General features: G+C 38.7%; 5 protein-coding genes and 1 long non-coding RNA gene across 8 annotated transcripts; 2 read left to right on the top strand and 4 right to left on the bottom strand.

Moving 5' to 3' along the window:
• Positions 1 to 20,851: 20,851 nt before the first annotated feature.
• Positions 20,852 to 22,340, bottom strand: LOC130966842 (uncharacterized). Its single transcript, XM_057891664.1, has 3 exons — positions 22,208 to 22,340; positions 21,091 to 22,132; positions 20,852 to 20,866 (listed from the first exon to the last, which is right to left on the bottom strand). Exons 2-3 carry the CDS (start codon positions 21,958 to 21,960, stop codon positions 20,852 to 20,854), a joined length of 885 nt encoding a protein of 294 aa, XP_057747647.1. The 5' UTR covers positions 21,961 to 22,132; positions 22,208 to 22,340.
• Positions 22,341 to 24,792: 2,452 nt separating this feature from the next.
• Positions 24,793 to 27,177, bottom strand: LOC130968141 (uncharacterized). Of its 2 annotated transcripts, none has more exons than XR_009081524.1 (3): positions 26,950 to 27,173; positions 26,759 to 26,821; positions 24,793 to 25,151 (listed from the first exon to the last, which is right to left on the bottom strand). XR_009081524.1 is itself a non-coding variant. In XM_057893237.1 (3 exons), the coding sequence occupies exons 1-3, from the start codon at positions 27,041 to 27,043 to the stop codon at positions 25,008 to 25,010; spliced, it is 297 nt and encodes a 98-aa protein (XP_057749220.1). In that variant the 5' UTR covers positions 27,044 to 27,177; the 3' UTR covers positions 24,793 to 25,007. The 2 variants fall into 2 exon arrangements, 1 of the variants encoding a protein (XP_057749220.1); XM_057893237.1 differs by having other exon boundaries at positions 26,954 to 27,177.
• A 450-nt stretch (positions 27,178 to 27,627) lies between these two features.
• LOC130966899 (uncharacterized) lies at positions 27,628 to 29,299 on the top strand. Its single transcript, XR_009081302.1, has 4 exons — positions 27,628 to 27,726; positions 28,123 to 28,491; positions 29,024 to 29,083; positions 29,256 to 29,299. It is a non-coding gene; the product is annotated as an uncharacterized LOC130966899 (long non-coding RNA).
• A 4,709-nt stretch (positions 29,300 to 34,008) lies between these two features.
• LOC130968050 (BTB/POZ domain-containing protein At2g13690-like) lies at positions 34,009 to 36,493 on the top strand. Its single transcript, XM_057893130.1, has 2 exons — positions 34,009 to 35,069; positions 35,289 to 36,493. Exons 1-2 carry the CDS (start codon positions 34,359 to 34,361, stop codon positions 36,213 to 36,215), a joined length of 1,638 nt encoding a protein of 545 aa, XP_057749113.1. The 5' UTR covers positions 34,009 to 34,358; the 3' UTR covers positions 36,216 to 36,493.
• A 5,254-nt stretch (positions 36,494 to 41,747) lies between these two features.
• Positions 41,748 to 42,575, bottom strand: LOC130966843 (uncharacterized). The gene has a single exon (XM_057891665.1). It carries the CDS (start codon positions 42,573 to 42,575, stop codon positions 41,748 to 41,750), a length of 828 nt encoding a protein of 275 aa, XP_057747648.1.
• A 10,074-nt stretch (positions 42,576 to 52,649) lies between these two features.
• Positions 52,650 to 60,167, bottom strand: LOC130968022 (phosphatidylinositol 4-kinase beta 1-like). 2 transcript variants are annotated; one of them, XM_057893098.1, is made up of 17 exons: positions 59,712 to 60,167; positions 58,070 to 59,555; positions 57,784 to 57,972; positions 57,590 to 57,638; positions 57,254 to 57,386; positions 56,657 to 57,140; positions 56,349 to 56,429; positions 56,143 to 56,262; positions 55,843 to 55,912; positions 55,012 to 55,109; positions 54,822 to 54,926; positions 54,283 to 54,336; positions 54,015 to 54,158; positions 53,879 to 53,932; positions 53,712 to 53,786; positions 53,532 to 53,615; positions 52,650 to 53,457 (listed from the first exon to the last, which is right to left on the bottom strand). In XM_057893098.1, the coding sequence occupies exons 2-17, from the start codon at positions 59,543 to 59,545 to the stop codon at positions 53,356 to 53,358; spliced, it is 3,318 nt and encodes a 1,105-aa protein (XP_057749081.1). In that variant the 5' UTR covers positions 59,546 to 59,555; positions 59,712 to 60,167; the 3' UTR covers positions 52,650 to 53,355. The 2 variants fall into 2 exon arrangements, with proteins under 2 accessions (XP_057749081.1, XP_057749080.1); XM_057893097.1 differs by having other exon boundaries at positions 58,070 to 60,167.
• Between the last annotated feature and the right edge of the window lie 781 nt (positions 60,168 to 60,948).

Consider the following 60,948-nt stretch of genomic DNA (forward strand, 5'->3'; position numbering starts at 1 on the left):
ATTGATGTTGATAGAGGAGAGTTGATCATTCAAGTGAATGAAGAATCCTTGGTGTTTAAGGCCCAAGGATATCCCTCTGTCATCATGGAGAAGAAGCATGAAGAGCTTCTCTCAAAACAGAGCCAAACAGAGCCCCCACAGTCAGACTCTAAGTTTGGTGTTGGGAGGCCACAATCAAACTCTAAGTTTGGTGTTGGGAAGTTCCAACACGGTTCTGAGCATCTCTGAGGCTCCATGAGAGTCCTCTGTCAAGCTAATAACAGTAAAGAAGCGCTTGTTGGGAGGCAACCCAATGTTTTATAATTAATTATTTTCTTTTATTCTTTTATCTTTTTTGTAGGTTGATGATCATAAGAAGTGACAAAAACAATGAAAAAAGCAAAAACAAAATGAAAAACAGGAAGAAAAACAGCACACCCTGGAGGAAGATGCTACTGGCGTTCAAACGCCAGTCAGCCTAGCAGTTGGGCGTTTAACGCCCAGTCTGGCACCCTTCTGGGCGTTTAACGCCAGAAAGGGGCACCAGACTGGCGTTAAACGCCAGTAAAGGGCAAAAACCTGGCGTTAAACGCCAGGAATGGGCACCAGCCCGGCGTTTAACGCCAGAAAAGGCTCAAAACGTGGATTTTGATGCCATTTGGTGCAAGGATGCCTTTTCCTTGACACTACAGGATCTGTGGACCCCACAGGACCCTACCATCACTCTCTCTCTTCTTCCCCCATTCACCAATCACCTCAACACCTCTTCCCCAAAAACCCCTCACCTATCAAATCCCATCTTTCTCTTCACCACTCACATCCATCATTCATAAAACCCCACCAACCTCACCCTTCAAATTCAAACCACTTTCCCTCCCAAACCCACCCTCAAATGGCCGAACCCTCATCCCCCTCTTTCCTATATAAACCCCTCTTTACCCCTTCATTTTCCCATTACCTAAACACCACTTCTCCCCCTCCTTGGCCGAATACACCACCCTCTCCCTCTTCCTCATTTCTTCTTCTTCTACTCTCTTTTTTCTTCTTTTGCTCGAGGACGAGCAAACATTTTAAGTTTGGTGTGGTGAAAGCGTTGCTTTTTCGTTTTTCCATAACCATTTATGGCATCCAAGGCCGGAGAAACCTCTAGAAAGAGGAAAGGGAAGGCAAAGGCTTCCACCTCCGAGTCATGGGAGATGGATAGATTCCTCTCAAGGGTGCATCAAGACCACTTCTATGAAGTTGTGGCCTTGAAGAAGGTGATCCCCGAAGTCCCCTTTTCACTCAAAAAGGGTGAATATCCGGAGATCCGCCATGAGATCCGAAGAAGAGGTTGGGAAGTACTTACCAACCCCATTCAACAAGTCGGAATCTTGATGGTTCAAGAGTTCTATGCCAATGCATGGATCACCAAGAACCATGACCAAAGTGTGAACCCGGATCCAAAGAATTATCTTACTATGGTTCGGGGGAAATACTTGGATTTTAGTCCGGAAAGTGTGAGGGTGGCGTTCAACTTGCCTATGATGCAAGGAGATGAGCATCCTTACACTAGAAGGGTCAACTTTGATCAAAGGTTGGACCAAGTCCTCACAGTCATATGTGAAGAGGGCGCACAATGGAAGCAAGATTCAAGAGGAAAGCCGGTCCAATTGAGAAGGCATGACCTCAAACCCGTGGCTAGAGGATGGTTAGAGTTCATACAACGCTCAATCATTCCCACTAGCAACCGGTCCGAAGTTACCATAGACCGGGCTATCATGATCCATAGCATCATAATTGGAGAAGAAATAGAGGTTCATGAGGTTATAGCCCAAGAACTCTATAGGGTGGCGGACAAGACCTCTACCTTGGCAAGGTTAGCCTTTCCTCACCTCATTTGTCACCTCTGTTATTCAGTGGGAGTTGACATAGAGGGAGACATCACCATTGATGAGGACAAGCCCATCACTAAGAAAAGGATGGAGTACACAAGAGATCCCACTCATCATGAGATCCCTGAGATTCCTCAAGGGATGAATTTTCCTCCACAAGACTATTGGGGGCAACTAAACACCTCCCTAGGAGAGTTGAGTTCCAATATGGGACAACTAAGGGTGGAGCACCAAGAACACTCCATTCTCCTCCATGAAATTAGAGAAGAACAAAGAATCATGAGAGAGGAGCAACAAAGGCAAGGAAGAGACATTGAGGAGCTCAAGCACTCCATAGGACCTTCAAAAGCAAGGAAGAGCCGCCATCACTGAGGTGGACCCATTCCTTGATTTCCTTGTTCTTTATTCCTTTGTTTTTCGAATTTTAGTGCTTTATGTTATCCATGCTTGTGTCTTATGATCATTAGTGTCTTAGTGTCTATGCCTTAAAGTTATGAATGTCCTATGAATCCATCACCTTTCTTGAATAAAAATGTGCTTAATTGAAAAAGGAAGAATTGCATGAATTTTGAATTTTATAATAGTTTAATTATTTTGATGTGGTGGCAATATTTTTGTTCTCTGAATGTATGCTTAAACAGTGCATATGTATCTTGAATTTGTGGTTCATGAATGTTGGCTCTTGAAAGAATGATGAAAAAGGAGACATGTTATTGAGGATCTGAAAAATCAATAAAATGATTCTTGAAGCAAGAAAAAGCATTGCTATTCAAAAAAAAAAAAAAAACCGAAAAAAAAAAAGAAAAAAAAAAGAAAACGAAAAAAAATAATAATAAGAGTTGTGATCCAAGGCAAATAAGAGTGTGCTTAAGAACCCTGGACACCTCTAATTGGGGACTTTAGCAAAGCTAAGTCACAATCTGAAAAGGTTCACCCAATTATGTGTCTGTGGCATGTATGTATCCGGTGGTAATACTGGAAAGACAGAGTGCTTTGGGCCACAGCCAAGACTCAATAAATAGCTATGTTCAAGAATCATCATACTTTACTAGGAGAATCATTAACACTATCTGGATTCTAAGTTCCCAAAGAAGCCAACCATTCTGAATTTCAAAGGATAGATTGAGATGCCAAAACTGTTCAGAGGCAAAAAGTTAAAAGCCCCGCTCATCTAATTAATACTGATCTTCACAGATGTTTTTGGAATTCATTGCATATTCTCTTCCTTTTATCTTATTTGATTTTCAGTTGCTTGGGGACAAGCAACAATTTAAGTTTGGTGTTGTGATGAGCGGATGATTTGTATACTTTTTGGCATTGTTTTTAGTAGGTTTTTGATATAATCTAGTTAGTTTTTAGTATATTTTTATTAGTTTTTAGTTAAAATTCACTTTTCTGGACTTTACTATGAGTTTGTGTGTTTTTCTGTGATTTCAGGTATTTTCTGGCTGAAATTGAGGGACCTGAGCAAAAATCTGATCCAGAGACTCAAAAGGACTGCAGATGCTGTTGGATTCTGACCTCCCTGCACTCGAAGTGGATTTTCTGGAGCTACAGAAGCCCAATTGGCGCGCTCTCAACGGCGTTGGAAAGTAGACATCCTGGGCTTTCCAGCAATATATAATAGTCCATACTTTGCCCAAGATTTGATGGCCCAAACCGGCGTTCAAAGTCACCTCAAGAAATTCCAGCGTTAAACGCCGGAACTGGCACCTAATTGGGAGTTAAACGCCCAAACTGGCACTAAAGCTGGCGTTTAACTCCAAGGAGAGTCTCTACACGAAATTGCTTCATTGCTCAGCCCAAGCACACACCAAGTGGGCCCGGAAGTAGATTTTTATGTCATTTACTCATCTATGTACTAGTTTTCTATAAGTAGGACCTTTTACTATTGTATTAGAACATCTAGATCTTGGTAGCTATCTTTGAGTTTTATGCTATCTTAGATCATTGGGAGGCTGGCCATTCGGCCATGCCTAGACCTTATGCTTATGTATTTTCAACGGTGGAGTTTCTACACACCATAGATTAAGGTGTGGAGCTCTGCTGTACCTCGAGTATTAATGCAATTACCATTGTTCTTCTATTCAATTCCGCTTGTTCTTTTACCAAGATATCACTTGTTCTTCAACTTGATGAAGGTGATGATTGACACTCATCATCATTCTCACCTATGAACAAGGTGACTGACAACCATTCTTGTTCTACAAGCATCTGAGGCTTAGTGAATATCTCTTGGATTCTTCGGAATCTTCGTGGTATAGGCAGGACCTGATGGCGGCATTCAAGAGAATCCGGAAGGTCTAAACCTTGTCTGTGGTATTCTGAGTAGGATTCAATGACTGAATGACTGTGACGTGCTTCAAACCTGTAACCTACTGGGCGTTAGTGACAGACGCAAAAGAGTTATTCTATTCCGGTAGGGGAGGGAACCAAACCGGTGATTGGCAGCACTGTGACAGAGTGTGTGCATTAGCTTTCACTGCGCGGATGGGAGGTAGCTGCTGACAATAGTGAAACCTTACACGAGCTTGCCATGGAAAGGAGTAAGAAAGGATTGGATGAAGGCATTAGGAAAGCAGAGAGACGGAAGGGAAGGCATCTTCATACACTTGTCTGAAGCTCTTACACCAATGAATTACATAAGTATCACTATCCTTATCTTCTATGTTATTTTCGTTCATCATCATATACATTTGAGTTTGCCTGACTAAGATTTACAAGATGACCATAGCTTGCTTCAATACTAACAATCTCCGTGGGATCGACCCTTACTCACGTAAGGTTTATTACTTGGACGACCCAGTGCACTTGCTGGTTAGTTGTGCGAAGTTGTGTAATGCCATGGTATTGAGCCACCAAGTTCTTGGAGCCATTACCGGGGATTATTTGAGTTGTGAAAAAAGTATTGTTCACAATTTCGTGCACCACTCCTCATCTTGAGACCAAGAAATTTCTGGGGGATCCATCCTTGATTCGTGCTGTGCTGGGTATTTTATAAACTATGTTCCCATGTCTTTTATTTTCTACTTTTCTTTCTGGATATTCATAAGTCGTTGCGTTTTTCTTGTTTTTCAGAGATGTCGAAGAATAATGACTCACTGAAGGCCTTTAAGAAGGCGAGGAAGGCTACCGCAGCTCAGAACATCCCGGCCAAGGTGGTCGGAGAAGGGTCCTCCCAGGTTTTGTCGAAGCCGTCTGTCCCGAGCTCTCCTGGGCCGAGGAGGATGATCCCGACTCCCCGGATTCGTTTGATCGATCTGCCTCATACTTCAGTTGGTACCTCTGCTCCTTCAGTCGCTCCTCCTCCAAAAAGACCTCGGACTGTCGAGCCATTTAATCTTGGTGCTCTTGAATTTGATGCAGTTGGGTTTGTAGACCAACAGATTGCTCCTTATGGTGTCATGCCTACCGACGATGTATCCATTCTTCGTCATTTAGACTTTATTACTCGGAGTGGTATTACACTGGCACACATGGAAGCGGCTTTATACCGAACTGCTCAAGATCTTCCTATCCATGCTACCAAGGCTTTTATGGAGGATGCGAAATCAGAGTTTGACCGAATTAAGGGTTTAAAGGAGGAGCTCGAGGTAGAAGTGGCCGATTTGAAAAAGGAGCTGAAGGGGGGAAAGGCCCGGGATGTTGGTCTGGCGGCTGCCGCGCAACTGGCCGAGGATACAGCTCTAAAACATAAGGATAGCTATGTAACTAATTATAGAGAGATGATGGAGCTCAGGAGTAGGTTGGAATCTGTTCAGGTCGATTACTCCAAAATTCAAAGTCATCTTATAGGTAGTGTTACTGCGGCTTATGAGAATCTGAAAGAGCAATTTCGAGTTCTTGCGCCAGATCTCGACCTTTCCCTTATTAGCCTGGACAATATTGTTAGGGATGGTAAGATTGTCCCTGACGATCCCGATGATGATGATGATGATCATCCTTCACTGCCTGCTACCAAGACTTCTGCTGTGCCGACTTCTCCGACTTCTAATGCTGAGATCAATCGTCCAGAAGGGGAACCGGATTGCCAAATCTTGAACCGAGATGATGGGACGGTAGATGCGGTGCCTCTTCAGACTCGTCCTCCTTCACCCCGAGGTGATGCTGCTGAGAAGTCTTCTAATGTTGATTGAGTTTTCTTTCTGTTTAATGTAAATAGCCCGGCTTGTGGGTTGTTGAACTCTTTATTTTGTAAATGGTATTTTGCTGACTGTTGGTACTTCTTTTGGTTGCTTGTTTAGCAACTTTATTTTGAAAAAACAAAGTAATTTTCGAGCTTCGAGGGCTGATTTTGGTGGCCTCTGGAGCTTGCTATTATTATAACTTGGTAGTTTTTATATCATGTCTGCTTGCACTCATCTTGGTACCTTCGTAGGCTGGGATTTTGTCCGACATGATTAGCTTGATTCTTTGACTTGGTTTTGTTTGTAATCCTCCTTTTTGGACCTTATTTAGATCTCTTTTGGGGACTATTTTTGTAATTTGTGTGTCCTGGGCTTAACTTCATCATGTCGGGTCCTGTCAAGTTACTTGGTAATCCTCTTTCTTGGACCTTGTTCAGGTCTCTTTCGGGGATTACCTTTTGTAGCTTTACATCTTTCTGGGCCGACTTCGTCACGTCGAGTTTTGTCGAGTTACTTGATAATCCTCTTTCTTGGACCTTGTTCAGGTCTCTTTCAGGGATTATCATTGTAACTTATCTTTCTGGGCCGACTTCGTCATGTCGGGCCCCATCGAGTTACTTGATAATCCTCTTTCTTGGACCTTGTTCAGGTCTCTTTCAGGGATTATCTTTGTAACTTATCTTTCTGGGCCGACTTCGTCATGTCGGGCCCCGTCGAGTTACTTGATAATCCTCTTTCTTGGACCTTGTTCAGGTCTCTTTCAGAGATTATCTTTGTAACTTATCTTTCTGGGCCGACTTCGTCATGTCGGGCCCCGTCGAGTTACTTGATAATCCTCTTTCTTGGACCTTGTTCAGGTCTCTTTCAAGGATTATCTTTGTAACTTATCTTTCTGGGCCGACTTCGTCATGTCGGGCCCCGTCGAGTTACTTGATAATCCTCTTTCTTGGACTTTGTTCAGGTCTCTTTCAAGGATTATCTTTGTAACTTTTTGTAGGAGTCCGACTTCTTCATGTCGGGCTCTTCGAAGTTATAGTAATCCTCTTTTATAGGGTTGGCCAGACCTCTTTCCAGGGCTTTACTTATAACTTGGGTTGTTGTGGCTGGTCCGACTTTTTGTGCCGCCAGTCTTTAAGTTATTTTATAGCAATCCATTTTATTAGGACCTCGTCAGGTCCTTTCTATGGATCACTTTCTATAACTTCTTGCATTATTCTGTTTTCATCTTTGCCGATTTTGTAGAATTTGGGTTTTAACCCTCGTTTTTATCGTGATCGCGCAGTGAATTTGGTTTTCACTTTCTATCGATCTGTAGCTTTATAATCGGGCGATGAATGTTTCAGAATAATACGACTTGAGAATTTGTAGAGAATCTGAACAAATTTTATTAAAAGAGAATGCAAATATACATGAGGGGTTAATTTCCTAAGTCGGGTGATTTGTAGGTCTTGGCTGGGCGCCTCGTTAAAAAACCTTTTTCAGGAAAAAGAGTGCACCTTGTCCAAGATCTTTTATCATCCCTAGCTATAGTACCTTCTTAGGTTGCAGGCGTGCCATGACCTAGGAAGCTCTTGCCCATCGAGTTCGGAAAGCCTGTAGTAGCCTTTTCCCAGTACTTCTATGACTCGGAAGGGTCCTTTCCAGTTTGCTGCCAGCTTTCCTTCTCCAGGTCGAGCTGTTCCTATGTCGTTTCGGATTAGGATGAGGTCGTCTTCAGCAAAGGCTCACTATATTACTTTTCGGTTGTATCTGGAGGCCACTCGTCGTTTCAACGCCTCTTCCCTTATCCGAGCTCTTTCTCGGATTTTCGGAAGTAAGTCGAGCTCTTCCCTTTGAAGTTGGGAATTGGCTTTTTCGCTAAAATGGATTACTCTGGGTGATCTTTCTTCGACCTCCACTGGGATCATTGCCTCAATTCCATAAGCTAATCGGAAAGGTGACTCCTTTGTCGTGGAATGTGGAGTCGTTCGATATGCCCATAGGACTTGTGGGAGCTCCTCAGCCCAGGTTCCTTTTGCATCTTGTAATCTCCGTTTTAACCCTGCTAATATAACTTTGCCCATTCGCTTGGAGGTGCTCAACAGTGGTGAATTGTTGTTTTGTATTCAAGTTGGCCACTAGTTTTCTGAAGCCTGCGTCTGTGAACTGGGTATCATTGTCTGTAGTGATAGAGTATGGAACTCTGAACCTTGTGACGATGTTTCTATATAGAAATTTCTGACTTCTTTGAGCTGTAGCGTTGGCTAAGGGTTCTGCCTCGATCTATTTTATGAAGTAGTCTATTCCTACTATGAGGAATTTGACTTGTCCCGATCCTTGAGGAAATGGTCCGAGGAGATTGAGTCCCCATTTTGCGAATGGTCAAGGTGAGGTCACGCTGATGAGTTCCTCTGGTGGAGCGGTGTGAAAGTTGGCATGTTTCTGACATGGTGAACATGTCCTTATGAATTCTGTGGCTTTTTTTTGTAGAGTTGGTCAATAAAATTCTGCCCGAAGTACTTTTTTTTTTGGCAAGGTGCCTGCGCTCCGAGGTAATTGTCACAAATGCCACTGTGTACTTCTTCTAGGACATCTTTTGTGTTGGAAGTCGGCACGCATTTTAGCAGTGGTATTGAAATCCCTCTTTTGTATAGAGTATTATTTATGATGGTATAGTGTTGTGCTTCCCGTTTTAACCTCTTTGCCTCTTTCTCATCTGTGGGGAGAGCTCTGTTCTGAGGTAGTTAATTATGGGAGTCATCCATCCCTGATCGCGACCTGTTATGGCTAGGACTTTTTCTTCTTCTGAGATTGATGAATTCTGTAGAATTTCTTGGATGAGGCTTCTATTGTTGCCTCCTGGTTTGGTGCTGGCTAGTTTTGAGAGTGCATCGGCCCGGGCATTCTGTTCTCGGGGTATGTGACTGGTGCACGAAATTGTGATCACTACTTTTACACAGAACAATCCCCGGTAATGGCTCCAAAGACTTGGTGCTCAATACCATGGCATAAACATAACTCCGCACAACTAACCAGCAAGTGCACTGGGTCATCCAAGTAATAAACCTTACGCGAGTAAGGGTCGATCCCACGGAGATTGTTGGTATGAAGCAAGCTATGGTCACCTTGTAGATCTCAGTCAGGCAGACTCAAATGGGTATAGATGATGAATAAAGCATAAAGATAAAGATAGAGATACTTATGTATATCATTGGTGAGAGCTTCAGATAAGCGTATGAAGATACCTTCCCTTCCGTCTCTCTGCTTTCCTACTGTCTTCATCCAATCCTTCTTACTCCTTTCCATGGCAAGCTCATGTAGGGTTTCACCGTTGTCAGTGGCTACCTCCCATCCTCTCAGTGAAAACGTTGCCTATGCTCTGTCACAGCATGGGTAATCAGCTGTCGGTTCTCGGTCAAGCCGGAATAAAATCCATCGATTCTTTTGCGTCTGTCACTAACGCCCCGCCTGCTAGGAGTTTGAAGCACGTCACAGTCATTCAATCATTGAATCCTACTCAGAATACCACAGACAAGGTTAGACCTTCCGGATTCTCTTGAATGCCGCCATCAGTTCTCGCCTATACCACGAAGACTCTGATCTCACGGAATGGCTGGCTCGTTTGTCAGGCGAGCACTCGGTTGTCAGGCGATCAACCATGCATCGTGTATCAGGAATCCAAGAGATATTCACTAAGCCTCGTATGCTTGTAGAACAAGAGTGGTTGTCAGTCACTTTGTTCATAAGTGAGAATGATGATGAGTGTCACGGATCATCACATTCATCAAGTTGAAGAACAGGTGATATCTTGGAACAAGAACAAGCGGAATTGAATAGAAGAACAATAGTAATTGCATTAATACTCGAGGTACAGCAGAGCTCCACACCTTAATCTATGGTGTGTAGAAACTCCACCGTTGAAAATACATAAGAACAAGGTCTAGGCATGGCCGTGAGGCCAGCCTCCCAAATGATCTAAGATAGCATGAAACTCAAAGATAGCTACCAAGATCTCCAGATAAAAAATACAGTAGTAAAAGGTCCTACTTATAGAAAACTAGTAGCCTAAGGTGTACAGAGATGAGTAAATGACATAAAAATCTACTTCCGGGCCCACTTGGTGTGTGCTTGGGCTGAGCAATGAAGCATTTTCGTGTAGAGACTCTTCTTGGAGTTAAACGCCAGCTTTTATGCCAGTTTGGGCGTTTAACTCCCATTTTGGTGCCAGTTCCGGCGTTTAACGCTGGAATTCCTGAGGGTGACTTTGAACGCCGGTTTGGGCCATCAAATCTTGGACAAAGTATGAACTATCATATATTGCTGGAAAGCCCAGGATGTCTACTTTCCAACGCCGTTGAGAGCGCGCCAATTGGGCTTCTGTAGCTCCAGAAAATCCACTTCGAGTGCAGGGAGGTTAGAATCCAACAGCATCTGCAGTCCTTTTCAGTCTCTGGATCAGATTTTTGCTCAGGTCCCTCAATTTCAGCCAGAAAATACCTGAAATCACAGAAAAACACACAAACTCATAGTAAAGTCCAGAAAAGTGAATTTTAACTAAAAACTAATAAAAATATACTAAAAACTCAACTAAATATACTAAAAACATACTAAAAACAATGCCAAAAAGCGTACAAATTATCCGCTCATCACAACACCAAACTTAAATTGTTGCTTGTCCTCAAGCAACTGAAAATCAAATAAGATAAAAAGAAGAGAATATACTATAGACTCCAAATTATCAATGAAACTTAGCTCCAAATTAGATGAGCGGGACTAGTAGCTTTTTGCCTCCGAACAGTTTTGGCATCTCACTTTATCCTTTGAAATTCAGAATGATTGGCTTCTTTAGGAACTCAGAATCCAGATAGTGTTATTGATTCTCCTAGTTAAGTATGATGATTCTTGAACACAGCTACTTATTGAGTCTTGGCCGTGGCCCAAAGCACTCTGTCTTCCAGTATTACCACCGGATACATACATGCCACAGACACATAATTGGGTGAACCTTTTCAGATTGTGACTCAGCTTTGCTAGAGTCCCCAATTAGAGGTGTCCAGGGTTCTTAAGCACACTCTTTTTGCCTTGGATCATAACTTTATTTCTTTCTTTTTCTTTCTTTCTTTTTCTCCCTTTTTTTTCTCTTTTTTTTCGTTCTTCTTTTTTTTGTCTTTTTTGTATTCACTGCTTTTTCTTGCTTCAAGAATCATTTTTATGATTTTTCAGATCCTCAGTAACATGTCTCCTTTTTCATCATTCTTTCAAGAGCCAACAACTTTAACATTCATGAACCACAAATTCAAAAGACATATGCACTGTTTAAGCATACATTTAGAAAACAAAAAGTATTGTCACCACATCAAACTAATTAAGCTAGTTTTAAAGATGAATTTGAAATCCTGTACTTCTTGTTCTTTTGTGATAAAAACAGTTTTCTTTTAAGAAAGGTGATGGATTCACATTCATAGCTTTAAGGCATAGACACTAAGACACTAATGATCATAAGACACAAACATAGATAAACACAAACATGAAAATTCAAAAAACAAGCAAATAAAGAACAAGGAGATTAAAGAACGGGTCCACCTCAGTGATGGCGGCTTGTTCTTCCTCTTGAAGATCCTATGGAGTGCTTGAGCTCCTCAATGTCTCTTCCTTGTCTTTGTTGCTCCTCTCTCATGATGAGAGGGGTCTCTTGTTTGCTCCATCCTTTTCTTAGTGATGGGCTTGAGGTCATGCCTTCTCAGTTGAACCGGCTTTCCTCTTGAACTTCTCTTCCATTGGGCGTCCTCTTCACAGATATCTATGAGGACTTGGTCCAACCTTTTGATCAAAGTTGACCCTTCTTCATGGCCACAACTTCATAGAAGTGGTCTTGATGCACCCTTGAGATGAATCTCTCCATCTCCCATGACTCGGAGGTGGAAGCTTTTGCCTTCCCTTTCCTCTTTCTAGAGGTTTCTCCGGCCTTGGATGCCATAAATGGTTATGGAAAAACAAAAAGCAACGCTTTTACCACACCAAACTTAAAAGGTTTGCTCGTCCTCGAGCAAAAGAAGAAAGAAGAGAGTAGAAGAAGAAGAAATGGAGGAGATGGAGGTGGCGTATGGTTCGGCCAAAAGAGGAAGAAGTAGTGTTTAGGGTGTGTGAAAATGAAGGAGTGAAGATGATAGTGGGATTTGATAGTTGGGGGTTTTTGGGAAAGAGGTGTTGAGGTGATTGGTTAATGGGTGAAGAAGAGAGGGGGTGGTGGGATAGGTGTGGATCCTGTGGGGTCCACAGATCCTGAGGTGTCAAGGAAAAGTCATCCCTGCACCAAGTGGCGTGCAAAAATGCACTTTGTGCCAATTCTGGCGTTAAACGCCGGGCTGGTGCCCATTTCTGACGTTTAACGCCAGGTTCTTGCCCTTTCCTGGCGTTTAACGCCAGTCTGGTGCCCCTTTCTGGCGTTAAACGCCCAGAATGGTGCCAGACTGGGCGTTAAACGCCCAACTGCTAACCTTACTGGCGTTTAAACGCCAGTAGGTTCTTCCTCCAGGGTGTGCTATTTTTCTTCCTGTTTTTCATTCTGTTTTTGCTTTTTCAATTGATTTTGTGACCTCTCATGATCATCAACCTACAAAATAAAATAAAATAACAAAAGAAAATAGATAAAATATAACATTGGGTTGCCTCCCAACAAGCGCTTCTTTAATGTCAGTAGCTTGACAGAGGGCTCTCATGGAGCCTCACAGATACTCAGAGCAATGTTGGAACCTCCCAACACCAAACTTAGAGTTTGAATGTGGGGGTTCAACACCAAACTTAGAGTTTGGTTGTGGCCTCCCAACACCAAACTTAGAGTTTGACTGTGGGGGCTCTGTTTGACTCTGATTTGAGAGAAGCTCTTCATGCTTCCTCTCCATGGTGACAGAGGGATATCCTTGAGCTTTAAACACAAAGGATTCTTCATTCACTTGAATGATCAGTTCACCTCCATCAACATCAATCACAGCCTTTGCTGTGGCTAGGAAGGGTCTGCCAAGGATGATGGATTCATCCATGCACTTCCCAGTCTCTAGGACTATGAAATCAGTAGGGATGTAATGGTCCTCAATCTTCACCAAAACATCTTCTACAAGTCCATGAGCTTGTTTTCTTGAGTTGTCTGCCATCTCTAGTGAGATTCTTGCAGCTTGTACCTCAAAGATCCCTAGCTTCTCCATTACAGAGAGAGGCATGAGGTTTACACTTGACCCTAAGTCACACAGAGCCTTCTTGAAGGTCATGGTGCCTATGGTGCAAGGTATTGAAAACTTCCCAGGATCTTGTTTCTTTTGAGGTAATTTCTGCCTAGACAAGTCATCCAGTTCTTTGGTGAGCAAAGGAGGTTCATTCTCCCAAGTCTCATTTCCAAATAACTTGTCATTTAGCTTCATGATTGTTCCAAGGTATTTAGCAACTTGCTCTTCAGTGACATACTCATCCTCTTCAGAGGAAGAATACTCATCAGAGCTCATGAATGGCAGAAGTAAATCCAATGGAATCTCTATGGTCTCATTTTGAGCCTCAGATTCCCATGGTTCCTCACTAGGGAACTCATTGGAGGTCAGTGCACGCCCATTGAGGCCTTCCTCAGTGGCGTCCACTTCCTCTCTTTCCTCTCCAGATTCGGCCATGGTTATGGCTTTGCACTCTCCTTTTGGATTTTCTTCTGTATTACTTGGGAGAGTACTAGGAGGGAGTTCAGTAACTTTCTTGCTCAGCTGTCCTACTTGTGCCTCCAAATTCCTAATGGAGGACCTTGTTTCAGTTATGAAACTTTGAGTGGTTTTGATTAGATCAGAGACCATGGTTGCTAAGTCAGAGGGGTTCTGCTTAGAATTCTCTGTCTGTTGCTGAGAAGATGATGGAAAAGGCTTGCCATTGCTAAACCTGTTTCTTCCACCATTATTGTTGAAACCTTGTTGAGGTCTCTCTTGATTCTTCCATGAGAAATTTGGGTGATTTCTCCATGAAGAGTTATAGGTGTTTCCATAGGGTTCTCCTAGGTAATTCACCTCTTCCATTGAAGGGTTCTCAGGATCATAAGCTTCTTCTTCAGAGGAAGCATCCTTAGTACTGCTTGGTGCATTTTGCATTCCAGACAGACTTTGAGAAATCAAATTGACTTGTTGAGTCAATATCTTATTTTGAGCCAAAATGGCATTCAGAGTATCAATCTCAAGAACTTCTTTCTTCTGACTTGTCCCATTGTTTACAGGATTTCTTTCAGAAGTGTACATGAATTGGTTATTTGCAACCATTTCAATGAGTTCTTGAGCCTCTGTAGGCGTCTTCTTCAGATGAAGAGATCCTCCAGCAGAGCTATCCAAAGACATCTTGGATAGTTCAGAGAGACCATCATAGAAAATACCTATGATGCTCCATTCAGAAAGCATGTCTGAGGGACACTTTCTGATTAATTGTTTGTATCTTTTCCAAGCTTCATAGAGGGATTCACCATCCTTCTGTCTGAAGGTTTGGACTTCCACTCTAAGCTTACTCAATTTTTGAGGTGGAAAGAACTTTGCCAAGAAGGCATTGACTAGCTTTTCCCAAGAGTCCAGGCTTTCTTTAGGTTGTGAGTCCAACCATATTCTAGCTCTGTCTCTTACAGCAAAAGGGAATAGCATCAGTCTGTAGACCTCAGGGTCAACCCCATTAGTCTTGACTGTGTCACAGATTTGCAAGAACTCAGCTAAAAACTGATGAGGATCTTCCAATGGAAGTCCATGGAACTTGCAATTCTGTTGCATTAGAGAAACTAACTGAGGCTTAAGCTCAAAGTTGTTTGCTCCAATGGCAGGGATAGAGATGCTTCTCCCATAGAAGTCGGGAGTAGGTGCAGTAAAGTCACCCAGCACCTTCCTTGCATTGTTGGCATTGTTGTTGTTTTCGGCTGCCATAGGTTCTTCTTCTTTGAAGAATTCGGTCAGGTCCTCAACAGAGAGTTGTGCCTTAGCTTCTCTTAGCTTTCGTTTCAAGGTCCTTTCAGGTTCAGGGTCAGCTTCAACAAGAATGCCTTTGTCTCTGCTCCTGCTCATATGAAAGAGAAGAGAACAAGAAAATGTGGAATCCTCTATATCACAGTATAGAGATTCCTTGAGGTGTCAGAGGAAAAGAAAAGTAGAAGACAGAAGTAGAAAATTCGAACTTATCAAAGAAGATGGAGTTCGAATTTTGCATTAAGGGATAGTGTTAGTCCATAAATAGAAGGATGTGAGAAGAAGGGAAGTAATTTTCGAAAATTAAGTAAAAGATTTTGAGAACATTTTGAAAAACACTAATTGATTTTCGAAAACAAAAGTGGGAAAGAAGTAAAGTGATTTTTGAAAAAGATTTTGAAATTAGAAATTAAAAAGATTTGATTGAAAACTATTTTGAAAAAGATGTGGTTGAGAAGATATGATTGGTTTTTAAAAGATGTGATTAAAAAGATATGATTGAAAAGTTATGGTTTTAAAAAAATGTGATTGAGAAGATATGATTTGAAAAACATTTTAAAAGATTTGATTTTAAAAATTAATGACTTGCCTAACAAGAAAAGATATGATTCAAACATTAAACCTTTCTCAACAGAAAAGGTAACAAACTTGAGATGTTCAATCAAATCATTAATTGTTAGTAAGTATCTTTGAAAAAGGAAAGAAATTGATTTTGAAAACATTTGATTGAAAAGATATGATTTGAAAAAGATTTGATTTTGAAAAACTTTGAAAACTTGAAAAAAAATTGATTTTGAAAACAAAATCCTCCCCCTTGTGCCATCCTGGCGTTAAACGCCCAGAATGGTATCCATTCTGGCGTTTAACGCCCAAAATGCTACCTTTTTGGGCGTTAAACGCCCAACCAGGTACCCTGGCTGGCGTTTAAACGCCAGTCTGTCCTTCTTCACTGGGCGTTTTGAACGCCCAGCTTTTCTGTGTAATTCCTCTGCTGCATGTTCTGAATCTTCAGTCCCCTGTACTATTGACTTGAAAATAGAACCAAGATCAAATAAACAAGGCATGCAAGACACCAAACTTAAGATTAGACACTAGACTCAAACAAGAAACATAAAGTATTTTTGGTTTTTTATGATTTTTAAAAATTTTTTTGTGCTTTTTTCGAAAATTATGTGAAAACAAAAAATAAAGGTTTCAGAATTCTCAATTTGAATTTCCAGGAATCATTGCAATGCTAGTCTAAGACTCCGGTCCAGGAATTAGACATGGCTTCACAGCCAGCCAAGCTTTCAAAGAAAGCTTCGGTCCAAAACACTAGACATGGCCAATGGCCAGCCAAGCCTTAGCAGATCATTGCTCCAATAGCAAGATTGATAGAGATCAACAAGCTATTGTGATGATCAGTTGAAACCTCGGTCCAATAAGATTAGACATGGCTTCACAGCCAGCCAGATTTCAACAGATCACCATGAAACACTAGAATTCATTCTTAAGAACTCTGAAGAAAAATACCTAATCTAAGCAACAAGATGAACCGTCAGTTGTCCATACTCAAGAACAATCCCCGGCAACGGCGCCAAAAACTTGGTGCACGAAATTGTGATCACTACTTTTACACAGAACAATCCCCGGTAATGGCTCCAAAGACTTGGTGCTCAATACCATGGCATAAACACAACTCCGCACAACTAACCAGCAAGTGCACTGGGTCGTCCAAGTAATAAACCTTACGCGAGTAAGGGTCGATCCCACGGAGATTGTTGGTATGAAGCAAGCTATGGTCACCTTGTAGATCTCAGTCAGGCAGACTCAAATGGGTATAGATGATGAATAAAGCATAAAGATAAAGATAGAGATACTTATGTATATCATTGGTGAAAGCTTCAGATAAGCGTATGAAGATACCTTCCCTTCCGTCTCTCTGCTTTCCTACTGTCTTCATCCAATCCTTCTTACTCCTTTCCATGGCAAGCTCATGTAGGGTTTCACCGTTGTCAGTGGCTACCTCCCATCCTCTCAGTGAAAACGTTGCCTATGCTCTGTCACAGCATGGGTAATCAGCTGTCGGTTCTCGGTCAGGCCGGAATAAAATCCATCGATTCTTTTGCGTCTGTCACTAACGCCCCGCCTGCTAGGAGTTTGAAGCACGTCACAGTCATTCAATCATTGAATCCTACTCAGAATACCACAGACAAGGTTAGACCTTCCGGATTCTCTTGAATGCCGCCATCAGTTCTCGCCTATACCACGAAGACTCTGATCTCACGGAATGGCTGGCTCGTTTGTCAGGCGAGCACTCGGTTGTCAGGCGATCAACCATGCATCGTGTATCAGGAATCCAAGAGATATTCACTAAGCCTCGTATGCTTGTAGAACAAGAGTGGTTGTCAGTCACTTTGTTCATAAGTGAGAATGATGATGAGTGTCACGGATCATCACATTCATCAAGTTGAAGAACAGGTGATATCTTGGAACAAGAACAAGCGGAATTGAATAGAAGAACAATAGTAATTGCATTAATACTCGAGGTACAGCAGAGCTCCACACCTTAATCTATGGTGTGTAGAAACTCCACCGTTGAAAATACATAAGAACAAGGTCTAGGCATGGCCGTGAGGCCAGCCTCCCAAATGATCTATGATAGCATGAAACTCAAAGATAGCTACCAAGATCTCCAGATAAAAAATACAGTAGTAAAAGGTCCTACTTATAGAAAACTAGTAGCCTAAGGTGTACAGAGATGAGTAAATGACATAAAAATCCACTTCCGGGCCCACTTGGTGTGTGCTTGGGCTGAGCAATGAAGCATTTTCGTGTAGAGACTCTTCTTGGAGTTAAACGCCAGCTTTTATGCCAGTTTGGGCGTTTAACTCCCATTTTGGTGCCAGTTCCGGCGTTTAACGCTGGAATTCCTGAGGGTGACTTTGAACGCCGGTTTGGGCCATCAAATCTTGGGCAAAGTATGGACTATCATATATTGCTGGAAAGCCCAGGATGTCTACTTTCCAACGCCGTTGAGAGCGCGCCAATTGGGCTTCTGTAGCTCCAGAAAATCCACTTCGAGTGCAGGGAGGTCAGAATCCAACAGCATCTGCAGTCCTTTTCAGTCTCTGGATCAGATTTTTGCTCAGGTCCCTCAATTTCAGCCAGAAAATACCTGAAATCACAGAAAAACACACAAACTCATAGTAAAGTCCAGAAAAGTGAATTTTAACTAAAAACTAATAAAAATATACTAAAAACTCAACTAAATATACTACAAACATACTAAAAACAATGCCAAAAAGCGTACAAATTATCCGCTCATCAGTGACGAATGTCATACTCTCCGAATTGTCCAAGCTGTTCCCTGGTTTTGTCCAAGTACTTTTTCATAGTGGAATCTTTGGCTTGGTAGCTTCCTGCTATTTGTGAAGTAACTACCTATGAGTCGCTGAAGATGATAAGTTTTTGAGCTCCAACCTCCCTAGCCAGCTTCAAACCAGCTAGTAGTGTCTCATATTCCGCTTGATTGTTCGAGGCAGGGAACCCGAATTTGAGGGAGAGTTCGATTTGGGTTCCCTGGTCGCTTTCAATTATTACGCCCGCGTCACTTCCCGTTTTATTTGAGGAACCATCCACATATAGATTTCATTCTGTGGGGATTTTCGGTGTGTCCGTGAATTTCGCAATGAAGTCGGCCAAATATTGAGATTTGATGGCCGTCCGAGCTTCGTATTGAAGGTCGAATTTGGACAACTCGACTGCCCATTGCAAGATTCTGCCTACCAAGTCTATTTTCTGTAAGATCCCTTTTATGGGCTGGTTGGTCCGAACTTTAATGGTGTGAGACTGAAAGTATGTGCAAAGTCGTTGTGATGTTAGTATGAGAGCGTAAGCGAACTTTTCTATTCTCTGGTAGTTCAGCTCAGATCCTTGTAATGCTTTGCAGATAAAGTATATGGGTTGTTACCCGCTGTTGTCTTCTCAGACCAGTGTTGAGGCTATTGCCCGATTTCCCACCGCGAGGTACAATATGAGTGGTTCTCCTTCCCGTGGCCGACTTAGTATAGGTGGCCGTCCCAGGAATCTTTTGAAGTCTTGGAAGGTTTGCTCGCATTTCGCTGTCCATTCAAACTCCTTTCCCTTCCTTAGAGTGGCCTAGAAGGGGAGAGATCTTATTGCTGCCAGGAATCTGGACAAGGCTGCCAATCTCACGTTGAGTTGTTGTACCTCTTTGACACAAGTCAGACTTTTCATGTCGAGTATGGCCCTGCACTTGTCCGGGTTTGCCTTAATTTCTCTCTGTGTGATCATAAAACCCAAGAATTTACCAGCTTCTACTGTGAAGGTGCATTTTGCGAGATTGAGTCGCATGCCATGTCGTCTTATGGTGTTGAATACTTGTGTCAGATCGGATAATAACATCTCTTCGTTTTGTGTCTTTACTAGCATGTCGTCCACGTAGACCTCCATGACCTTTCCGATGTGATCTGAAAAAACCTTGTTCATTAATCTTTGGTAAGTGGCTCCCGCGTTTTTAAGACCGAAGGGCATGACAATGTAGCAGTAATTTGCCTTTGGGGTTAAGAATGAGGTTTTTTCTTGGTCGGATGGGTACATTGGGATTTGGTTATATCTCGAGTATGCATCCATGAAGGAGAGGTATTTATCTTCGGAGGAGGCATCTACCAAAGCGTCGATGTTTGGGAGCAGGTAAGGATCTTTCGGGCAGGCTTTGTTGAGATCGGTATAGTCAGTGCACATTCTCCACTTCCCGTTTGACTTTTTTACCAATACGACATTAGCAAGCCATAGCGGGTATTTGACTTCTCTTATGAAACGTGCCTCCAGTAGGGATCGTACCTATTCTTCCACAGCTTGAGAGTGTTTTGGTCCTATCTTTCTACACCTTTGTTGTACTGGCCGAGATCCTGGGTAGACTGCTAGCTTGTGGCACATTAGCGTGGGATCTATGCCTGGCATGTCTGCGGCCTTCCAGGCAAAGAGGTCAGCGTTGTCGCGTAGAAACTGTATGAGTGATTCTTTGATGTCTCATTTTAGGAGTGTGTCGATATTGGTTGTTTGGTCCGGGGTATCCCCGATCTGGATTTTCTCTATTTCTCCTTCAGGTTGTGGGCGGAGCTCTTCCCGCCTCTGAACTCCACCAAGCTCAATTGTGTGGAATTCTTCTCCTCTGCCTCCGAGGTTTAGACTTTCGTTATAATAGCGGCACGCCATCCTTTGATATGCTTTTATCGTAGCTATTCCTCCTGCAGTTGTGAACTTCATGCATAGATGCGGAGTCGAGACTATTGCACCGAGCTGATTTAAAGTTGTCCGACCTATTAGGGAATTGTAGGCTGAACTTACGTCGACTACGATGTAATCTATTTTGAGTGTCCTTGACTGACTTCCTTTTCCAAAAGTTGTGTGGAGTGAGATGTATCCCATCGGTTGGACTGGGGTATCGCCTAGCCCGAACAGACTGTCTGGATACGCTCTGAGTTCTTTTTCTTCTAGGCTGAGTTTGTCGAAAGCCGTTCTGAATAATATGTCGGCAGAACTCCCCTGGTCTATTAGCGTGCGGTAAAGATTTGCATTTGCCAGTATAATAGTGATGACCATGGGATCGTCATACCCTGATGCGACGCCAGATGCGTCTTCCATTGTAAAAGTGATCGCCGAGATGTCGGGTGTTTCCTCCTTTCCTGCGACATGATATACGTCTTTGAGATGTCTTTTGCGAGATGATTTGGAGATTCCTCCCCCGACAAATCCGCCGTGTATCATGTGGACATGTCTTTCTGGCGTTCGAGATGATCGCGCGGTTGGTCCGACATCTTCTGCTCTTCTTCTTTTTCTTTGTTCATCATCATGGGTGGCCAGATATCGATCTAGCTTTCTTTCTCGTACGAGCTTTTCTATGACATTTTTTAAATTGAAATACTCATTGGTGGAGTGCCTGTGGATCAGATGGTATTCACAATATTCAGTTCGGTTTCCTCCTCCTTTTTTGCCTTTGAGTGGCCGAGCTGGTGGTATTTTTTCCGTGTTGCAAACCTCTCTATATACATCCACAAGAGACACCCGTAGAGGGGTGTAATTGTGGTATTTTTTAATTTTCTCTCTATGTCGGTCTTCCTTTATTCTGGAGTCTTTATCCTTATCCCGGGGGGTGAACCCGGCCTTCGAGGTCTCTCCCAGTCGGGAGTTTTCCTCCATGTTGATGTACTTCGCCGCTCGTTCCTGCACCTCGTTCGGAGATGTGGGGTACTTTTTTGATATAGATTGACTAAAGGGCCTTTCTCGTAAGCCATTAATGAGGCCCATAATAGCGGCTTCTGTTGGCAGGTTCTGTATGTCCATACATGTCTTGTTAAATCTTTCCATGTAGTTGCGCAGGGTTTCCCGTTCTCCTTGTTTGATTTCCAGTAAGCTCGGAGCATGTTTAGCATTGTCCTTTTGAATGGAGAATCTGGCCAGGAATTTCTTAGCCATGTCGTCGAAACTTGAGATGGACCTAGGAGAGAGATTGTCAAACCATCTAATTGTTGTTTTTGTTAAAGTAGTTGGAAAGGCTTTGCAACGAACTGCATATGAGGCATCGGTGAGATACATTCTGCTTCTGAAATTGCTGAGATGATTGCCGAGATCTGTAGTGCCGTCGTATAAGGTCATGTTTGGGAGTTTAAAGTCCTTTAGAATTTTCGTCTTCATGATCTCCTTGGTGAATGGGTCTTGCTCCTTGCGGGTGCTATCTTCGGGAGTGGATCGGCTGGTTTTCATCTTGACATCGGCTTCAAGTTTTAGGAGTTTGTTCTCCAATTCCCAGCGTCGCCTTATTTCCCTTTGTAGGTCCTTCTCAACCTCTCGTTGGCGTAGGGCTTCTTTCTCAAGTTGTTTTAACCGGTCTTGAAATGCATCCATGGCTCCCTCGTTTGGGGAGTTCTTCTTGTTGTTGATTTGGGAAGTATCTTTTGGGGTGGTGTCCGCCTTTTTATGCGGCGTTCTTTCCTCTAGATCTGAGGTGTGGTCGTTATCATGATCGTCCGCCATGGTGATGGGATGACTTCCAGGTTCCCCGGCAACAGCACCAATGTTCCGAGGGTTATCTGAAACTATAGGTCGATCTCGAATGAGATCTTCTGTAAGGGTCGGAGATGCTGTGTCTGATTTGTTGGACTTGATGGTGGTGCTGATTCCTTCGTCCTCGGAGGGTGGGGGATACCTACAAGGGACTCCGATGCTTAAGTTAGCAAGGGTATTAAGCAGGTATTGAGTAGAATTAAAGTATGAGTTATACCTGGGTGCTCCAGTGTATTTATAATGGTGGGGAGTGACCTTTCCGGAGATAAGATAGTTATCTTTATCTTATCTTATCTTATCTTTGAGTGAGGTCTTCTTAAGGGAACCGCCTTTATCTCTACGGGTTTGGGCTGCCCTTGCATTCGGGACGTGTTCCTCTGTTTGGGCCTTTTATTGGGCTTTCCTGTGACTTGGCCGAGCTCTTTGAGAAGAGGTCAGGTCGTCCTGACCTGAAGAGATCGGTCGCTTTGTCTGTAGAACATCCCGGGTCAGAGAGCTCGACCCAAGGTATGAACAAAATCCAAGCGCAGGTAAGCAGAAGGGTCAGCGGTCCATCAATCTCCTTGCAGTCAACACGAGTAGCACTACACAATGCTCTATACAAGTGAGCCAAACATGCCGAACCCCAACTAAATTCTCTGATCCCGCTGAAGTTAGGAGCAATGGCAGAAATTTCCAGTGTACTCCTGCCCCAGACTTGTCCCCAAACATAATCGTCCCAAATAATAACATTATGTGACACTTTACATACCTCTGAATTTGAATATCATTATCTAAGACTATATGATTTTTTAGTCTCCGAAACCAAGTCAACTTTACAAAACTTCCTCTACATTCTGTCTTCCTGGGTGCAACACCAAAATGATGGAGGCATTCGACCTCTAATGCCTCATAACTACTCAGAGTCGGTCATGTAACTGGAATACCATTTGTCGGAAGGTCAAAAATTACCACCACATCCTCCAACGTCACGGAACACTCGCCAATTGAAAAATGAAAAGTTTGAGTCTCGGACCGCCATCTTTCGATCAGAGCATTAACCAATGCCGATTGACATTGGACAACTCTGATCTGTGAAACGTGATAAAATCCAGTCTCCCGCAAATACCCCTCCACAATTGGATTATATGGATCCGGTGGTAAATAATGATCACATATTAACATCCGTAAACCCTACAAAACATAGTCATATATCACATTAATCAAATATAACCATACTTAATTAACATACCATATTTAATATTCTACCATTCTCATTATCACATAAGCAACATAACATAATTAATAAACCTTAAATGAAACTAAAATAAACATCTATTTATTACTATTATTTCCATGAAAACTATATTTTCTAATATCTAGATCCTATTTATTTCTTAATAATGATTTCCATTCGTTTAACATAAATAGAATGTTAAACTCAAATAAATTTAAAATTAAATCTAATTATTATTATTACTCGACAGCAATATAAAAATATATATTCTAATTCTAATATCTAAACTAAATCCTATTTGGTTTACATTAATAACTATTAATAATACCTAATTTATATTTATATATATAACTGATTCCTCATTTTTGTTATATATTATTATTATTATTATTATCACTGTACGGGCACATATAAAAATTAAATTAACAACCATATATAATCTATTCTACTAACTAACCACATTATTCCTAAATTAATTAACTATCTAAACTAGTTTAAATTAGTAAACTAAACCTAAACTAACGGTCACTAGAAAAATAATAATAATAATAATACCTCGATTAGGAAAAATAAATTTATGTTACTTAGTTCACTAATTATACTAACACAACTCTAACACTTGAACTAACTAATAGCATACATTAACTAAATATTCAAATAACATCTAACCTAATTATTATTATTTAAATTAAAAAAATTAATTTAGTAAAATAAACTTACATAATTAAAAAAATCAAGATAATTAACAATGTATAATTTTGGACGATTAACATCTTTTATTCTTCGTCTCTTTAATATTGTTTAATTTGGTCCTTCCTCAAATTTTTTTGCTATTACTGGAGCTTCAATAGAAGGAGGCACTTAATGGAAAACTGAAATTTTACTCGAATGTGAGAAGAGATCCAATGGTTAGTTGGTGCATGCACAATACGTGATAGTGATACGTAAATCGGACGGTCCAATTTGTTTATTCTCCATGTCAGTAATCGGACCGTCCGATTACATGCCCTTAAATCGGACCGTCCGATTTCACCTACGCAGCCCCACACTCATGTAATACAGCCAAATCTCAATAATCATAGAATACACCAAAACTAACCTCATATTAAAATTAAAAAAGTGTACTTTAGTCAACGAACAATTTTCATAACTTTATTATAACTTAAATAATTAATAAAGGTATAATTAATAATAAGTTAATAATTATTTTTGAATTATATTTTATATTAATTAATTACTAATTAATAATTATTTAAATTTATTTTTTAAAAATATAAAACTATTAATTATTAATTATAATTATTTAAAATTAACTGATAAACTTAACCGATTAAAAATTATTTATTTATATTTTTTTTCATAATTCTCTATTTCTGTGCACGGAGCTATATGATCGACCAATCTTTATTGGACACTAAGGATATAAACTACTCACTGTGTACGAAATTGAGTCTCGCGTTGGCAGCCTAACTTAGACCACTACTTCCAGGACCAAATCGTCTTCCCCCACTTATAAACCAAATCATATTTTCAACATAGTCGCTTTCTCCAGTCAAATCATGATTTAATTGTTACAAAACCAACACTATTCTCATCAAATTTTTGAAATAAAATAAAATAAAATTGAAAGCATCCATGAAAAAACAACGAATAATCCAGCGACACCATAAAAATTATAGAAGACCAAAACCCAAAATTTCATCCCATGTTGACAAATATTTACAAAGACTACATTGAAGATCTCTCGTCAGCAGCAACAATACGTAACTGAAGAGAGTCATATTATTATTTGATATACGTTCTAGAAAGGTGCAGATGCTATGTCCCTGAAAGCATCATGTGCAGCAGGGTCATCGTCTCTCATATTTTGCAATTCTTGGGCAGGATCCATATCCATCCCTGTATATCCCATACGGCAAGCTGCACTAACCACCGGCTGTAGACCCTGCACATGGCATAAATACAGAATTAAACTACTGCCCAGCCAAAATATTACACTTTTATAAAAAGTTACTTATTTTTTATATAAGTTACTTATTTTTTATAAAAAAATACTTGTTTTTTAATTTTTTTTTTTAACTGAATGATAGATAATTTTTAAAAAATACCTAGTAACACTACATCCACATATATATATATATATATATATATATATATATATAATTTACTTTTTGATTTTTAAAAAAACCATCCATAATATATTATCGATCATGTCGGTAAACCTAACTAATTTTTTAAAATATTATTTTGTTTAATTTATTTTTAATTATATTTTATATTTTAATATATATTTTATATTTAATAACTAATTTTGTTATATATCTGAATTTTTTAAAAATATATATAAATTTTAAATTTAAAAAAATAAATAATATAGTATCATTATTGTCATTAAAAATATTCACTGTCTAAAAGACTAGGACTAAAACTAAAACTATCTGCTATAAAATTATTCCATAACACATTTTTAATATATATTTTATATTTTAAAATATTTATATTAATAACTAATTTTAATATATACTTTAATATATATATATATATATATATATATATATTAAATTTTACACTTAATATATTATTATGCCATTAAAAATATTCACTATCTAAAATTAAAACTATTAGCTATAAAAGTATACATCCAGATAATTATCTTCTTAAAAATTATTTTTTTAATTATCTAACACCTAAATAAAAAAAATTAACAGTCGTACGTTCACACCCCCTTTTGAGTAAAAATAAACAGTACCCTATATATATATATATATATATATATATATATATATATATATATATATATATATATATATATAGTCATACAAGGAGAAGATATGATAGATTAAATTTTTTAAAACATGTTAAAATATATTCGACAAATAAAATATGGATATAGTGCAAGTTCTCATGCATGGGAACTCCATTATCTTATCCACCCTAGCCGTGTGCATGCCTCCAGTACGTAATACAGAGATATTATTACTATTATTACTATCAAATTAACTATACCAATATTTTTTAATAATTTTACATTTTAAATAAATAAATTATTTAAAATATAAATTTTATAAAAAATCATACATTATCTAAAATTTAATAATACAATATTTTATAATCCAATAAAATAGATAAAAAAAAAACTTAAAATGTGTATACTTATACTTATTATGTAATAATGTAAAAAAAAAACTAAAAATAATACATAACTAATACTTTTATTATTTTTGCCTATTATTTTGCCAGCATTTATAAAAAGGGTTAACCTATTTGAAATGACAAGTTATTTTGTTTTAAAATATATAAAACCACCAAAAAAATAAAAAATATGCTACGTGCACTAAAATTAGTTATTAATATAAAATACATGCTAAAATATACACATTAAAAATAATTTCAGTGACGGATGATTTTAGTGTACAAATAAAATTCACAATTCTGGCAGATTAATATTTTGGTTTATTCTTAGGGTAACTGCCCAATATATCCATAATATTACCAACAGCGAAATCTCTACAATAAAATAAACTAGCAGAGAATAATTAATTAAGCAATTACCTCTGTGAAAATTCTGGAAGCTTCTTCTATAGGCTTTGTATTCAATATGTACATCGCTAAATTCTGTAAATTCCATAACAATATATAACATCCCATATTAGGCATATATAGTTGTGGATCGGAAGCTAAGAAATAAAATAATAAGAGATAATAATAATGAAATAAAAGAGAGATAATTAAAAAGCACTTACTAACCCTTGCGGATTCAAGTTGGTCGATGCTGAGAGTTCTGGGTTCCCTTTCAATCGATGAACTCCGTTCAATGGATACCATCGGTGCCTCCATTATATATTCTCTTGTTTTAATTCTTTATGTATGTCGAATTGAAACGCCAAATAATATTAACATGAATGATAAGAAGTCGCTCACCAAGCAACTATATCGATCGTGATTGAAAATAGAAATCCGTTGTGTGAGAAAGAGTACAAGCAAATTGAAATGGAGTGGTTTATATATAGTTGTGGAGGAAGGGGGGACGAGAAGCACGGTGGTCTACAGTGGCGGCTAAGCATGAGAGGGTGGACCACGCAAGAGCAACGTGGCGAGGGAAGAGGGAAGGGGTGCACGTGGCGCACAAAAAGTGGGGTGTGTTGGAGACAGGTGTCGCGTGATGGAGACCATAGTACAAGAGAGAATTTACATAGAATAGGAGTGGGGAACGTGTTTTGTATGGTTCCTAAAAGGGGAAATTTGGGGGGCGAAATAGAGATTACGTGTTAGGAAGGCACCGCCAATGAGGTTTGGTGGACGTCATTGACTCAGTTATGGTCATGTGGAACGTGGACGCTCGTTATGGAGGCGTATCATGCTTGATGGCGACGCTTAGATCTATATATCATATCAAGATCTGGATGCTTTCAAACCCATGTATATGATGTATCATATATGCTTTTATTTTATTCTATTCATTCATATATATATATATTATATTCCCTTGTAACCAATAATTCTGTTGCATCTCATATCGCGTATGGCTCTCTCTATCTTTATATTTACATCTCGCTCCCAAAGTTTCTTCTTTCTAGCGCTTTCAATCATGTAACTTTCTTACATTTTTTTCCCCTGGGTGAGTGACGCTGTGAGAGAAGGTTAATTCATGCATGATGGTCAATTGGTCATGTATGTTATATGGGTAACGCTAGGGAGACAATGAAATATGTCTACAATGGCTACAATGGACCGTTTTATAAGGCCCAATTTAGTTTAATAGGATAAATTAACCCATTAATAACCCTAATCTTTTATAGATGTTTAGTTAACCATACCACAAAATTATAATTAATTACATTTTTTCCCCAAAATCCTAATAAAGGAGATTGAGGCCATTTCACTCCCAATCAATTAACCTTGCATTTGTTGAACAGAACCAAGAAGACCCCTCAGCGCCGTTTTGCAAGGAAGACTCCGCAGCGCCGCAAACGCCAACCAACCGTGGCCGTCGAGAAGACCCCACCGTCACCGCCCGAGGCCGTCGAGAGAACCACGCCGTGACCGCCCGAGGACGTGGAGAACAGCCCGCCTTCATCGCCCGAGGAAGTCCGTGCCCCGCCTCTGATCAGCGCCGAAGGGAGAGCGGCGGCTGAACACCCCGCCGTCACCGACTCGGAAACCGTCCGCGCTGTGCCTTCGGTCAGAGTTGAAGGCAGAGGAGCGCTCACGACCGAAAGGAGCATTCTAGCAGTTTTACTCGCGTGGGCAACGCCATCGCCGACCAGCTGAACATCCGATCCGAGGTAATATGCCGCGTTCTCGAAGTATCTGTTAGTATCTGTAGTTATTCATTTTTTGAATGCTTATTGCTGTTGCATGTTGTGTTAGAGATAGATTTTGTTGATTATATGAGCGTTTAACCATGGTGAGAAAGCTTTGGGTGCCATGGTAGCATCCCGGAGATTGTGGGATAGGTAGTTCATTTACGTTGTTGCAATTCATGTTGATTTAACTTTAGCGCGGGAAAAGTATGAAAAAGTTTGTTCCTTTTGGTTTCATATCATTTTAAATTAATTTTTTTTCCTTTTTTTGGTGTGTATCTGTGTGGACCATGTGCATCTAATTTGACGTTTTCTTGGTTGACCATTATTGAATCTTCGTTGACATTATCACGGATGGTTACTTTAGTATGATAATGGATGTTTAGTCTTGAAATTTTGATAAAGATTGGTCAATTTTCGGTACCAAATATGTTTCTCTTGTCACTGTAACCAAATAATTAACCTCTCTTTATGATATTGATATGTAATAACACTAAAAGAATTTTGTTCTCAGGCCTGGACCCCCTGATTTTTAGACCTGAGCGAAGAAATTAAGTTAGTATGCTCTAACAAGGTAATGTTTGCTACATGGACAAAGGAATGTGTTGGTGGCTTTGCGAGGCATCTTTGTATCATGCTGTTTTGTGCAAAACAAGCTTGACTTTATATGCATTAATATACTTAAATCCTGCTTCCAGCTACATGAGCCGGATAAATACACAGTATTAATTTTTTTTGTGCCGCAGGAAGCCGTAAAACAACCATTCTATCTCAAGTTTAAGCTCTCAACAAATCAAGCGTGTTAACCTACTATTAGGTGAATCCCCTTTGTTTAGTTTTTCTTATATAATAATTCTCACAACATGCATGTTGGTTTATACAACTTGATATCACGGTGTCCGCTTTCTATATGTTTATATTTGTTGCGTTGTTGGATGGCTTCTAAGATTTCGCCTGAAACATGTATCTATCATCTTTGTTCCAACCTACTGATGAACAGCTAAGTGCCTTCGCTGAATCTTGTGCTAGAAAGAGGACTGAAACCATAATTGTGTCTTTGGTGCATCTTATAATTTCTAAACGGTCTTGTTTATTATGTCATTCAACAGTTTATAATGAACACGCTTATTTTATCTTTTGGTTTTTGTATGATTATTGATTGTTAAATAAAAATTTCAATTCTATATGCTCATGTCAGACTTGCCTGAAGTGAATAGCTTTTTTGTGAATCATTTATTGGCATGCCCTCTAGTGAAGGAAGAAAACAATATCTGGAGCTCTCTACTTGATGAATTGTGTGAAACTAGTTTTCCTTGATGTTTGGTATGCTTGTAGTTGAAAGATGTGCTCCTGGTATTCGATTGTTAGTGATATTTGACATGACCCATAGTTATTTTGATTGTTAGTTAAGTGTGTAGATGGTCAGTTGTATTGTGTATCTGCTGATATATGTATTGATGAATTAGTTTTTCATCCTAATTATAGATAGTTTACTGTTTCTGTTCCTTCTAATTTTAGATGCAATGAATCTTGCTTAGATGCTTGGTTGTTCCTAGTGAAGAATTCCATTGTTTCAATTTCAGTATATTGGAACGTGTAGAATAAATTATGGGTGTAGATGGTTGAAATTGATTTAGTGTTAGATAAATAATACCTACTGAAGAGATTCATGGTTGAGCTATTGTTGTTGGTGGTGAGATTCTAGCACTTATAGTCTTTAAGATTGGATGAAGGTTGTCTAATTCTATTAGACCTTTTTGGTACAGGGCATGTGAGTGCATGGATTGGTTTTTGTGTGTTTGAGTTAAGGGTGCAGGAGTTGTCACTATTTGTGTATGTGTGCTATTTATATTATTATGTGCAGTATCATCACGTATATTGTTTTGTGCAGTGTCATCATTTATTTGAACATCATTATTAATGTGAGACTTATTATGACTACTTGTGTAATTTCAATTTGAAAGTTCAAAGGCTGATTATTTTCTCCATGATATTCATGATAGGCATAATCATATGAAAAAGGATCATGGCTTATGGTTTTATTGTAATACTGTTCATAACCTTCAGGTATTGCATGTTGTTTTAGAAAATGAAAATAAAACTCATAATTCTACATTTCTCGATATAAAAATTTGTCTGCTTTATAAATCTAAGAGTGCAAGATTGGAATCGTTACAAGATTTATTTGCTACGTTATTAAATTTTTTTTACTTGTGTATAAACTGAAAAGATGTTTGCATTGAATTGCAGAGGACATATTGCTTGATTTTATATGTGGCTTACCCATGAAGAGGACCATTACACAATAGATTGAAGAATTATTCAAGAAAAAGACGGACAAAAGAAGAAAAAAATAAGTCGAATAAAAGTGAAAATAGTACAATCCTCTTTGATATTGTTTATTTGTTGAATAATTAGAGTTTAGTTATAAGACAGTATGATGTTTTTTAGTCACAAATGTATAGATATTCCTTTTTTTATTTTGCTTGTCTCAATCGAATAAACATCCAGTTAAGAATAAAAATAACTATCCGCATACCTAGTGAATTGAACATCCGTCGTATCGTAATTAAAAATTATGATTTGGAATTGGCCATTTTACTAGTGATCAATGATCATGTACTGCAGTTAGCCAGCAATAGCAAGGTAACTATTTTGTGACAAAATTGACTCACTTTTTTTGTTTCATGCATTTTATTATTCTATTATTTTTTTGGGTTCTAAAGGGTAAAAATTAATTACTTAACCTTTCTTTTTTTCATTATTACTTTTCATGCATTGATGACACGAATATATCATATTTTAAAAAGGATTGCAATCATCTGAATGATGCAAATGCATAAACCACATACATAGATGTAGGTTAATTTAGAAAAACATTAAAATCAAGGGAGAATTCACTCTTATCTAATCTTGGTCACAATTTAATTTATACCACTATTAATAAAATTTATATATATTGAGAATGATAAAATTTTTTAGTAACTCTTTCTAACGACTAAAAACTTAATTTAATTTTAATACATTGTCAGTGTAAATTAGTTTTATGCAATTTTTGTTAGTACTATTTTACTTTAATTACGTGAATAATCATCTAAAAAGATAGGTGTGATTAGTCAATTAGGTAAAATATTTTACACAATTAGTACATGAAAATTAAATTCCTTAAAGTTATAAGAAAAATTTGCTTTTTTATGTATTACAACCAAACATCTACTTGAAAATGAAAATAACAATTCGCATACCTATTAAACTAAACATCTAGCATAATTTAATTGTATCTACTTGAATCTAATACTAACAACCAAACATCCACGTAACAGTGAAAATAACCATCTGTACACTTAGTATAATGAACATCCAACATAATTTAATTTTATTTATTTGAATCTAATACTAACAACCAAACATCTACTGAACAATGAAAATAACCATCCGTATATCTAGTAAAATGAACATCTAACATAATTTAAATATATTTACTTGAATCCAATCCGAACAACTAAATACTTAATAATGAAATTGACCATCTACAGACCTAGTAAAATGAACATACAACATAACTTAATTTTAAATCACTTATTGTTAAATCAACAATAAGTTAAAATTTGAACCTCATGCCTCAGTCTCATCACATCCAACATAATTTATTTGTATTTACTTGAATCCAATTCAAACAACTAAATAATTAATAATGAAATTAACCATCCATTAAAACTTTAAAGGAAAGGATAACTTCAAACAACTAAACACATAATTTATTTGCACAACATAGGCATATAGAAGAAATAGAATTGGCAAAAATAAATAGTGAAGATAAGTTTGAGTATACTATTATCCTAGTAAGTATTTATGATTAAAAAAATTACACAAAAACACAATAACATACATTAAAACTTCAAAAGAAAGGATAACTTTAACAACTTATATTGTCAAGATAATTTCTAGTTACACTAAACTAGAATTGTTCCTACCAATTACCTGTGACCAATAATGAATCTAATAACAATTTCCTTCTCGCGCTCTAACTGAAGAAGTTGTTTTCCTATTCAAACAGGTATTAGATATATATTAAAGTTGGCCATGCCATTCTAATTCAATGTCCTCTCAATGTTAGGATCCATATAAACATCTATCAGCATAAAACTTTTCCTCTAATATTTTATCCCATTTTTTAAAGGTAGATACCAACATTGACTCTTAGCAGAAACAGTTTCTAGGGGAAATATAATATACCCTGAGGCATCCAAGTCTCTCGGACCGAATCACGCCTCTTCCTACTGTTGAAAGCTGTGTTTATTCCAATCACTACAAAGGCCTTCTTCTTAGGAGCACCTTCCCCGGATATCCCCATGGTAGTGGCCGTGCTATTCGAGTCTGAGAACCTGGCTTCATGAGAACTCCTAGTAGCTGCTAGTTCCATTTGAAGCATGAAAAACTGCTTATCTAAAGCCCTGGCATGCCTCAATATAAATACAGAGAGGGAAAAAAAGCAATTATTCATTTATTATTCAACCCCAAAATACAATAAAAATACAAATAAGAAAGCTCCAATTGCAACCAAATCTAAGCCAAAAAGAGAAAGAGACTCAGGTTAATTAGTTAAATGCTCACATGCTCAAATTATGTTCCCCTTTCAACAGACGCGACGCAGGGGAGTAGAGGGCAGCCTTCTTCGTTGGGAACGCGTGGCGCATCAGAGCAGAGGGCAATCTTCTTCATCGTCGGGAAGGCGACGCAGGGGATCAGAGGCGTTGCAGCTTGTGGCGCAGTGGCACGACTTTCGAGTGCCGTTTTGGGGTTGGGTTTCTTCATCGTGAGTGGGGGAATCGCGGTGGTGTTGGGGGTGGCTTTGTGTATGGAAGAAGCTGCGGATGTCTCGCCTCACAGTTGGGGGAGTCGCGGCAGAGAAAGAAGTCGCGGTGGGCTGCACGTTGCGCCGATCAATTTCATGTGGGAAAAAGATTTTCAGGGGACGGCAGGTGCTCGAAGATTGCCGTAGAGGGGGGCGGCGTCGGCTGTGAATGTACGGCAATTGCTGGCGTCCAGTAGGTGAGAGGGTCCAACGAGAGAAAGATAAGCTGAGAGGCTAGTTGCAGAGCCTCAATTCACCAATATGAAAACCCTAATTTGTTTCAAATTTTAAATTAGAAAGAATTCAAAATTAATTAATAACCCATAATTTAATTTTAATTTCAATTAAACTCCATTGTATGCATTGTACAATAAGGCTATTGTCTCCTCATACTTTCCCATGTTATATATATGCCATGCACGTGGCATTTTCAGTTTGGGTTGGAGGCCTAAAGTAGTGCATAAAGTATAAACTATAAAGAACTTGGGTCTTGGGTGCTGTTTGAATTTGGGACGGCTTGGGCTTGTCACGATGAAGCCCGTCAAGTAAATAGGCCTAAAATGATGGACTTTCGAATCCATTGTAAATGAACTAATATGCAGATAGTGTTTTGTGTTTACCCTAATCCGAAGTAAATATTTGCTTGAACATTGAACAGTGGTTCACACGGGGATTCAGTGAATTGTGAATTCCTTGCTTGAGCGTTGGCAGCGCCTTTTGATGGATACTTGACTTCACTTGTCGGATTGTTGTGAGTGAAGTACAATCATCAATTGGTTTCTGTTTCTAACTACCACTTTCACCTCAAAAATGAAAAGGCCATCCGACCGCAAGAAAACAAAAAATAGGCAACTCATGACACCAAAAAACAGGCATCATCTCTCGTGACACTAGGCTGTCAGCTCAGCTCCTCTCCCATTTCCATTTTCACTATAACTCGTACTCGCTCACTAACTCAGCGGCGCAACTGAGTCTGTGACTCGCCCGCCCCAAAATGGACTACTTGTCGTCCCGTAGAGACCGGAAGCTCGTTTCCCGGCGGCGGACGTGGTGCTGCTCATTTACCACCCCTCCGGCGAGCCCCGAAAACTCTTCATTCTCTCACACCAAATCGCCCCGCAACAAAACCGAAACGCTCTCATCATTATCGAAGCACACCACGCTCGCCTCCGTCCCCAACTCCCCTAAATCCCCCTTCCCCATCGTCTCTCGGATTGACCCTCGCCGGATCCTCTCTCCCGGAAGGGTCTCTCCCATCGACTCCGATCCCGCCCTCACGATTGAGCCCGAACCTGAACTACGATCCGCAAGCTTCCGTGCTCCCACTGCGCCGAGTTTCCGGTCGTCGCCGCCGGAGATTTTGGGCTCAGGTTCCAGTTCCAGTTCTGTTGAAGGAGTCAACAAGAATGGCTTTGATGTGAGATTGACTTTGAGAGGGAAGAGAGGAAGTTGCATGGTTCTGGAGGTTGATTCGGGAGTTCTGAGCGCGAACTCGGAGGTTTTTGCGGATTTGGTTGGCGATTACAAGAAGGGTTTGTCGCTGAAGAATTCGAGTGAAGCACCCAAGATGTGTAGAATGGAGGTTCCTGCAGTTGAGAACTTGGGTGTTTTCAGAGACACCATCGAGCTTATGTTCGAAGATGACGATGATGTCACAAAGAAGCTCATCAAGATTGGAGTCTATCGATCCATTGACATTTTGGAGGTTCGTTTTTGTGCCACTCAATTTCTTCTGTTCTGATATTCTCTTATGGCTTTGTCTATTTTTGCTTTGTTGGTTAGAAAAAACCATATACTCTACATACCTTGAAAAGGAATTAAGAAGAAGGCTACAAAATTGAGTTTCTTCTGTCAAAACAAATTTCATATAGTTGAGACTTCAATGTTATGAGTTTTTATAGCCTTTGACATGATATATGAATAGGTTTCGGCAGGCATCATGTTCAACAAGGGGGTTTTGTCCTGTTTGAAATACCTTGAGGCTGTTCCTTGGACGGAGGAGGAAGAGGAGAAATTGAGAAGCCTCTTCACAAGATTTAAGTTTGATGATGCAACTGCAAGAGACATTCTAGCAAGACTGTACTTGCAAGATTCAACGGATTCCCAATTCCTGCCAAATATAGCGCGGCAACTAGTTTGGTCTATCAGCACTTGTGAGGATGCCAATGCAAGAACTGAACTCAAGTCCCTGATGAAGGGTCTTCTGTGTAACCATCTTGACATCAGCAAGGAGGATCTCTATGCTGTTTGCCGCTCATGTCTGGCTTCACTTGTTAGCCTCTTTGAGGAGACGTCTGACACAATCCCTCCCAGAAGTTTCTTGGTAAAAAAAGATTCGAGCAAGACTTTGATTGAGCGAATCTCAAGAGAAGTGGATAACATCAACTGGTTGCTAGAAATTATGCTTGATGGGCAAGTAGCAGATGACTTTGTGAATATATGGGCAGATCAGCAGCAACTTGTTGGAATGCATGAAAATGCATCCCCCATGATCAGATACGAACTCAGCCGAGTGTCGGCGATTCTGATTATTGCCATGGCTACAAGAAAACTACAATGCAGGTTGGAAGCGAGATCAGGGCTTCTCCAAGCATGGTTTAGGCCTATGCTGTTGGACTTTGGTTGGTTACAGAGATGCAGGAAAGGACTTGACATGAAGGCCATGGAGGAGGCTATGGGACAGACACTTCTTACGTTACCTTTGAAGCAACAACATGTGCTGTTTATGGTTTGGTTTAGGTATTTCTCAAGTCATGGCACTGAATGTCCAAATCTAAGCAAGGCATTCCAAATATGGTGGCGCAGATCATTTTTAAGAGGCTCTGAAACTTATGCCATTGAATCAAGATGAATACATCGCCATTTGGCACCACTACATCATTTCCTACCGGGAGTTTCTCTAATATATTTCAAACTCAATAACATAGATAGTCTTAGTTGGATCTTAACCGTAGCAGAGCCTTTTGACTGATTGTGTTAGGAAATTCTTTTTATTATCCCTGATTATTATGTAAATGAATTTCCTATCAGATTGTCAATTATTTATTTGTTTACCTTCTCTATTTAGTGAGAAGGAAAGGAAAACATTTATTTAGAAAAAATAAGTGACAATTGCTTAATACCAGCTAACGTTATCTAATTTATATCCATAGCTGTTAATTAAAAATTTATACGAGAAGTTTATCATTTAGTTGGAAGTACTTCTATAAGAAAGATATCAATGCTATAAATAAAAATATTATCATGTTTTTTTTTTGTGTCTAATTTATCGTTTATAAATTATAATAGAATCTATGGTATTAGTGGTGTGTATGGCCCGGCCCGACCCGAAAATCCGACTTGGCCCCGAGCACTTTAGGAGCTAATTTGATGTGATTTTATCGGGTCTAGGGCCGGGTAAGGATCTCAAAAATAGATCCGATCATTATTTTGGGTTGGGTCCGGGCCATGGTTCGGGTCGTTCGAAGTTGGCCCGATGGCCTGGCCATCATACACAATTAATATTTTGTGTTATTAGTGATGGATGATGGCTATTCTTATGTGGAATTTAAGTATTATAAATCTTAATATTATTAGTTATTATAAGACTATAAGTTAATGTTTTCTATTTATAATGCATAAGATTTTAGACTAATACATAATATTGTGTTATTTGTATTGATTTAAATATTTGGTGTTATTATATAATATTAGTATTGATTATGGTTATGCTTTAATTTTAGAAAAACGTTGGTTCTTGTTATATTTTTCTAAGTGAATTTTACCATGTCAAATAATAGTTAGAGCCTTGAAAATTTAGATATTTTCACATGTTAGCTTATAAGTGTATAAGTTTCATCGGGTCTAGAGTCGGGTTCAGATCTAATAAATAGGCCCGGTATATATTTCGGATCGGGTCTAGATTACATCAAACCCAATTTCACCTGACTCATGCACACCCCTATATGGTATGAACAATAAATGAGACATTTACAAAATAAAAAAATAAGAGCAGTTTAATTTTTTTATTTTTAGTATTTTTTTTTTAAAATTTTATAAAAAAAAATTAAAAACAGTAAAAATAATAAAATCATATTTATGCAAACCAAATGCCCTAACAAGTTAATCAAAGTACTCCAAATCTTCATGTTTAATCCATTTGGGGGAAGTCATCCAATCCCATTCCATTTGGAGTATATTCGGAGAGACATGGTCTCCCAAACATTCAAAAATTTACTCAGACGAATTTAAAAAAAAAAATAAAAAACTCAACACATTAGAGTGAAGTAACAAATTATCAATGCAAAAATACAAAACAGATAAAATAAATAAATTTTTAGTCATTTTCGATAATATTATTAACTCGACCTGTTAACTACTTTCGTAATATCTGCATCTTAATTCCTGAAGATTCTGTTATTTTTTTTTTTTCTGTTAATTGTTTTAAATAATAGCAAAAAAATCAATCAACTATTTATTACGTTTTTTCTTTTTTTATAGATGCACCTGTCCAACTTTTAAAATGTTGTCTAATTGAATTTGAAATACACCATAGTTTATTATAGGCATACGATGAAGCACACCACACCTATCAAGTAAACTCACAACAAATACATAAAACACAAATACTATCATTTTGATCAATGACGCCAAATTTACTTGATCTCTCTTTAATATTGACTCTTTCCACTAACATAAACTGTGAACAACTCAATTTGTGGTGGTACCAAGTCCTCCCAAATAGAACTAATAAAACAGTAACTTGTAATATCCATCGATAATAGTAAAACCTGCACAAATAAAATAGTAGAATAGACACCTAATTTTTCAAATTTTCATATTAATTGATCCTCTCTTCTATGAGTTAATATGACTGACTGAAGGATCCCATGAAGTTGATTAACTAACTCTAACTCCCATGGGAATAATTATCTTCTCTATTAAAAATTTTATATCCACTCTAATCCATCTCAAAACCCACAATCTCCTATTACCAATTTCCTTTATTTTAAAACAAAAAAGTCTTGAAAAAACTAATTTCAGTATACCACATTACCGGCAATAATATTTGAAAAAATTATATAAAAGACCGTTAGGAAAATTTGATTATTAAAAAAGATTTTTAATATTAAAATTATTTAAAAAAATTAATATTTTTAATATTTAAAAAAAATAACTAAATTTTTTTGTAAAAAAAAAAAATATATTCATAGATTATTTTTTTATTTTTTATTTTTTAAATATATCTTATTTTTAATTGTCCATCATACTTAAATTTTTATTGACACACCTTCGTCTATAACTCATATTAAACATTTGTTAGTCACCAAAAATATTAAACATTTGTTACTGTCAAACACAAATTCATCGTAAGTATTCTAGTTTTTTCTTACTTTTCTTGAATCTTTTGATTAATTATTGATACCCTTGTAGATGTATGTCACACATTTGTCATGCATGGTTCATGAGGCATGGCATGGTGTGAACTAGGGTCGGTAGTTATTTTGAAAAATCAAATAAGAGGCACAAGACCATAACTGATTTAAGCATTCGAAAAATAAGATTCTATAATACTAGAAAGTTGCTAATAAGACTTGATCAAATGTTTTTTTTTTGAAAGACAATAAGCTCAACACACTGAAGTGGAGCAACAGTAGAAACAACAAGTACTTAAAAAAATTACATAGAACTTTTTAACTTCCAGTGATGCCATCAACCCCTACGAAACACTCGTAGTCCATTCGTCGTAACTCAGAATCGTCTTTCTTATTACAAACTCCACATCTGTGTTCTGATTATTGAAGATCCGCGCATTGCGTTCCACCCAAATGTTCCAAATAACTGCAAAGAATCCCGGCAGCCACTTCTTCTGATCCTGTTTCCGCTTATGCCTACCGGCCCACCGCTCAAACAGTTCCTTTATGGTACCAGGCATAGACCACACCTCCCCAACATATCTCAAACAACTACACCACACCTTCCATGTTATCTCACACCTGAGAAATAAATGCTCCACCGACTCTACCTCCTTGTTACAAAGAACACAGATATTATCACTGGGCCTAAGGACGCCTAGTCTAATCAATCTCTCCTTTGTATTTACTCTGCCAATAAGTACAAACCACCCAAAAAGCTCAATCATCGGCGGTACCACTCCCCTCCAAATAGAACTTGTGAAACTGTAGCTCGTTATCTCATCCGACAGAGTCTCCGATTGTAGTACCTGCACAACAGATTTGGTAGAAAATACCCATTTACCATCAAACTTCCAAGCCAAATTATCATCTTTATCCTCTGACAATTTCACCTGCCTAAGCCGCTCATGAAGTTGGTGGACAAGTTCCAGCTCCCATTGGAACAACTCTCTCCGCCACTGGAAGTTCCATATCCACTCAAGTCCATCCCAAAATCCACACTCCCCTACCTTCGATCCTTGCTGATTAGAAATTGAGAAAAGTCTTGGAAATGTCACCTTTAAAGGACCACCTTGCAGCCAGTTATCTTCCCAAAACAGGGTACTCCTCCCATTCCCTACCTCCATCGCCATGCCAGTAAGCATTTTATCTTTTATCCTTTGCTCTTGAACGTTTAACTGACATATATCTTTCCATGGCCCTCCTTTCACTGGTAACTGCTGATTCACTAGCATTACAGCAGGGTTCAGGTTGTTGCATGAGCAAACTATCTTCTTCCATAATGGGCACTCCTCTTTTGAGAAACGCCACCACCACTTGAATAATAGCGCTGTGTTCCGGATCATCGCATCCCCAATACCTAAGCCCCCAGCCTTTTTCGGTGCCTGAACCAACTCCCACTTAACTAACGGAATACCATCCTTGCCATCCTCCTTGCACCACAGAAATCGCCTTTGCAGAGCAATCAGCTTATCTGCAACTGCCTTTGGCATCTTGTATAGACTCAGATAGTATATAGGAAGGCTATTCAGCACTGATTTGATAAGAACAAGCTTACCCGCTTTAGTTAGAACCTTAGCTTTCCAGAGCCTGAGTTTCACTTCCACCTTGTTAATTATGGGCTTCCAAGTCTTCACCAATCGAGGATTTGCACCCAAAGAAATCCCGAGATATCTTACAGGTAATACCGCTTGCTTGCATCCCAGCAATCCACAGGCCTGATCTATCCAGTCCTGCTCACAGTTCACCGATATCAAACTTGACTTCTCGAAATTAATGCTCAGCCCCGACATCAACTCAAAACACCTCAACAGTCTTTTATAATTAAGAATTGTCTCTGTCTCTGGTGGGCAAAACAATATCGTATCATCCGCAAATTGTAGGTGCGACAAACTGATATGCTCTCCCCCAACCAACAGCGGTTCAATGCGCCCATTCCTTACAGCTTCTCCCACCATCCTATTCAACACGTCCACTACCAACACAAACAGAAATGGAGAAAGGGGATCCCCTTGTCTGAGACCTCTTTCCATGTTGAATGGCTTAGACGGCGCCCCATTCACCAGAATAGACATAGTGGCCGTGCTTACACACTCCTTCACCCAATTCCTCCAGCGTTGGCCAAATCCCATTTTCTGTAACACTATAACCACAAAACTCCACCTGACTCTGTCATATGCTTTATGAAAATCCAGCTTTATGATCGCCGCTTTCCTCCTCCGTGCCTTAAGCCAACTAACTGTCTCACAGGCTATCAGAGCACCATCATGAATTTTTCTCCCTTTCACAAAAGCCGTCTGAGTCTCACCCACCAAACCCGGCATCACCATCCTCATTCTTCTCACCATCACCTTCGAGATCACCTTGTACACACAACCCACCAGACTTATTGGCCGGAAATCCTTAATCTCCTTAGCACCCAGGAATTTTGGGGCCAGAGTCACCCATGTTATATTCACCTCTGTTGGTAACTTTACCCTGTGGAAGAAATCCATCACCGCCTCTGTGAACTCTTGACCCAACTCATCCCAGCATTTTTTAATGAAGTTCATATTGTATCCATCACTACCTGGGGCCTTAGACGATTCACAATCCCAAACGGCCTCCCTAATTTCCTCAGCCGACGGAAAAACCTCCAAGGCTGCTGCCTCAGCTCTATCAATTTGCTTCAACAACCCATCCCGAATACCTATACTCGGAGCATGTTCCTGACAATACAACTCCTTGTAGAATCCCCTAATTGCTTGCTTTATTCTCCCTTGATTCCTCACAAGCCGACCATGAATCATCAGAGCATCAATCCTGTTATTCCGTCTTCTAGTCGATGCAATAGTATGAAAGTACCGGGTATTCCTGTCCATGTCCCTTGCATGTTTAGATCGAGACATCTGCTTCCAATGGGTTTCCATCCTACTGTACCATTTTTCACAAAATCTCACCAACGCCTTTCTTCTAACCTCCGTCGTACCATCATATATCCCCTCACTAACCTACTCATCTAGCTTCCTGAGCTCTTCCTCAAACTTTTGCAGTCTAGTATCCATATCTCTGAAATTATCCTTGTGCCATTGCCTCAATGGTATCGTCAAGGCTTTCAGTTTATCAAGGAATGGACCACCTCCCAAGGTCCGCCATTCATTCTTTACCATCCTTAGAAAGCCCTCATGGCTAAACCAGGCATCCAGACTTCTAAATAGTCTAGGCCCCCCTCTCACTTTTGTATCCTCCACAATCAACAAGCAGTGATCGGACAAGCCCCTTGGACCCCCTCTCAGCCTTAAGTCAGGAAACTGCTCCACCCATTCAATATTAACCAGCACCCTGTCAATTCTGCTACAAGATTTGCCCCTAAACCAAGTGAACTTCCTATCCGTAAGGGGGAAATCCACCAACTGCATGTCTTGAACCCAACTCTTAAACTCTTCCGCTGAGACCGATAAATTCTGTAGCCCTCTTCGATCTTCAACTTGCAAAATCTCATTGAAGTCACCCAACAAACAGAAAGGCACCTGGCACAAACCTGCAATATAACTCAACTCCTCCCATACCACCCACTTTGCCTCCCTTTCATGTGCCCCATATACCAAACAGTAAGCACACTGAAAGTCATTCTTTGTTATTACTCCTTCAATACACAACCACCTATCTCCTTTATAACAATTCCTTCTCTTAAACATGTTATCATCCCACATCCACAGAAGCCCCCCCGCCGCCCCAACAGATTCCACAAATTCCCAACCGACAGAACTATGTCCCCAAATCCTTCCAACATCATACTTCGAGATATTCTCCCTTTTAGTTTCTATCAAACCTAGCATGTCTAAATTATACTTTTTTTTCAACGTCCTAATCATACTCATCTTTCCATCCCCCCTCAAACCCCTAATATTCCAACAGCTCACAATCATTTAAACAAATTACTGCTCACCTTCTGTTTATTCTTTGGACGACTCCTTCTTGCCTTTGCTTTTTGTTTCGCCAACTTCTGCTTTTTCGCTATTTCTTCATTCTGAGCTTGCAATATACCCATGATATCCACGTCCTCGTCCAACAGCACAGCGCCAGATTCCACTGCCAGTTCCCATGTAATCGCATTTTCCTTGGTCTGTGCTTCCATAGACATCCGATCATCATTTCCCTCCGTTATCCGCACACTGCCAGGTTCAACTCCAGCCCCTTCCTCAACATGTTCCTCAATCCCCACCAAGCCTTGGTCGTCCGCCTCTTCCTCTTGATCATTCCCAATGGTGTCAACATTTGCCCTGATCATTTGCTGCTTTGCACCCTCATCCACCCAACTATCAGCAAAATTTCCCTCCCTGCCTCCTGAACCATTGCAATTCTCTAACCTTCTGACCCTATCTCTTCCGATTTCCACCCCCGCTCCCAATCGCAGCACCTCTTGTTCGGGCCGTTGGTACCCCGCCTCGCCTTCCTCCGAAACCACCGGCGTTCTTCCCTGAACGGGCGACCTGGTCCGGCCATCTTCTCCCTTCGCGCGATCAACGGGTGTCCCCTCACCGCCCCCATCGCACCCCGACGCAGCAGAGGTTGCCCGCGCCACTACACCCACTGCCCTGTCTTGTTCACAGCCTATCAACCCCAATTCACATACCACGGAGGTCGTCGGCAGCCGTCCATGCATAGGTTGCTGGTCCCATTCAGCATCTGCCTCACAAACCATATTGACCACAGCTTTGCCTTTGCACCCACCCGCAGCCACAGCCTCTCGCGCAACCCTACCCTTGGGCGTTTCCTGAATCAAACGGGTCATGTCGACTCGGTCCACCGTGTTGCAGCCCAACCTCAGCCGACCCGGTTCCCCCCACTCCCCTTGGTTAGTTAACATTGGGCTTTTTGTTTCATGACCCAATTCCCTTCCCCCTAAGCTGCGTCCTGTGTTGGGCCTACTTGGCTCATCCTTCTGCAATAGGTCAGCACGAGGAACGCTTGAACCAACAACCCTTCCTTCCCCCGAACTAAAAACCTACGTAACCGTTCTGTCAGAATCCCCTTCTTCACTCTCACCAAATCTCAGCATATCCCCTTTCCCATTATTGTTGGTAGTACCCTCCGAATCTGTTACTTCAACAATCTTTTTAAAATTCAAAAAGTCAACGTTCATATCATTCAATAGTACCTCTGAGTTTACTATCCTGCCCTTCTCATGTTCCCCCCCGTTCTCATTGCCGGTGATCATGTCTGCCGCTAGGTCCCTCGGCACCTCCGCCTTTCTCCAGCTATGTTCCCCATGACCATCATCAACTACCCCTTCATAAGCTTGCTTCACCTCCACTGAATTCTTCGGCCCACCAGTCACCCACCCCATTTCCTGCACAAATACTATAACCTCCTTCTCCCCAATAACAAGCCTGACCGATTCTCTAATTTCATCAAAGACACATGTATCTACTTGAACCCGTCCTACCCGAAATGAAGCCCCTGCTCCTGTTGGAATAGCACAATGTATAACATTACCCCACAGGCCTCCTACCGCTTTGAATGCCTCTTCCGACCATACATGAATAGGCATTCCGTAGCATTCCAACCATACCTGACGAGCCCCGCCGCATTCTGCTTCCTCCCATCGCCGGATTCGATGAAAAACTTGTAACATTGAATCCAGCTTAAACGTATATGCCTCAGCAGAATGCTCCCCGTATCAAACGTTACCAGTACCTTGGTCCTCTCTATCTCCCTAACATCTTCCACGTGAGGCACATTTGTTTGGACCACCCTCTTCAAGGATCGGAGGTCCAGAGGATTCAGTGTGTACCCTACTAGGCTTCTGGCCAACCATTCCATATTCGCTGCTAGTACAGGTAGTGCAATCCGTTTCATACATCCATTACCTTGGTGAATACGCGCTTGGTCCCCTGCCTGCATTCCGCCTTCCACAGGATGCTGAACCACTTCATTCTGCTTAGTAATTCTCTCCGGCCTCCTTTCCATACCTCTGCTTTGATCCACCAGCACCCTTCGGTCCCCCTCCTACATTTGCCTCCGAAACTTAGCTTCCCCTACAGAGACCGTTTTACCACGCAGCCTGTATTGGTGCATTTCAGCTATAGCTTTTAGGGCACCACCCTTCGTCGTATATCGAACAAAGGCGAACATGTACGCCTTTGCATTCTTCTGTCTTCTACAGAGATAAACATCATTGATTCTTCCTGTCCAGTTGACCAGCTGATACAGTTCCCTCCTAGAGATATCCTCCGGCAGATTATCTACAAAGATAGTAAAAAAGTCCCTCTCTAAGCGATGATATTCTTCTCTAGTCCAAATCCGCGGATCCTTCCAACGTGAAGAGGTTGCCCGGTTCCCACCTCTCCTTCTCTCCGCCTCTCGAACCATAATACGCCCTAGAGAGAGAGAGTGGTTAGCAACCAAAATAGTGTTTAACACGAGTAAAGGAAATAAAAAATATTTGGGCCTCATGCCCAAAAACCATAGCATGAACTGATTTTCTTTTTACCTGATTTCAGACTAGTTTCTTTAATCAACCCAAAAAGATAGCTTAAGGAAAAAGGTCCACTTAGGTAACAAACAAGTTAATGAAAAAAAAAAAGGTCACATGAGTGTCTATTAATTTATAATTTATATCTGTCCCATTTTTTGACTGATAAGCTGTTTAAAATTTTCTTTTACATTCATAGCTTCAACTGAATCATTAGCTCTTCTTTTAAAGTAAATAAATAAATTTTATTTTTTTATTTTATTTTAGTTTTTTTATTTTAGCTTGGAATGTTGATGGACCGAGTAAAACTAGATTTGTTTTTACTCAGATTCGATCCTAAATATACACTGAATCTATTTTTTAGACTCTAATCCAACCCTAAACCTGATAAAACTTAAACATTTTTGGGGCCATAACTATATCGGGTGAAAACCGGGTTCTTAAAACTTTAATAATAATTTATAACAAAATTTATTTATAAAGAAACTTATTTATGATGCACTTATTTATAAAAAAAAAATTTGTTATCGAAAAATTAATATCCATAGTTGAAATTGAATTTGTCCATAAATTATAATTTGATGCTTCTTTGATTTATTTTTTAATTCAACAAGCGTGATTAAAAATAAAACAATAAGCTTATAATTAATATAACATAATATTAAAATTAATTTAAAACATATATATCTTTTTTAATTCCTTTAGGGTGAACATGGGTCAGGTGAAATTGAGTTCATCTTGATCCAAATCCAACTCGAAATAATGACCGGATCAATTTTTGATAAAATCACACCAAATTAGCCTATAAAATGTTCTGGGCTCTTCAGGCGAGCCGAACCACGAATACTCTTAATATTAGCAACTTTAAGCATCGGAAGAGGCAATGGACCTCATACAATGAACCAAGCAGAAAGCAATTGTATAGTTGGGTTAAAGCCGCGACTAAGCACATTGGGGTTGTCCAATCGATCGGGATACCTAGGATTGGAGGTTGTTCAATTCACTGACAAAAAAAGATCTCCTAAACACATATATCGTGGTATAGTTGCTTGTATTATACGTGCATGGGAATAGGGGTGTTCAAATCTAAACCAATCCAAATCGAAAATCGATTAAAACCGCACTAATTCGGATATAATTGGATTATATTTTTTGCCAACCACTGGATCGGATCGGATTTCGGATTTAATTTTCATAACCGATCCAATTCAATCCAAACCGCACAATGTGGTATAATATTATTATTTTATTATTATATTTACAATTATACTTATAACATATTCAATTTTTTATATATTTTTATATTATTCATATATTATTATTATTTAATAAATATTTTATGTTCAAAATGTTATTTATTTATTTATTTTAAATAACTTATAATTTTATTTCTATTGTTATGTTATTGTTGGCTTTTTAAGATATTGTTGAGACTTGTTATGTCATTGTAGATATTTAAAATTTAATTTTGAGACTTGTTATATGTATTTAATTTTTTTAATTTATAAAATCGCAAATCCAATCCAATCCAAACCGCAAGTAAAATCAATGTTCGGATTGAATAAATTTTTGACTCAAAACCGATCCAAACCGAACTGCGAACACTTTACATAGAAGTTTGGCCATAAATCGCTATCCTTAGGTGTGTTTTATGTGTAGCATAGGAAAAGAGTAAAATAAAAAAATATGATAGAACCTGTTATCTGAACCAAAAAAATATGTAATATAAACAACAAATTAGACATTTACAAAATGAGATGTACAAAATGAAAAAATAACTTTTAAATCTAAACAAAAATCTACAACTTTTTAGACTGTGAGACTGCTAGAAGTAGAACTATAGGAAATCGAGATCAATCCAGTCCAGGTGCCCCAAGTCATCATAGTTTATTCCATTTGGGGAAAAGTCATCCAAGCCCACTCCATTTGGAGTGTATCCAGACTCAAGGTCTTCTAAACCCTCAAAAAACTTACTCAAGAGGTCACGGGCAGCAATATTTTCCTGATCACAAACATCAAACTTATGTTAGTCCTAAGATTCACAACATACTTCAATATGAATAAAAAAATTGTGCAAACATATTATAAGACAAATTTGATGAGATCACAAGCCCTTCAATTGAATCTTTCATTTTTCATCTACCATCAAACTTAATTTATACTGCAAACTCAAATATACTTATAATAGGAAGAGCTAAAAAATAATCGAATTTTGAGAGGATTATACCAGCAATGGAGGACTAAAGAAGATTGGAAATAATATCCAAAATAAGTCACTAAAAGCCCCCCGGGGCGGTGTCTGCGGTTTGAAGAAGTTCAAAATAATAAAACTAAAATTTAAAAGCATTTCCTAAAAGAAGGTAATAGCAAGCACATGAGAAAGAAGACCAGATTACATACCTTAGGTACTGTTTTTTCGTCTTTGGAGAGATCAGTCACTGTTGAATTATTAACATTATTAACCATGTGAATGCTTGCATCTGAAGAAGGAGTTGATAGGGCAGGAGAAGTAGCCACAGGTCCCGACTCACATGAAACAGAGGTTGCCTTCATGTAAGAAGAGCCATCCAATGTCATAGACTGAATGGAAACCGGCGCAACCAAAGCAGTTGAAGGGGTTCCCCCCTCCTTAACAACGTGATGATCATCATCATCGTCATTATCATCATCCCAATCTTCTTCATTAAATGGTTTCCTATATTGTGTACCGCTCCGTGGGCCATGACCCTCCTTTCGGAACACCTTACAGATAACATAAGAGTCCTGCCATGAAAAAAAATCAGGAGAACTAATTAAAAGACATTCACAATGGTCACTAGATGTATAAGTAAACAAACAATGTCAAGAATGTTGTTAAGACAAACAGCGAAATTAGACAAATACAAGCTGCAAATATCTTCTTACGAAACAATTGATTGGTGATCACCTGAGCAATTCCTTTGTCAGTAAGGTCTTTATCTTGAAGCCTATACTCATGCATAACCCAATCAGTTGGGGTCCCATGAGGCGCTTTACCAGTGTGGAAAACAAGGATTTTCATCATCCCCACAGTTTGCTTATCATGCTGAACAATAGCCTTGTCCATACCAGTAGCTTTCCAGTATCCATTCTTTATAGCACGGTTCGTCTTCGACCCAATTCCATATTTTTTTCCTCTTGCACAGAAGAAGTACCACTCCAAATCCCCACTTTTCAGATGTGACTTACCTGAAAATAAATAAACAAAAAACGTTTGTTTATTTATTTATTTATTTTTTGCTTCAGCAAACATGTAAGTTACAAATTATTTAAAAAAATTTATATAAGAAGTGATATCGTTTAAATTCTTATGCATTTGTTGCGCCAACACATTTGTTTGTGCGATCTACATGCAGTATTCGATATGCATTTGTTTGAAGGCTTATCATTTAGACAATTTAAGTTCAAAAAAATAGATCTATGTATATAAAGATGTTAATAATGAATTATTTTAATTTATTTCAAAAACAGTTTTCTATACCAAAGATATATTTTTATGTAAAAAGAGAATGTCTTTGCAGCACTCGCATCTTTTTTCATTTCAATAATTTTTTTTTACCAAACCAAGCCTCACTACGTTTTTTCATAACAGAAAAATCCTGGTTAAATATGCTATTGACACCGGCGACATTGAAGAAGTCATTCTTGGCTTGTTGTGTGTACTTTTGTGTATTCATATATTGTTGGAGACGATGATAATGGCTTAAAAATTTTAATTTTGTTCTCAGCCAGGTTTTTAGAGAGAATTTGAATGAAGTTCGTTAGAGGATTGGGTGAACTCTATAAAATTATAGAAGTTTACTAAGAGTTGGGCGAACTCATCCTAAACAAAAAAACGCATTCCAGAGATTAAAGTTAAAATAAAGTGTTTTTGAAAAAAAAATTTCACATAAAAATGGATTTAGGATGTAAAATCACATCTGCATTCAAAGGAGAAGAAATAATCAAATACAAAATAAAAGCATTAAAGAAATTTAAAAGACACTTTTCTCTTTACCAATGCTAAACCAAACACAGCCAAAAATAAAGAGATGCGCTTAGTTCTAACCTTGGAGATTCCAGGGACAATACTGATAAACGTTAATCTCAGCAATCACATTGGGTAACTTTTTGCCTGTCACTTTTCTCTTCAGAAAATACTTTAGAAGCTCTACATCAGTGGGATTGAAATGAAATCCCGGAATTAATTTTTCTTTCTCCATGTAATCTATAATTTGTCAATATAAAAAAAATGTCAAATTTTAATTTTTAAATTTTAAATCCTAATTTTAGACGAGATAACAATCCTAAATCCTAAGACTATAGGTGAAGAACAGAGTCTGCTGTGCATCACAAAGGAGAGAGGATAGTCAAGATTAATAACGAGATGAATTGTGAAGGGTAATAATTATGGAGATAGTACGAAACAGAATTGATAAAAGAGGAGAATCACAATTCACATATGTGAAAGAAAAAAAAAAAGAAAAAAACGGGAAAGGACAGAAGAAGAGTGAAAATTACACGTTGGTATTGGCTCCATTAAGAAAACTGAGAAGAAGTGGGTTGTTGGTTTTTATGTTGTAGTTTGAACTTTAAAATATCTAGTTGTGTAAAAAGGAAAAGATCTTTCGGCGCTAAGTATCACAGATTAGAGTAAACAGTCAAATACTTTTATTTATGTTGAGTTTTTAATTTTTAATTTAGAAAAATCCCTCACTGCCGATCGCCTCTCCTTTAAGTGAGAAGGGGTGAGCCTTCGCTTTTTGGATCGTCTTCTGTCCAATCTCCAATAACAGAACCTTTGAAGTTTGAGACCGAAAAAAGCCTTGGAAACAACTCTTTAAAAACACCGTGAGGTAACCAGATATCCTCTCAGAACCGTACTGTTTTGCCATTCCCTACATTAATATACAAACCACTGATCATTTTTTCTCTCACATGTGGCTTACTTATTTGTAACTGGCAAATATCCTTCCAAGGACTCCCTTGTAAGTACAGGCTGACCACACAGCATCTCATTCGGATTCAAGTTATTACAGGAGCAGATGACTTTCTTCCACAGGGGACAATCCTCTTTCGAGAACCTCCACCACCACTTAAAGAGCAAAGCTGTATTCCGAATTACTGTATCTCCAATTCCTAGACCACCTGCCTTTTTTGGAGCCATCACCACTTCCCATTTTACTAGTGGTATCCCATTTCTCCCATTCTCTTTACTCCACAAGAAGCGCCTTTGGAGTGAGATCAACTTCTCCGCTACTGCCTTCGACATCTTATATAGGCTAAGATAGTAGATAGGCAAACTATTCATAACAGACTTAATAAGAACCAGCTTACCCACTTTGTTTAGGGTCTTTACTTTTCACAGACTTAACTTGTCTTCCACCTTATCAATCACCGGTTTTCAAGTCTTCACAAGCCTCGGGTTTGCTCCAAGAGAAATGCCAAGATATCAGACTGGTAGAGACTCCTCCTTGCATCCAGTAACTGACACATCTTACACGCCCAACCGGAATGAAGCTAGACTTCTCAAAATTGATACTCAACCCTGACATCAGCTCAAAGCAACGTAACAATCGCTTGTAGTTCCTGATAGTCTCTTCCTCAGTAGGACAGAAGAGAATGGTATCATCTGCAAGTTATCCCTTCCAACCAAAAGTGGATAGAGATGGGTAATTGACGTATCAGTACTAACATTTTACATACAAGTTTTATTATTCACTAATGATAACTCTATTTATATTAATATAGAGAGCAAATCAAATAAATATTTAAATTATTGGTTTCTAAAATTAAAAAAAAATTATTCTTCATAAATATGTTTATTATAATTTTTTTAATTTTTAAAAGCTGTTTTACCAAACACAATTGCAATGCTTGTGCTTATTAAAAGTTATTTTTAACGTGATTTTACCAAACGCAAGTGCTGCAATTTTTAAAAAGCTTTCTTTTAAAAGACAGCTTTTATAAGTTACTTTTGAAAAGTAAATTTTACTAAACCAAGCCTAAAAATACAACTGTGTAACCAATTTCAATTTCCATCAACTAATTTTAATATTTTTAATACTATAAAAAAAGCAATAATTTTAAAAAAAATAAAAATCTATTTCAAATTCAGAACTTCTAAATAAAAGAATAAAAGATAAATAAGTCTATTAATTTTAAAATTGACTTGTTCAACTTCATCAATGATGGATGTATTTGTTTTGCTTTGTAAAATAATATAATAAATAAATGAAATATGATGTGGCTTCTGTCTGGGTATAGAGGAGTTTACCTGTTTTTCCAATAGCCACCTGATCAGCAGCTCCCTTCCAGAGCGACGGAACAGTTTCACGAATGGTGGTCGGAAATGAAGACAGACTTTGGACGAAGACAAAATGAAAGCAGAGAGGAACAGTTTCACGAATGGTGGTCGGAAATGAAGACAGACTTTGGACGAAGACAAAATGAAAGCAGAGAGACCCTTTTAGTAGCGATACTGTGCTGAAATGTGTGGAAGGCAAGAAACATTTTCACCTTTGAGGGAGTGAAGAAGCCATAGGAGGAGTTGCTGGCTAGAACACAACTCAGTAACTATGAACAGAGCTTCTTCTTTTCTTTCTATTGGAATAAGATAATTTGGGCTACTGATTAACCTTTTGGGAAACCCCCTCCCGTGAAATTCAAGGGGTCAGTTCTTTTCTTTTTATTGATTTTTATTATAATTTTATATGTTTAGCTTTAATTACTTTGTTAGTTCTTGCAAAATTTTTAATTAAGTCTATATATATATATATATATATATATATATATATATATATATTTTTTTTTTAATTGAGTTCTTATATTTTTTTATTTAGGTCTCTGCACCAATTTTTCTTAGTTGAATTCTTATACAATTAAGATAATTACTGTCAAGAAAGACCTAACGATCTGGCTTAGACTTATTTGTCAACTTTCTAGCTGAAGCATTTTTTATTTACACCTCTTTTCATCTAAAATCCCAATGGATTTGTCAAGTTCATGGATTTGTCAAGTTCACCGGTTGAACTTCACCCATATAATTAAACCATACTATACTCTTACTACAAGTACGATCACTGCCAATGTTATTACGCTAGAGCCATGGTTCAAGACTTTTTTTTTTTTTTTCGATCGAAAGCATCCAATATCTTTGCATGGAAGTGGGCAAAACATGAAGGTTAAATTTGTATTTATTCTTTGCTGCTTACATTAAAGGCACCATGCTTGTGAGTAGTTTGGTGTTGGTATATATATAATGTCATTGAAGAAGAGGAGAAAATGAGTAACATGGAAGAACTGGGCAAGTAAGTTTTTTTAATTTTAATTTTTTTTTTTTTTACATGAGAGAGATGGGTGGATGTATGAGTTCCCAATTCCACATTTGTCAGTAGTGTTGGTGTTAGCCCGAGTTAGAAAGACAGAGAAGGGGGAATAGGACAATACAAATCCCTGGCAATTTGCATGAAAACCATATTAATGTATATCACATTATAATATCATTTACATATATTTCACCAATTTAGTTTCCATTTTAAAATTAAATATTGCAAACAATGCAGCAACATCATTAACAAATTTCAATTACAATTTTCCGGAGTGAAGTATTGAAGAATCAAATCTGGGAAGACAGATGCGTTGAACAGCTAAGATCATTACCAAAAATAACAGAGTAGTTGCCCAACACCGTAGACCTGCCCACGATTTCTTCCATGAAAGGGTCATGCAGAAGAGTGTGCTGGCCCTGCATCTGACTCTGCATGAATCCGTAATTGCACCACGTAGAACATCCAACGTGAATCCGTTCTATTCCCCAAAAATACCTGTACACTGTACTATCCAAACGCTTAGGAGGCTCATGCAGCTTCTTTCACCAAGTAGCAGCTTCATGCACATGAAGATGTAATGAAAGAAAAGATAATATAAAAGACCCAGGATTCAGCAAATTTGGCCTGGTGTACTGTTAACGTATTTTGGTTCTTAGAATCTTCCTCCTATCAGGAGAAAAGAGGTTGCTGCATGCCACCACCTATTATCCTTCACTCTGTCAAAAACCTCAAAAGTGTCTCCACTGAGAATCAATTGACACGCAAGCTTGGTTAAAAATGGAACAAGCAAGTGATCATTATTAACCTATTATCTCACAATATTCCATTCAAAACTTTCTGGTAATAATCATACTGCCGTGTCCTCCACGCATCCAGACTACTGCTAATAAGTGAAAGCACCAAGGAGACACATTGCTGCCAGAAGGAAAAAAAAGGTTAAAATCACATCCAAAACACTGTAATTACGAAAGAAATGTTATTATTGGAACCTCTTCTGTTAAACTCAGATGAAATCGCTTTCGTAAGTTCTGTATTGTTCTTGCACCGCCTTTAAAGCATGGAAAACCTGAGTCCTGATTCCAACATAAGCGTAATTTTTTAAGAATGAAAAAAGTACAAACCCAATATGAATTGGGAGTATTACTGAATGAAGCTAACATTTGTATTACCTGCAACATCTCGACAAGAAGAATAATTCGCTCAGCATGCTTGCGGCAAGTAAGGAACCCTTGAATGCATAAAACCTGGGGTAACATGACAAAGCAAGCAGACAAATTTAGAGCTAACAATAGCATATGCAATTTGAAGTTTCTCAAAAGATTAGTTTCATTAGCACCTTGAAGTAATCAAAGAACTCGCTTGGAACACCTTCAGCATCAGAATCCATGACCTAGCACAATTATATTATTGTGAATTTGTGAACAATGTTATAGAATCTAACACCCAATGAAATAGATATAATTTAAGTTTACCTCAAGAAGCTCTCGGGTTAACTTGAAAGGTGCACTTTCAAAATTAACACCGCCAGGTGAGTTGGAAAGCATGAAGCCAAAATCAATATGTATGATGTGACCTTCTTCATCCAATAAAAGGTTTCCATTATGCCTATCCTTCACCTGAATAGGAAAAAGGGCATAAATGAGAAATAGAAAGAATACAATTTGATAACAATAAACTGCAAAATATTGCTAAAACTCTCATTGAAATAAGACAAGGACCAGTCACCAAGGGGCTTCAAACCTGTAATAGGTAGCACACAAGGGAATACCCAGCCATACTCTCGACAAAGTTCCTCTGAAACAAACAAATATACTAACAAGGTAAAAAAGGAAAGGGAATCATCTATATTTTTAACACAACAAGGTGCATCAAACAAGTTAGAATCAATAAAATGACAAAGAAACAGTTTATGCCAAGGATTACAAATTTACAAGAACTTGAGTGATAATTTTAATCATGGTCCATTTTCCTTTACTTGATTGTGCAAGGAGGCAACTTTTTCATGTAGTTTAGTTAAAATACATCAAGGGAGGAAGGATAGGAGTACTGCTAAATAACCAACCAAAACAATTGGTTCCGGTTCAGCTCTTTTCTCGAAACAAAAACATCAACCTTTTCAAGAAAATGTGAATTTAGTGTTACAAAATGAGAGAGCAAAAGGGACATATAAAACAAAACATGATATATAGTAATGAAACCTAATTAAGAAGGCATTAAAAATCATAAGATAGACAATTTCTGTCAACAGCAACATTATTGTAATTGCATCTGTAAATTACCTGGGCAAGTTTGAAACTTGGAGAATTTTCTTGATACTTGGCATTGAAGAATTCACGCAAACTTGAGATGTTGGGATGTCTACTTTTGATTGAATGTAGAGAAGCCTAAAAAAGCACAAATTCTTTTAATAATGAAGACAAAAAGTTAATACATTTCAACGGATTTAAAGTGGTGTAAGCTGAGAAATACCGTATCTGGAATCGTTTCAATAAGAGCCGTATACGAAGAAGTACATAAAACTTCATAAGGGCGCAACCAAAGAGGTAGTCCAGCTTCTTGGAAAATATCTGGCAACAAAATCCATCAATTTATTAAGCAACATGTTATGAACACACCCAGACAAGACTCAGCATCTTAGTTCAAACTTAATGAGAATGAGCTAAAAATAAGATCTCATCTCGAGCAATTATCACCAAGTTAGAGGGTGTTAAGTTACTACAATGGAACTTCAGCTGATATCTACAAACTGATATCATTTATTGTATAAGAGGAGCTTACACGAGTTTACACTGACCTGTTTTGACTTTTGACAAAGTCAACAACAGACGTCTTGTTCACTAAAGGAAGTCAACTATATGAATCAAACAAAAGCATTGCAATAACTAATAAGCTAACAACTAAGCCTTGAAAAAGGAAATCAAGATATAAGTCTTTTCTATGGTATGGTTGTCGCAAAGGTTGTTTGTTTGCTAGAACAGAGTAAAAACCTGTTCTGGTGTTTCAAATACCAATAAATCTTCCTCCAGCCTAAAAATGGTAGGTAACTAACTAAAGGGAAAGAAAATGAAAAAATGCCTTGGTCAGGAATTTTGCTGTTTAAATATCTTGATATTTTCTCTTTCCTTATTATTTATCACTTTGAGGTGCAGTTTGGGAAATGCTCACAATTTGAACATCAATTGAGAAATGGATTTACCAAAATTGGAAGATTGCAATATAGGAACAAAATGGAACAAGAAAATTAAACTATAAACATGAAGGAGGGGTAGGGGTGTAGGAAAGATCTGAGAGATCACCTACCATAGAAGTGAGAAATAAGTTGAACAGCCAGATGTTCCTGTCTACAATCATCACCACTCTTTACAATAACCTATGGGAAATGCAAAAATTGTACTGTAATGCACAAACGATTGGTAATATAAAGCACATATTCCAAACTGAAAATGTGAAGAAATCTAGAACAAAAAAACGACCACACTTTACATAATCATAGGTTGTACATCATTTTTATGTTATACATAAATATTTTACAGTTGTTATTTATGATTGAGTTCATGTGTACATATGAAGCAAATTACTTTGGTTGAAAAAGGCACTTACAGATCGCAGATCCCAACCAGGTAACTTCCCATTTTCGGAAGCTTTGCGTATTCTCTCTTTCTTCACCTCCCAAAGTTCACCAGATAAGGCGTCACTGGCTTTGGGAGTAATTCCATTAACCTGTTAGGATGAATCAAGTCATATATGACAACTACATGTTGCTAATGTCAAATAATTAAAACAAAACCTTAACAACAATGTCTTACACTTGGTTGTGCATCAGATGAATCTTGACCAGAACTTCTCAAAGGGAGTCCAAGAGGTGCTTCACCTTTTGCTGCCGCGGCCTGCCAAAGATTCAAATGTTGATATCATAACATTTTCTCATAATTATGATAAAAAAATATATATATATTAAGGTGGACTTTGCCAACCATTGGTTTCTTTCATTATAGGCTGCGCAAACATGCACCTTTGCCAATTCTGACACCAAATCAAGGCTCTTGGTAGGTGCTTAGACAAAAGTATTGTAAATGGTGGCACTAATAACTCTAAAAACAACATAAAAGCTCACCTTTACTTCTTCTATTGCAATTGTACTTGGAACACGGCGATGTTCCTTCCTCCGAGGTGGTGCTTGATCCTCAATATCTTCCAATCTAACCCCAGGATCAGCTGTCAAGACTACTCGTACCCATTCCAAATCACTGTCATGTCCTGCTTTTCCGTGTACACCCTTTCTGTGAATTGAAGCAATATTTCGAGTACTTCCAGGTAGTTTAGCCAATTCAGTCTTCTCTGTCTGTCGAGGTAATTGTTTCTCCACAGAAAGATTCACACTAACAAATTTATTTTTTGCCTCGGGTACATGGGTCATTGCCTGATCAATTGCTTGAGCAGTAGATCTTGACATCCTATCGTTGCTATTTCGATATGCTTCTTGTGCTGTCCGTAATGGATAAGCCCAAGGGGGTGGCTTGTGCAATAGAGCATCTCCATTTGCCAAAGGAATTCCACCTTGGGAAAGTTTCTGGGAGCTAGATGCCTCCTTGGAATTGCTACAGCAAATAATTGATAGAGAGAGGAATATATAAAAATATGCTTTTCAATTTACTTTACTATTTACTATTTTTTACAATGCTGAATAGTATTATCCAAGTACAAGTAATACCTTGGAATTTCACATCTCAAAACTTCAACACAGATTAGGTAAGGTGCCTTCTCTCTAGAATTCAAGAGAACAGCTTCATCTTCAGGTATATGCAGCACACGATACATGCCCTTTCCCAACGGAAAACATACTCCTAGGAACATATGACAAGCAAGATTCATATAGATGTAAGAAGATAGTTGAGATATACATATATAGTAAGCAAAGGGAAGCAATGTAACTTAATTGCCGCGTCTTGGAAATAAATTTAAACCTTCGACTGGAAACAACTACAAATAGAAAAATCCAAAGCATGAGGTGAACTTCAGATATATAACACATGTAGTTAAGGATTACCTCCATTGTTCTGAGCATCTGTTACATGTAAATTGATCTCTACAAGTGACTAGAAACATAACAACAAAAAATGTGTCAGAAAGACTGAAATGGAAAAGGATCAAGGACATATCTAGAATACAAACATATTTGAATCTCTATAAAAATTAGATGAAGAAACTAGAAGGCATTGAATAAAAATGTAAGAAAAAAACCTCACGCAGAGCACTTTTTCGATCTTCAATTGGAAATACATCCACTAAGCCATATGATGTCTCACATAATGATTGCACAAACTCCAGTGAATCATGGTAAGCTCCTTTGCGAAACTGAGATGCACTAAATGGTAGTGGGGGCTTTGTGGTTGATTTTTCATTTTGTTGCTTTGGTGATCCAGGATGCTTCTGCCAAAGTAATATGATAACCCCGAAATGAGACATAATAATGAAATATGTCTGGAACTAAACCAAATGATAATTTATAAACAACTATTCAACAAACCTCTTTCTGCTTCTTTGATCCCAATAACTCTGAATCTTCTATTGATCGGTCACGATCTTTAAATAATTTGCGAAAAAAATTCTCTGTACCTGGACTACTCTCAAACAAGCCACCTTTATTGCCATTTTCATTGGCGGGACTACGTTTAGCATCTTCTGGGTGCACCCGAAACAGTCTTTTGAACAAGGAAAACTCGAAAAGCTCTTCTTCCTCACCATTGGCAGTGCCCTCTTCAGTTTTATCGTTTGTATCTTTCTTGTCCTCAAATTTATCCTTGAAAAACTTCCTGATAAACCCTTCTTTTTCATCTTCTTCCACAGGTTTGACACATTTCTCTTCAGAATTAGCAACTCCGTCATTTCTATCAGTCCCCTCCTTTCTATCTTCAGATTTCTCCCGGAAAAACTTTCGGAAAAGCCCCTCTTTCTCTGCATCTTCAATTGTTTTAGTGTGAGTTCCATCCTCAGAATCATTCTTGCTATCACGAAACAATCTCTTAAAAAATCCCTCAGAACTTGAGGTCAAATCCTCATCCTCGCCTCTATCCCTCAATAATCTTCGAAGGAAACCATCCTTTTCAGAGTCTTCTTCGTCACCCTTACTATCCCTACTGCTTAATAACCTTTTAAAAAAATTATCCTTTTCAGAGTCTTCGTCATCTTTTTCAGATGACTTCCGAAAGGAAAATGCATCTCGTATTTTCTGGCCTAGCTCGTCCTCACCTTTGCTATCTTTTAGAAGTCTCTTGAAAAACCCATCCTTTTCAGAATCATTATTGTCTTTATCCACTGACTTCCTAAAACGCAAAGCATCTCTAAACTTTGGACTTGGAATAAGCTTCTTAAATATCTTGTTCTCATCAGGAGATAAAGGATTGCCATCCTCTTGCACAATGTTCCCCGAAGGAGGTGAGAACGATAAAGACTTCTGTGACGGCGGGGAGGATGTCAGAGACAAAAAGCGAGATTTCGAAGACAGTAACCTATTCAACTTGCCTCCAGAACTCGGAGTCTCGGTTTGAGGGCGAATCAAGGGAGGCCACTCGCCCATCAAGGTGGCTGCAATCTGGCACTTCTCCATAACCCTACTAATCCCTTCATTGTCATCAGAATCCTCAAGCTCGGCCAACAAGAACCAATGCACTTTCAAAGCAATCTTAAGCGACTTGGCGCACACATCTATGACAAACTTATCCAAGGAGGGGCTGGGCTTGTGTATCATCATGTAACATACTTGGAACAAATAACTCTCAATCCCCTGCAAGGGAAGAGTATACATTCTATTACAGAGATAATCACGCACCCCGGCGTGATCATGCTTGTACAAGTAGCTAACAGCAATCCACTCACAGAAGAAATCCGAGTCAAAGAACCTGATGAGCCAGCCGTTTTCACTTGACTCACCGGTGAGGTTCGACCTCGACGTGATTTCCCTGGGCTCATCAAAACCACGAATGAACCCGAGTAGCCTCACCATTCTCAATTTACTGTCATAAAAGGGAAACCCTAATTTCAATTGGATCGGATTCAAAACAACAAAAGCATGCTAGTTCTACTTCTACCCTTCCCATATAAACCCTTAAATCCGCTTAAACCTTCGCCCAAAACCCTAATCCTACATAAAACGAGGATACAGCTCTCACCAGTTGTCTACCTCAGGTGCCTATCACAGAACCCGAGTACCAAGAAACTGATCAGAACTTCTTATGCCCAATCATGCAACTACAGAGCGGCAAGTCGCTTCTTGTGGAGAAGACCAAGAGCAACAAAAACAGAAGCTAGAGATGAAGCAACCAGGGAACTCTTCTTGCAACAGAACTAAACCTGGAAATGGAGGTAAGGAAGATTCCAAAGCAGCGAGGAGAATGTGAATTTTGATTCTGCTGAGTGTGAAGCAGCGTGGAATCGGATCGTAGGAGGTAGCAGAGGATGATCTGTGTCTTTCGGCAGCTTAATGGAAAAGACAGTGTTTTAGAAGAGGGGAGTGGCGGTGGTTGCGGTGGGGCGGTGGTGGTCGTTGTTGCTTTTTGCAGAGTGTGAAAGACGACGCAGGTGACGTGCTAGTTAAATTTGAAGTTTGATTGTTTGAACATTAAAATTGTCACAAAAATACGTGAATAACTTGAAAGCTGCTAAGATGCGCATAGCTGTAAGATGCGCACTAGATGGCGCGTGGTATTTATTAATTTTATTTTTTATCTTTTAATTTTGGTCAACCGTGTAAATATAAATTAATGGGCTAAATATAAATAAAATAATTGGGCCTAGATTTCACGGACGTTATGCTTCCGCTTTACATGAACATTAGCACCGCTACTTTATTGTTTGGTAGATTCATCGATTTTTTTTCGGACCTGATGCCCTGACCTCTTTTCAGCCATCGACCTGATATCCCGCCTATTGGGCTTCCATACCATCATCTTTGGCATTTATCGAAGAATTGCAACAAGGTTTGGTTGTATGTTTTTGGTCACTCTAAAGAGTTCTTCACTTAAAGGATGAAATGAAAATAATGAATTCTATTTCAATTTAGGATTATTGACATTTGCAGCATTTTTGCATGGATATCTTCTTCCTCTAGATTGTGCCATTGTGGGCTCTGGTTGTCTGTATTTGTTCTTTTCTCCTCTGTTTTCCTTGGATTATCACATTTTGACCTATAGTACGGCCTGGGTCCTTGAATAACTTATTTGCTGAATTCTTGGCTTTGGTTTCATTCGTTTCGTTTAGAATATGGCCACTTGTAACTATTATAAAACTAAAGGGACTGCTACACATACATACAAGTAAAAAAGGCTTACAAGCCTTACAAGTTAACTCAGCCCAATAATTTGTCCACGCGTACTCACTCTCTTTGAATGGAGCGTCAACCCACGCGCG

Source organism: Arachis stenosperma, chromosome 3 (assembly GCF_014773155.1).
Source record: "Arachis stenosperma cultivar V10309 chromosome 3, arast.V10309.gnm1.PFL2, whole genome shotgun sequence".
Classification (NCBI taxonomy): Eukaryota; Viridiplantae; Streptophyta; class Magnoliopsida; order Fabales; family Fabaceae; genus Arachis; species Arachis stenosperma.

Bases quoted from the DNA above. Each gene is read 5' to 3' on its own strand.
- LOC130968141 (XM_057893237.1), bottom strand. From the start codon at position 27,043: ATGGAGGCACCGATGGTATCCATTGAACGGAGTTCATCGATTGAAAGG. The intron at 26,822-26,953 runs GTTAGTAAGTGC...TGGAATTTACAG, and splicing joins ACCAACTTGAATCCGCAAGG to AATTTAGCGATGTACATATT. The intron at 25,152-26,758 runs GTAATTGCTTAA...TGCCATGTGCAG, and splicing joins CTTCCAGAATTTTCACAGAG to GGTCTACAGCCGGTGGTTAG.
- LOC130966842 (XM_057891664.1), bottom strand. From the start codon at position 21,960: ATGGCGGACGATCATGATAACGACCACACCTCAGATCTAGAGGAAAGA.
- LOC130968022 (XM_057893098.1), bottom strand. From the start codon at position 59,545: ATGGTGAGGCTACTCGGGTTCATTCGTGGTTTTGATGAGCCCAGGGAA. The intron at 57,973-58,069 runs GTTTGTTGAATA...TTACTTTGGCAG, and splicing joins GATCAAAGAAGCAGAAAGAG to AAGCATCCTGGATCACCAAA. The intron at 57,387-57,589 runs GTAATCCTTAAC...ATATGTTCCTAG, and splicing joins AGATGCTCAGAACAATGGAG to GAGTATGTTTTCCGTTGGGA.
- LOC130966843 (XM_057891665.1), bottom strand. From the start codon at position 42,575: ATGCTAGGTTTGATAGAAACTAAAAGGGAGAATATCTCGAAGTATGAT.
- LOC130968050 (XM_057893130.1), top strand. From the start codon at position 34,359: ATGGACTACTTGTCGTCCCGTAGAGACCGGAAGCTCGTTTCCCGGCGG. The intron at 35,070-35,288 runs GTTCGTTTTTGT...ATATATGAATAG, and splicing joins GATCCATTGACATTTTGGAG to GTTTCGGCAGGCATCATGTT.